The sequence below is a fragment of the Zalophus californianus genome, chromosome 7 (genome assembly GCF_009762305.2).
Source record: "Zalophus californianus isolate mZalCal1 chromosome 7, mZalCal1.pri.v2, whole genome shotgun sequence".
Classification (NCBI taxonomy): Eukaryota; Metazoa; Chordata; class Mammalia; order Carnivora; family Otariidae; genus Zalophus; species Zalophus californianus.
This window is the reverse complement of record NC_045601.1, coordinates 46,704,983-46,777,071: the sequence shown is the minus strand read 5'-3', so window position 1 is coordinate 46,777,071 and position 72,089 is coordinate 46,704,983. Positions and strand designations below refer to the sequence as shown.

At 34.7% G+C, this 72,089-nt stretch overlaps 1 long non-coding RNA gene across 1 annotated transcript; it reads right to left on the bottom strand.

Annotated features, from left to right (window-relative positions):
- Positions 1–31,038: 31,038 nt before the first annotated feature.
- On the bottom strand, positions 31,039–36,220 carry LOC113927355. The gene is made up of 3 exons (XR_003521597.1): positions 36,121–36,220; positions 32,241–32,360; positions 31,039–31,127 (listed from the first exon to the last, which is right to left on the bottom strand). It is a non-coding gene; the product is annotated as an uncharacterized LOC113927355 (long non-coding RNA).
- Between the last annotated feature and the right edge of the window lie 35,869 nt (positions 36,221–72,089).

Here is a 72,089-nt window from a genome sequence, read left to right as displayed (position 1 = left end):
TAGAAATGCCACCGATTTCTGTGCATTAATTTTATATCCTGCCACTTTACTGAATTCCTATTGAGTTCTAGCAGTTTGGGGGTGGAGCCTTTTGGGTTTTCCACATAAAGTATCATATCATCTGCAAACAGTGAGAATCTGACATCTTCGTCTTTTCAGATGCCTTTTATTTCTTTTTGTTGTCTGATTGCTGTGGCTAGGACTTCTAATACTATGTTGAATAGCAGTGGTGATAGTGGACATCCTGCCGCGTTCCTCACCTTAGGGGAAAAGCTTTCAGCTTTTCCCAATTGAGAATGATATTCGCTGTGGGTTTTTCATAGATAGCTTTTATGCTATTGAAGTATGTACCCTCTATCCCTACACTCTGAAGAGTTTTAATCAAGAAAGGATGCTGTACTTTGTCAAATGCTTTTTCTGCAACTATTGAGAGGATCATATGGTTCTTGTTTTTTCTTTTATTTATGTATTGTATCACACTGATTGATTTGCAGGTGTTGAACCAACCTTCAGCCCAGGAATAAATCCCACTTGGTCGTGGTGATTAATCCTTTAATGTACTGTTGGATCCTATTGGCTAGTATTTTGGTGAGAATTTTTGCATCCATGTTCATCAGGAATATTGGTCTGTAATTCTCCTTTTTGATGGGGTCTTTGTCTGATTTTGGGATCAAGGTAATACCGCCCTCATAAAATGAGTTTGGAAGTTTTCTTTCCATTTTTATTTTTTGGAACAGTTTCAGAAGAATAGGTATTAATACTTCTTTAAATGTTTGGTAGAATTCCCCTGGGAAGCCATCTGGCCCTGGGCTCTTTGTTGGGAGTTTTGATGACTGCTTCAATTTACTTAGTGGTTATAGGTTTGTTCAGGTTTTCTTTTTTTTTTTAAGATTTTTTTTATTTTATTTATTTTTTATTGTTATGTTAATCACCATACATTACATCATTAGTTCTTGATGTAGTGTTCCATGATTCATTGTTTGTGCATAACACCCAGTGCTCCATGCAGAATGTGCCCTCTTTAATACTCACCACCAGACTAACCCATCCCCCACCCTCCTCCCCTCTAGGACCCTTAGTTTGTTCTTCAGGGTCCATCGTCTCTCATGGTTCGTCTCCCCCTCCGACTTACTCCCCTTCATTCTTCCCCTCCTGCTATTTTCTTCTTTTCCTTTTTTCTTAACATATGTTGCATTATTTGTTTCAGAAGTACAGACCTGTGATTCAACAGTCTTGCACAATTCACAGCGCTCACCATAGCACATACCCTACCCAATGTCTATCACCCAGCTACCCCATCCCTCCCACCCCCCACCACTCCAGCAATACTGTTTGTTTCCTGAGATTAAGAATTCCTCATATCAGTGAGGTCATATGATACATGTCTTTCTCTGATTGACTTATTTCATTCAGCATAACACCCTCCAGTTCCATCCACGTCATTGCAAATGGCAAGATCTCATTCCTTTTGATGGCTTATAATATTCCATTGTGTGTGTATATATATATATATATATATATATATATATATATATACACCACATTTCTTTATGCATTCATCTGTCGATGGACATCTTGGCTTTTTCCACAGTTTGGCTATTGTGGACATTGCTGCTATAAACATTGGAGTGCACGTACCCCTTCGGATACCTACATTTGTATCTTTGGGGTAAATACCCAGTAGTGCAATTGCTGGATCATATGGTACCTCTATTTTCAACTTTTTGAGGAACCTCCATACTGTTTTCCAGAGTGGTTGCTCCAGCTTGCATTCCCACCAACAGTGTAGGAAGGTTCCCCTTTCTACGTGCCCGCCAACATCAGTCGTTTCCTGACTTGTTAATTTTAGCCATTCTGACGGGTGTGAGGTGGTATCTCATTGAGGTTTTGATTTGGATTTCCCTGATCCCGAGGGATGTTGAGAACTTTTTCATGTATCTGTTGGCCATTTGGATGTCTTCTTTTGAAAAATGTCTGTTCATGTCTTCTGCCCATTTCTTGATTGGATTGTTTGTTGTTTGCGTGTTGAGTTTGATAAGTTTTTTATAGATTTTGGATACTAGCCCTTTATCTGAAATGTCATTTGCAAATATTTTCTCCCATTCTGTCGGTTGTCTTTTGGTTTTGTGGACTGTTTCTTTTGCTGTGCAAAAGCTTTTTATCTTGATGAAATCCCAATACTTCATTTTTGCCCTTGCTTCCCTTGCCTTTGGCGGTGTTTCTACAAAGAAGTTGCTGCGGCTGAGGTCGAGGAGGTTGCTATCTGTGTTCTCCTTTAGGATTTTGATGGACTCCTGTCTCACGTTTAGGTCTTTCGACCATTTGGAGTCTATTTTTTGTGTGTGGTGTAAGGAAATGGTCCAGTTTCATTCTTCTGCATGTGGCTGTCCAATTTTCCCAACACCATTTGTTAAAGAGACAGTCTTTTTTCCATTGGACATTCTTTCCTGCTTCGTCGAAGATTAGTTGACCATAGAGTTGAGGATCCATTTCTGGGCTTTTGATTCTGTCCCATTGATCTATGTGTCTGTTTTTGTGCCAGTACCATACTGTCTTGATAATGACAGCTTTGTAATAGAGCTGGAAGTCCGGAATTGTGATGCTGCTAGCTTTGCTTTTCTTTTTCAATATTCCTCTGGCTATTCGGGGTCTCTTCTGGTTCCATACAAATCTTAGGATTATTTGTTCCATTTCTTTGAAAAAAGTGGATGGTATTTTGATGGGGATTGCATTGAATGTGTAGATTGCTCTAGGTAGCATTGACATCTTCACAATGTTTGTTCTTCCAATCCATGAGCATGGAACGTTTTTTCATTTCTTTGTGCCTTCTTCAATTTCTTTCATGAGTATTTTATAGTTTTCTGAGTACAGATCCTTTGCCTCTTTGGTTAAATTTATTCCTAGGTATCTTATGGTTTTGGGTGCAATTGTAAATGGGATCGACTCCTTGATTTGTCTCTCTTCTCTCTTTTGATGGTGTATAGGAATGCCACTGATTTCTGTGCTTTGATTTTATATCCTGCTACTTTACTGAATTCCTGTATGAGTTCTAGCAGCTTTGCGGTGGAGTCTTTGTGTTTTCCACATACAGTATCATATCATCTGCAAAGAGTGCAAGTTTGACTTCCTCCTTGCCAATTTGGATGCCTTTGATTTCTTTTTGTTGTCTGATTGCTGTGGCTAGGACTTCTAATACTATGTTGAATAGCAGTGGTGATAGTGGACATACCTGCCGCGTTCCTGACCTTAGGGGAAAAGCTCTCAGCTTTTCCCATTGAGAATGATATTCGCTGTAGGTTTTTCATAGATGGCTTTTATGATATTGAGGTAGGTACCCTCTATCCCTTTACTCTGAAGAGTATTGATCAAGAAAGGATGCTGTACTTTGTCAGATGCTTTTTCTGCATCTATTGAGAGGATCATATGATTCTTGTTCTTTCTTTTGTTAATGTATTGTATCACGTTGATTGATTTCCGGATGTTGAACCAACCTTGCAGCCCAGGGATAAATCCCACTTGGTCATGGTGGATAATCCTTTTAATGTACTGTTAGATCCTATTGCCTAGTATTTTGGTGAGAATTTTTGCATCCATGTTCATCAAGGATATTGGTCTGTAATTCTCCTTTTTGATGGGGTCTTTGTCGGGTTTGGGGATCAAGGTAATGGTGGCCTCATTAAATGAGTTTGGAAGTTTTCCTTCCATTTCTATTTTTTGGAACAGTTTCAGGAGAATAGGTATTAATTCTTCTTTAAATGTCTGATAGAATTCCCCTGGGAAGCCATCTGGCCCTGGGCTTTTGTTTGTTGGGAGACTTTTGATGACTGCTTCAATTTCCCTAGTGGTTATAGGTCTGTTCAGGTTTTCTATTTCTTCCTGGTTCAATTTTGGTAGCTGATAAATCCCTAGGAATGCACCCATTTCTTCCAGGTTATCTAATTTGCTGGCATAGAGTTGCTCATAATATGTTCTTATAATTGTTTGTATGTCTTTGGTGTTGGTTGTGATCTCTCCTCTTTCATTCATGATTTTGTTGATTTGGGTCCTTTCTCTTTTCTTTTTGATCAGTCTGGCCAGGGGTTTATCAATCTTGTTAATTCTTTCAAAGAACCAGCTCCTAGTTTCGTTGATCTGTTCTACTGTTCTTGTGGTTTCTATTTCATTGATTTCTGCTCTGATCTTTATTATTTCTCTTCTCCTACTGGGTTTAGGCTTTATTTGCTGTTCTTTCTCCAGCTCCTTTAGGTGTAGGGTTAGGTTGTGTATTTGAGACCTTTCTTGTTTCTTGAGAAAGTCTTGTATTGCTAAATACTTTCCTCTCAGGACTGCCTTTGTTGTGTCCCAAAGATTTTGAACAGTTGTGTTTTCATTTTCATTGGTTTCCATGAATTTTTTTTAATTCTTCTTTAATTTCCTGGTTGACCCATTCATTCTTTAGTAAGATGCTCTTTAGCCTCCATGTATTTGAGTTCTTTCCCACTTTCCTCTTGTGATTGAGTTCTAGTTTCAAAGCATTGTGGTCCGAAAATATGCAGGGAATAAACCTAATCTTTTGGTAGTGGTTGAGACCTGATTTGTGACCTAGGATGTGATCAATTCTGGAGAGTGTTCCATGGGCACTAGAGAAGAATGTGTATTCCGTTGCTTTGGGATGGAATGTTCTGAATATGTCTGTGAAGTCCATTTGGTCCAGTGTGTCATTTAAAGTCTTTATTTCCTTGTTGATCTTTTGCTTAGATGATCTGTCCATTTCAGTCAGGGGGGTGTTAAAGTCCCCCACTATTATTGTATTGTTGTCAATGTGTTTCTTTGCTTTTGTTATTAATTGGCTTATATAATTGGCTGCTCCCATGTTAGGGGCATAGATATTTACAGTTGTTAGATCTTCTTGGTGGATAGACCCTTTAAGTAGGATATAGTGTCCTTCCTCATCTCTTATTACAGTCTTTGGTTTAAAATCTAATTTGTCAGATAGAAGGATTGCCACCCCAGCTTCTTTTGGTGTCCATTAGCATGGTAAATTTTTTCCACCCCCTCACTTTCAATGTGGGGGTGTCTTTGCGTCTAAAATGAGTCTCTTGCAGATAGCATATTGATGGGTTTTGTTTTTTAATCCAATCTGATAGCCTGTGTCTTTTGATTGGGGCATTTGGCCCATTTACATTCAGGGTAACTATTGAAAGATATGAATTTAGTGCCATTGTATTGCCTGTAAGGTGACTTTTACTGTATATTGTCTCTGTTACTTTCTGATCTATGCTGCTTTTAGGCTCTCTCTTTGCTTAGAGGTCCCCTTTCAATATTTCTTGGAGGGCTGGTTTTGTGTTGGCAAATTCCTTTAGTTTTTGTTTGTCCTGGAAGCTTTTTATCTCTCCTTCAATTTTCAATGACAGCCTAGCTAGATATAGTATTCTTGGCTGCATATTTTTTTCGTTTAGTGCTCTGAAGATATCATGCCAGTCCTTTCTGGCCTGCCAGGTCTCTGTGGATAGGTCTGTTGCCAATCTAATATTTCTACCATTGTAGGTTACATATCTCTTCTCCCAAGCTGCTTTCAGGATTTTCTCTTTGTCTCTGAGATTCGTAAGTTTTACTATTAGATGTCGGGGTGTTGACTTATTTTTATTGATTCTGAGAGAGGTTCTCTGTGCCTCCTGGATTTTGATGCCTGTGTCCTACCTCACATTAGGGAAGTTCTCTGCTATTATTTGCTCCAATATACCTTCTGCCCCTCTCTCTCTTTCTTCCTCTTCTGGGATCCCAACTATTCTAATGTTGTTTTATCTTATCGTATCGCTTATCTCTCGAATTCTGCCCTCGTGATCCTGTAGTTGTTTCTCTCTCTTTTTCTCAGCCTCTTTGTTTTCCATCATTTGGTCTTCTATATCGCTGATTCTCTCTTCTGCCTCATTTATCCTAGCAGTTAGTTCCCCCATTTTTGATTGCACCTCATTAATAGCCTTTTTGATTCGACTTGGTTAGATTTTAGTTCTTTTATTTCTCCAGAAAGCGTTTCTCTAATAACTTCCACCCTTTTTTCAAGCCCAGCTAGTATCTTTAAAGTCATGATTCTGAACTCTAGGTCCGACATCATACTAATGTCCGTATTGAGTAGGTCCCTGGCTGACAGTACCATCTCTTGTTCTTTTTGCTGAGGTGATTTTTTCGTCTTGTCATTTTGTCCAGAGGAGAATTGATGAATGAGAGAACAAAATGCTAACAGGTTAACAACGTCCCCAGCAAATATACTCTATACAAATCAGAAAAGACCTTCCAGTAAGTGGTCGCTTCTATGTTTAGAGATTTGTTGCTACTCTCTTCTTCAGTCTCCTGTTGAGTTTGTCGGTGTTCAGAATGGTTTGATCCCTATTTAGCTGAATTCCTGAGACCAGACAAAATCCAGGTCTCCTACTCCTCCGCCATCTTGCTCTGCCCCCCCGTTCAGGTTTTCTTTTTCTTCCTGGTTCAATTTTGGTAGTTGATACATCTCTAGGAAGGCATCCATTTCTTCCAGATTATCGAATTTGCTGGCATAGAGTTGCTCATAATATGTTCTTATAATTGTTTGTGTTTCTTTGGTGTGGGTTGTGGTCTCTCCTCTTTCATGCATGATTTTATTTTTGGGGGTCATTTCCCTTTTCTTTTTGATAAGTCTGGGCAGGGGTTTATTAGTCTTATGAATTCTTTCAAAGAACCAGCTCCTAGTTTTGCTGATCTTTTCTACTGTTCTTCTGGTTTCTATTTCATTGATTTCTGCTCTGATCTTCATTTCTCTTCTCCTGCTGGGTTCAGGCTTTATTTGCTGTTTTTTCTCTTGCTCCTTTAGGTGTAGGGTTAGGTTGTGTATTTGAGACCTTTCTTGTTTCTTGAGAAAGGCTTGTATTGCTATATACTTTCCTCTTAGGACTGCCTGTGTTATATCCCAAAGATTTTGAACACTTGGGTTTTCATTTTCATTGGTTTCCATGAATTTTTTTAATTCTTCTTTAATTTCCTGGCTGACCCACTCATTCTTTAGTAGGATGCTCTTTAACCTCCATGATTTGAGTTCTTTCCGACTTTCCTCTTGTGATTGAGTTCTAGTTTCAAAGCATTGTGGTCCAAAAATATGCAGGGAATGATCTCAATCTTTTGGTACTGGTTGAGTCCTGATTTGTGACCTAGGATGTCATCTATTCTGGAGAATGTTTCATGGGCACTAGAGAAGAATGTGTATTCTGTTGCTTTGGGATGGAATGTTCTGAATATGTCTGTGAAGTCCCTCTGGTCCAGTGTGTCATTTAAAGTCTTTATTTCCTTGTTGATCTTTTGTTTAGATGATCTGTCCATTTCAGTGAAGGGGATGTTAAAGTTCCCTACTATTATTGTATTTTGTTCATGTGTTTCTTTGCTTTTGTTATTAATTGGCTTATATAATTGGCTGCTCCCATGTTAGGGGCATAGATATTTACAATTGTTAGATCTTTTTGTTGGATAGACCCTTTAAGTAGGATATAGTGTCCTTCCTCACCTCTTATTATAGTCTTTGGTTTAAAATATAATTTGTCTAACTATTGCCACCCCAGCTTTCCCTTGATGACCATTAGCATAGTAAATTGTTTTTCACCCCCTCACTATCAATCTGGAGGTGTCTTTGGGTCTAAAATGTGTCTCTTGCAGACAGCATATCGATGGGTGGTATGTCCATTCTTCATACAACCACAGCATCTACTAGGGCCTTTATCACAGTATTATAATATTATCTGTTTGTTCATATTTATTTGTATGTCTTCCCTAATATTCTATAGTCCCTTAAGAGTAGTAGTACTAGTTCATTTGTTGTTATTCTATCTCCGTACCAACTCTAATGCCCAGCAATCCTGGAGAAATCCATGGTTAACGAATGAATGAAAGCAATGCATTTATTAAAGTTTATATAGCTAAATTCAAGTTCTCTCCCATTCCTACATCTTCATAATTATTTTCTGAGAAGGAAAGTACCAAATTAGGATGTTATTTGGAAATAACTACCCCTTATCACACACAAAAAAATACATTTAATAGAACTTTTGTCCTGAAAATGAAAAGTTTTCTACATTTCTCTTGTCTCAACAAAGATTCAATATGTTTTCTTCTAGCCACCAATTTTCTTTTTCCTCAGGGGAAAATCCTGCCATGTCTTCCACATATACCACCACTTCAGGATTTCAATGGCCTAGAAGATTTGTAAGTAGAGGTTATAGTTTGTTGTGTTTCTGTCTATTTTGCAGTAAACTCATGAGTGACACAGGATGGATTTTGTTCAGGCCTGGGGAATGTGACCATCTTCATCAGAACTTTCAAAGGAAACGATAAGTAAGGGTGATTAATAAAAGCACCTTTACATGGATGCCTAAAGAACTGATTACATAGATTCCTAAAGGTGGAAGAAACTAAGAGAACAAATATTTGTACTGTTGATGACCCGTGTCCTAGGTACTCTGTTAGACATTTTATAAATTGTAATGGTTAAGAATATAGATTCTGGATGGTCTCAGACTGCCGAAGTTCAAATTTATCTTTGACACTTAGTAGATGTGTGACTTTGGAAAAGCTTCTGAATCATCATTGTGGTTACATATCTGAGCCTCAGTGTTCTCATCTGTAAAGTGGAGAGAGAGATAGCTCATACTTGATAGGATTTGTGGGAGTATTAATAATATATGTAGGTAGAATCTGGCATATAGAAAGTGCTCATATGTCTGTTTGCTTCTGTTATTGTCATCAATATTTAAATTCAGATCAGTTTTTTTTTTTCCTTAAAATTTCTACAATAGGAAGTTTGGGTTTCCTGTCCAAGAGTGTAAGTAAAATAGGAAACAGATATTTTCCTTTTAAGAAGTCAGGAAAATCCTAATGTCTTGTGACTGATTCAAAGAAAGAAACCAAAGGTTTTATCACTATTTCTAAAACCAGGCTATTTGTGTGAGCACTCATTACTGATGAAAAGCTTATGGGGATTTTCTGTCTCTCAGGTGATAGTCATGTATATATACCGAATAGCATCAACAATTTTTTGAGGGATGTTTCTTATCCAAATTGAGTTTTGAAAAATATTTGGTAGAAAATTAAGGTGAGGACAGTTGAGGAGTTGGAATATAATCAATCAGTAGTCACATAGGAGGCTACACAACCAGAGATGCCTTTTGTAAAAAGTGTATCAATGAAACATTCTCTGTCATCTCAAATGAACCATCCAAGTGTGGTGTACATTTGACAGTGATGAAAATAAGGATTGCTATCTTGACTAAATCTATTTAACAGTTACAAAGACTATCAAGAAAAGGAAGGCAGTTTCTGAAGCAGTCAAAACAAAGTCACTATTGGTGGTTGGTAAGAGTAATTGCTGATTTCCTGATATTTTGAGCTAACTAAGTTTTATATCTCTACATTCTGATCCTCTTTTTACTGGTGTTATATCAGAACAGTCCACTATCTGTGCACAATTTTTTAAAACATGCTGTAAAGTGAAGGAGAATGCTCAAACACTTACACTGTTGTTTCTTAGTCCAATGCCACAATTTTTAAGACTAGATCAATAATTTCTTATTCTAGTAGTTTTAATAACCTACCAGCCACTAAGATTAAAGTCTATGATACCAAATAAGAAAACAAACAAAATCTTTATAGACTTTATGTTATGTTAGGTAGATTACAATAGAAGGGTTTTAAAGGAAGATCTTTAATGATGTGAATGATCAGATTCTAGCCAAGTGTCACAAAATCTTCTGGTTGGCCAATAGGTGTTAACCTTTGCAATCTTTTGAAAATTCAGTTTTTTAAACTGGTGTTATTCAGAATAGTTCTCTTAAATAAATGGTATTGGGAAAACTGGACAGCCACATGCAAAGGAGTGAAACTGGACTTTATCTGATACCAAATACAAAAATTAACTCAAAATGGACAAAAGACTTGAACAGAAAACCTGAAACCATAAAACATTTAGAAGAAAACATAGGGTAATCTCCTTGACATTGGTCTTAACAATAGTTTTTTGGACTTGACAACAAAAGCAAAGGCAAAAACAAAAAAAATCAACAAGTGGGACTACATCAAACTAAAAAGCTCTGCATAGCAAAGAAAACAATCAACAGTATTAAAAGACAACTTACTGAATGAGAGAGAATATTTGCAAGTCATCTCTCTGATAAAGGGTTACTATCCAAAGTATATGAAGAATTCATACAACTCAATAGTAAAAACAAATAAACAAAAAATCAATCCAATTAAAAAATAAGCAGAGGATCTCAATAGAAATTTTTCCAAAGAGGACTAAAAATGGCCAACAGGCACATGAAAATGTGCTCAACATTACTCATCACCAGGAAAATGTAAATCAAAGTCACAATAAGATATCACATACCACCTCTTAGAGTGACTGTTTCTAAAAAGATAAGAGATCGTAAAGAAAACCCTTTGGGCGCTGTTGGTGTGAATGTAAATTGGTATAATCACTATGGAAAACAGTTTCTCAGGAAATTTAAAAAAGGAACTGCTATATGATCCAGCAATTCCACTTGTGTTTATATATCCAAAGGAAACAACATCGCTATCTCAAAAAAATATTATTTAGAATAGCCAAGACATGAAAAAACCTATGTTTTCATCTATGGAAGAATAAATAAAGAAAATATGGTATGTACATACTATGGAATATTATTCAGCCATAGAAAGAAGGAAATCTTGCCATTTGGGACAACATAGAGGACCTTGAGGACATTATGGTGAATAAAATAAGTCAGACAGAAAGACAAATAGCGTATAATCTCACTTATATATAAAATCTAAAAAAACTGAACTCAGAGAACAGAAAACAGATTGGTGGTTGCCAGTGGTGGGAGGTACAGAGTTGGGGAAATGGATGAAGGTGGTCAAAAGGTACAACCTTCCAGTAATAAGAGGAATAAGTTCTGAGGATGAAATGTACAGCATAGTAACTATGGTTCATGAAGTAGTATATATTCGAAAGTTGCTAAGAGAGTAGACCTTAAAAGTTTTCATCAGAAGAAAAAAATATAAACAAATAATATGAAGGATGCACTCTGGCATGTACTGATGAATGTTATTTTAGTGTTTTTAAAATAAAATAAAGCAAGTAATTCCCTTGATATGTGTTATTATAATCACAGTTGCTGAACCCTGAGATTTAATTCAAATGACACTTCAGATTCTCAAATCTGTGTGGATTATCTGGAGCAAGGCTTGCGAAGAACTAAGATGAAGGAACATCTCATTTTATCACTAAATGGTATTTTCAAGATTGATCATATACAGAGATTATGAGAATTCTTAAAGCATCAAAAATGTGTCTCCTACAAAAATCATATACTTCATTCCAATTCAGCAATAACTCAACATTTTCTTGGAAATAACTATAATTCACTACAAAGCCTGAGTTAATTATTTACTTATTTGTACTGATCTTTAATTTTATTTAATTTTAGTCCCATCTGTTTCTTATTTCTCTGTTCTTCTTTTCTTTCTTTCCTTTTGGCTAATAAGATAAAATCAGTATTCATTTTATTTATTTATACATTTCTTGGAACGTTTTCTATAATTCTTTGTAATTTTGTTTATATAATTCTTTGTATATTTATATAGTGGTTACCATGGGGATTACTGTACATGTTTAGAACTTGTTCCACTTTATAAAACATATAAAATGTATAAACATATTCGTTTCATTTAATGTTCCATTTTCATGTCATTATTTTCATTATTTATTACTTACACATATATCTTAAATCTCACATGTTATTTTTGCTTTATTTAAAAAAAATTTTGTTATTTTTGCTTTAAATGAACATATTTTAAAATATTTAAATATATTAAAGGAAATAACAAGATAATCTTTTTCCTTTTAACTTCATGTGTAACATTTTTAACACACATAATTTTTCCAAATCTAATGTTAATGTAATTTCTTTTCTACTTGAAGAACTTTTTTCACATTTCTTATAATGTAGGTCTGCTCATGATCAATTAATTCTTTCACCCTTTTTCATCTCTTATTTTTATCCAAAAGTGTTTGTCACTTTCACCTTTAAAAGATATTTTGAATCCTGTGTCTCTCCATCACCCCTGCCACTGTCTCTGGATGGCCCTCTCCTTATGTTTCTTTGTGCTTTTCCATCTTCTAAAGTCATCACCCAAAAGATTTAATGCCCACCCCAATCCAGTATGACCTCATTTTAACTTAATTACATGTAAAAAATCTTATTTCCACATAAGCTCACATTCTGAGAGGTAGCTGGATAGCCCAGTGAGTTCAGCGTCCAACTCTTGGTTTCAGCTCAGGTCGTGATCTCAGGATCATGAGATCGAGCCCCATGTTGGGTTCTGTGGTCTGTGCAGACTCTGCTTCAGATTCTCTCTCCGTCTCACTCTCTCTCAAGTAAATAAATAAAATCTTAAAAAAAAAAAGCACATTCTGAAGTTCCAAATGGTCATGAATTTGGGGAACACACTACAAAACCCACTGCACATATGTTTTACACTTCTGGAATCCAATAATTACTACAGTAGCACCCCTTTATCTATGGGGGATATATTCCAACACCCCCAGTGGTGCCTGAAATCACAAATAGTACTAAACCTTATACATATGTATGTTTTTTCCTATACATACATACCTATGATAAAGTTTAATTTATAAATTAGGCACAGTAAGAGATCAACAGTAATAATAAAACAGAAAAACTGTAACAACATACTACAATAAAAGTTATGTGAATGTGGTCTCTCTTTTAAAATGTCTTATTGTACTGCACTCCCCTTTTTCCTGTGATGATGTAAGATGGGAAAAAGCCCATGTGATGAGATGAGGTGAGGTAACTGAGTAGAAATTGTGACATAGGGGCTCCTGGGTGGCTCAGTCAGTTAAGCAGCTGCCTTCGGCTCAGGTCATGATCCCAGCATCCTGGGATCAAGCCCCACATCGGGCTCCGTGCTCAGCAGGGAGCCTGCTTCTCCCTCTCCCTCTGCCTGCCTGTCTGCCTACTTGTGATCTCTCTCTCTCTTTCTCTCTGTCAAATAAATAAAATTTAAAAAAAAAAAAGAAAGAAATTGTGACATAGCCTTATGACACTGTGGACATTCTGAATACATGTCAGAAAAGAATCATCTGTTTCCGGAATGCAGTTAAAATGAATAACTGAAATGGCAGAAAATACAGATAATGAAGACTACTGTATTTTCACAGAAACCCCCACTCTACTGTAATGACCGATATATATGATTAGATTTTTTCACAAATTGTGCAAGATCAGTTAACAGGATGCAATTTGCCCACCCAGCAATTTCATATCACTTATGTGTTATTTATTGTTGTTGGTAGTGTTTCTATTGTACTGTTTTACATCCAAATTTCACCAAATGACTCAAAGGCCTTAAAGTTATTTCAGTGAAGTAATGTACATGTTTAAACTCAGAGTAATGTTATAGACATAAATAGTCAAAAAGACTCCAGACTTATTACACAATATGATTCAACTGATGTTAGGTCAAATAAATCTGAAAAGGTGATTATTTTTCAACAGTCAAAAACAAAATTGCAAATTGGAAATGAGAAGATTAATTTCTGAAAACTGGATTGCATTTTCCTAGTAATACATTCCCCTAGTCCTTCATCAGTAAAGATAGAATTTTAAAAGTTTCACTTTCTGTAGCAAATATATAAGATGTTCATAAAACTAGATATAATGCTAATGACATATATTCAAAAAATGGAAAAAGCTCTTGGCAAAAGTCTTCTGTGAAATAGCACAACAGAATCCACATCATACAATGGGAAAAATAATCACCATTCTTCCATGTATAAGCTAGAACGTTGTTTGCTTCTCAGGATTGCTAACAGACAGAATCATTTCTTGGAATTGATTCAGTATACATATATATACATATATACACACATACATATATATATGACAACATTGTTTCTGTTTATTACTGAAAAGCTATTCTACAGGAGAAAAAGTATTTTCAATAATTTTTTCCACCTATAATGTAAACTGAAAAAAGAATGTTGAGATTAACATAGTTGAGTGCAGTAAGGAATGGAACTCATAAGTGTATTTAAAAAATTGCAATCCTAACATGGAATATTCACACAAAATAATAACAGGTCAATAATATAACTTCTGATTTTTCTGATTAAGTGTGGAATAAAGCAGTGAAAATTAGGAATATAATGAAATTGTGGTCACCAAGAATACATCATCGCCATGTGTTATGTAAAGAAATAGTAGAAAATACTGGTTTTACTTCCTCTGAGTGTGGAACACAAGCCATCAAGGGAAAGATATTTTCATGAATTTTCAAAATAAGGGACAGATTTTAAAACATTGACTTATGATCTCAATAATGTCAAGAAAGATAATTTATAAAATTTCAAGTTAGTTTTCTAAGTGATTGTCTTTATCTCAAATAGTATGAAAGAAAATTGTGATTTTTTAAAATTGAGATTAAGAGAACAGTACAGCGCAAATTGCTGAGATACTGATTTTTCTCTCTTAACCTTGATGAAATTTTCAACCATCAGAGAACTTAATTAATGAATATTCTTGAGAATATTCAATGCCACATAAAAGTGATAGACTAGAACAATAAAAACTTTCCACAGTGGAGTGGATCAAGGTCTCACTTCTCTCACCTAAGGCAAACATGAAAACTTGCACTTGTTTGTCCATGATATTCTTATCCATTTAGCTTCCAGTGGTTTTCAGTGTGAAATCTCTTCTTGGTTTCTCAGTTCACAGACAATCTGAATATTTAGAAGTATCTGTCAGATGTATGAAACACTTGTTGTCATTCCCATCAACCAGTAATTAATTGCATGCTATCTGTTTCAATTTGTATAATGAACAGTAAAAATAAGCATGATCTGATAGGATATCTGAGCTATAGCTCAAGCTAGATGCCATTAAACTTAGCATAGATAACTTCAGTACAAGGTTCTAAACGGTATCTCAACCCTCTGCTTCATATTGAATAATCATTAATTGTTCTTAATATCATTTAAATTTAAATATATATTTATATTATTTAAATTTATGAGAATTTTATTTACAAAAAGTTTGAAAATTTTAATTTAAAGGGAAAATATATGCAGAAAATAATAAAATGTATGAAAATGTGTAAAAATGTTGTTTTAAGCTAGAATGTGCAAAAAGTTGTGCGTTCAGTTGTCAGGGTCCTTGCAAGCTAATGAGATAATCTGGACTACAAAAAAAAACAATAAACATTTTAATTATAAAACACCTTGTATTGGGGCACCCTGGGTGGCTCAGTCGATTAAGCCTCTGACTCTTCATCTCAGCTCAGGTCTTGATCTCAGGATCATGAGTTCAAGCCCCATGTTGGGCTCTACGCTCAGCATGGTGCCTACTTAAAAAAAAATGTTTGTATCAATTATTAAGTGAATAGATAAATTAGAAGCTTCAGGGATTCATCAGCTGGAAAATTCATTTTGTTTCATTAAAACCTATGTTTCCAGAGTTTTCATGAGAAATTTTCAGATTTTCTTTCTTCTATACTCAGCTTATTCTTCCATGTAAAGTCTGTTGCAAATGGCAAGATCTCATTCTATTTTATATGAACAAACCAACAGGAAAAGAGAAACAAACTCATAAATACAGAAAACTGGTGGTTGCCAGAGGGGAGGGGGGTGAGGAGATGGGTGAAACAGGTGAAGGGGATTAAGAGGTACAGACTTCCAGTTATAAAATAAATAAGTCACAAAGATGAAAAGTACAGCATAGGGGGAATAGAGTCAATGCTATTGTAATGACATGTGGTGACTACCTGTGTATTGTGGTGAGCATTAAGTAATGCATAGAATTGTTGAATTGCTATGTTGTATGCCAGAAACTAAAATAACATTGTATGTCAACTATAATCCAATAATAATTTTTAAAAGTCTGTACGGAGTGTGATGTCTTGCAAACAGTTAAAATAATTATCAATTCTGTTTCAATCAAGCTGTATTTGTTCCTCCTCTATAGTATTGGTTTTGTTCCTCAGATTTCTTGTAGTCAAGTAATTGCTGTTCTAGCTGAAACCCCTTTGAAGTTTCAACTCTATCCTCAATCATCAAAGGGAAGAGACTTCAATTTAGACACTAATGTCACATCTTGTTCTTTTTCATTTTTCTTTCATTTTATGTATGTTTCAGAGACATATTTTCTGTTTCCATTTTATTTTCCATTAACTTTGCTTCTATATATGGAAATCTGATTTTTCCCTTTAACCATTAGGAGAATACTATAGTTTTCACAAAATCATGTTGAACATAAATGAGACTTTCATTGATTACATTCTGGTGTCTTAGCACATGGATTCAGAACACAAGTTCTCAAATCTGTTTTAGGGGTCTTTAGTTCCCTTATTTTCTTGATCTATTTTATCAACTTAAGGTGAAGAGAAAGAAGACAAAATTCTCATTATTATAGATTATGATAAATTAGGAAGTCTGTTAAGAAGGTCTTGGAGGGATATAAATTCAAAGAAACAGAGTGAAAGGGTGCAAGAATTAAATATTCCAGATTGGTGAAGAAGCATGAAGAGATTACTGAAAAATATGGAAAGACAATAATGCATGTATGGGGATTGGTTAGTTGTGCTAGGGGATAAATATGCTATTCAACTGCAAAAGAGATATCACATATACCTATGCCTTTGATTTGCTCTCAACAGGCTGATTTCTCTAATCAAAGTTTATCTTGATATTTCAAATTGAATTAGATACTTGGAAACTGCATGTTATGGCTCTAGGATAGGAAATTAAATTATCCAAATTATCTATCAGAGAAATGATCTAAAATAAGTGCTATCACAATCCCAAAGATTTCTCATTTTTGTTTATATTCATGAGAGATATTGGTCTGTAGTTATCTTTTCTTGTGATGTCTTTATTTCCGTTTGGTATTAAGATATGCTGGCCTCTTGGAATGGTTTAGGAAGTGTTCCCTCTGTTATTTTCTGGAAAAGTTTTTGTGGAATTAGTATCATTTCTTCCTTAAAAAGTTGAGAGAATACACCAGTTAAACCATCTGGTCCTGATGCTTTCTTTTTGGAAGGGCATTAATTATTAATGAAATTGCTTCAATAAACATAGGCCTATTCAGATTATCTATTTTTCCCTGAATGACTTTTGATACATTGTGTCTTTTAAGAAATCAGTCCATTTTATCTATTAGTTTTATTACAATATATCTTGTTATTTATATGTATGTGTATTTAAGTTTTTGTTTTGCTCAGTATTACAGTCCCAGTATCTAATACTATATCTGGAATTTATTTATTTATTTATTATTTATCTGTATACTTATTTAGCTTACTCAATTAATTCACATAGAGGTGTAAAAAAACCATGTAACTCAAATGGGACTATCATGTAGTGATTTCCATTGTTTTATTGTGTTTTTTACCTTTTTCTTTTAACCTATTAGAGAAAGGTCTGTGACTGGCCACTAAGTCATTAAATGATAAAGTTCTGTCATCAACTTAAAAGATTTGCATTTTCACAATCCAAACATTATTATTTAAACAGACAATGATCACTGACCTTACCTTTCAAATCAGTTAGAAGATATATCCATGAATATTTGCAAAGTGATATTTACTTTGTTCAGTTTGGTGTTGGTGATGTAGAACAATGAAGGAAAGAGCATTATTATAAGTGCTTCGTGTACATAAGTTCTTTCAGAAAAGCATATTTCTCTGTACTTGCTGATATGATTATCTCATATGCTGCAAATAAATTTCATATTTATAAAGTCTAACATTTGACCAAAGGATGTTTTCTTTTTTTGCAGATCAGTGTGAACTAACTCTTTTTTTTTTTTTTTTTTTTTTTTTATTTAGTGTGAACTAACTCTTAAAGAAGAATGAAATGTAACCGAATGACAGTGTGGAAAACACATGGGAGTGACCACGTATTACAACATAGTCATGGAGTCTCGGCTTATTTACCACCACTATTCTGTTTTTATAGTGCCATATGTACAGATCATTTTCTCCTTAATGTCATCAGACACAAAGCTGTGTATCCATTTGTCTCATCAAGTTTTTAAAATTGTGCTTATGTACTCATTAGTCTGAAACAACAGAGGTATCACCATTCCCAGTTATCTGAGACATACTCAGTTGACTAATGAGTATCATCACTTACTAACCAGAAATTTTAAATTGCTATGTTCCTAAAATTTTTTTTAAGTTTACTTTCTTCTTATTCAAAGTTTGAAATGATACAAACTTTCTGGCTTCATATTTTTTTGTTGCTTATATCACCATACCCTGTGTTAACCTGCATTTACTATCTGAAGTCAGAATTGAACTTTTTTTTATCTTGAGTGCTCTTGTCTATTTTAAAACCAAATTCTTGAGGCACCTGGGTGGTTCAGTTGGTTAAGTGGCCAACTCTTGGCTAGAGTTCAGGTCATGAACTCAGGGTCGTGGGATCGTGCCCCACGTCAGTCTCCCTTAGTAGGGAATCTGCTTGAGATTCTCCCTCTCCCTCTGCTCCTCTCTGCTCATCTCTTTCCCTCTCTCTCTCGACAATAAATAATAAATAAATATTTTTTTAAATAAGAAATAAAACCAAATTCTTTTCTGCTTTACAGTATTGGTGTAGTTTTTGTTTTTTATTTTTGAATTTCTTTTTTCTTTTTTTTTTTTGCATTCCATGTCCACTGTGCCTCTATCCTCACAAAGGTCCTTATTTACTTTGCTCATCCTATAACTGCTGCTGCAAACTGGTCTTGTAACCTCTAATTGTTCCCAAATTCAAATAATCATTCACACTATATCCACTCAGTCTCCTTGAAACAGCTTTTTGTGTCATTTCACTACTTTGAGTAACAGTGAGTCCAGCAATGGTAGTTGTCATAGTTTGGATGCAACCTAACTTTTTTTAGTTCATTTTCAAGTAGACTGTTTCAAACCCCCTTTCCATCAATCCCTGTCAACCTTACTCTGTTTTCTGAATTATGGAGTCAGAGATGTTGAATGACTAAATGTAGTAAGTGTTTGGTTGTTGATCATCTTAAAGTTGCCAAAGATCTTTTCCTGGACAGCTTTTTATTTGAAATAAGGGTGGGTTTTCTGTTTTTTTTTTTGGAAAATTTTGTATTAGTTGAATTTTGAGACTTTTTTTTGCATATAATAGTAAATAGATACATTTTAATATATATGAAAGAAAGAAAGAAGAGCAATAAAATTTCACATGTACCCACCATCAGGCATCAAGATGGAATATTATCAGGGTTATTCGTGAACTCCCTCCTCAATCTAATTCCTTAATCTGCTACCCTTGAAGGTAACTGATAATATTGTATTAATTATGTTTTCCTTCTCATTACTGGTCCAATACTCGAACCCTTAGGTTTACTGTTTTAAAAGTAGTTTCTGGAACTTATAAAAATGAAATTGTACTCTATGTGCTTTCCTTTCATTTGCTTTTTTGTTCAATACTATATTTCTTCACATTCATCCTAAATGATGTCCATACTTTCATAGTTTGTTGGTTTTTACTGCTATGTAGTATTGCATTGTTTGAATGTACCACAATCCTTATATATTCTGTTGTTTTTAGTTTTTCACTGGTCTGAACATTCACAAATATTCGCAGAAGTGTACTGTTAGGTTTCACATTATATACATTTTCCTCTTTATCAGACAATACAAAATAGTTTTCTATACACTGGCTCACAAATGTATCTGCTGCTATCAGGGGTGTATTCTGTATTAGGAGAAGAGCGAATAAAAATACTCTGGTTTTTCTATATTACCCATATCTTATTTTGCGGGATGTAAAAAATTTCGTCAGGTTGGCACATTTAAACTGATGTTTCATTGTAGTTTTAATTATGTTTTCCTATAAATTGAATTTTTGTGAATTCAGTTACATTTTAAATATATTTTCCGTGAGGATGGTGGAAAGGACAAAATCCTCTGACAGATGTTAGAATAATTGGATGCTATTTTAAGCCTGTAATTGTATCTTAGGAGACTTCCCTATCCTAAAGAGCCTCTGAGTCTTCATCTATACAATGAGAAGAGAGCATTAGACCTCTCTCAGCAAAAACATTTTTGCAAATTTACAAAGATTTTGCTGGAATGAACAAGACTACCACAATGTATCTATCTCCTAAGTTCAAGCAATCATACAAATGAAGTGTCAAAAGAATAATTTTTAAAGGAAAGATGAATTTGTAAACTAGCAGTATTTTCTATTATCATTCAAGGAATATATATTTACCCATATTTTCTTTTTAGTGGTTCAAGTAAACAAACCATAATAAAGAAATAAATAAGATTGTCCTCCTCCTATGTGATGTAGAGGGAATATTTATTGTTTTATTCTAAACAATGCAGAACATGTTTTTCAAAAAGTGTAACATAACTTTGGTCCTCACACCAAAACTTTTCTGTTAGTAGCACAGAAAATAATGGGATAGGGTTGTTTATGAATTACCAACCTGGAAAAATATATAAAAGACGGGCTAAATGGGGGGTCCACTGTATAGATTGAATAATTACCATCCTTTCTTCATATTTTTAAATCAATGACCATGCCAAATATACTACTTAATTAAACTACGTTTTAATTATATGAATTTCAAGCATCATATATTATCTTATAGTTACATGGACTCTGGATCTAAAACAAGCAAAAAAAAAGTGTGTGTGTGTGTGTGTGTGTGTGTGTGTGTGTGTGTGTGTGTTAAATCTTATAGAAATGTAAAGTCAACTTTAATGCGGTATTCCACCATTGGTTCCACCAACGGGCAGGTTCAGTTGATTTGTTTAAACACAGCATAACTGGCATCTCAATATTTATTTAGATAAGACAGCCTTTTCAAAGCATGCTTAATGATTCTGGAATTTCAAAGCCTTTTTCAATAGATTCAAATCTAATCTAAGTAGTATTCGTTTTCATTTTAATCTAATGATGGTGCTTATTGAAATAACTACTTTTATCCAGAAGTCTGTCACCACCTTTCTTCCAAATTCTTCCCCAAATCAGACTTATTTCATCAATTCTTTCAAACTTCATGAAGTCTTTCACCAGAGGATATGAAGAATGCACAAGCTGATTAAATGGAAAGAGATTTCAAAGAAGTCTTGACCTTGACATTTAAAACACGAGCTGAAATTCCTAAAATGTGCTATGAGTCTTAAGTAGTAACAAATGGCAATATTTGGATAAGAAGGGAGATATCTAAAGATATTTCCAAGTTAGTACCTCTAACAGGTTACTGAGCATCATTTTAAAATTTATTTTAAATGAAGTATATTTTGGTTTCTTTTCAACTGAATTTCTGAATACTGAAAATTAAGTTCTTACAATTTTGTAATTTTCTATTTTCAGTTTGTGTCCTTACATGTGTTTCTTTTAAAAATTGCCATGTTTATACTGTGAGGATTGATTCCATATAAGCTTTACTCTTTATAAAAGTTTGTGTTCTTTAATATGAACTTGAAGAAATAACTTAACCTCATTTATTGCAAACTTCTAACATGGTAACCATAATTCCCATTCTCTATATTCCATGGGATTCATTTTGCACATCATACCAGATAAAATATAAGAAAGCCCTTTATAAAATATATAAGATGCTATAAAAAATAAAAGCAGTATTGATTTATTTCTAAATTTAATCCACTGCATCACAAATTTAAGAAGGGGATCAAATAAGATAATATTTAAAATTATATTACAATGAACTAGTGATGTAATATCAGTGCCCAAACAACAGAACATATCTGGGAATCCATATAAATGAAATATGCTTCCTTTTTATAAAGTGTTCAACTAATTTCATCTCAAACTGGCTTCAACAGTTTTGCAAAAATTATGAATAGTACCACTCAATAAAAACAGAATTTTCTAATTTAAAGGGCCCTCAGAGGTCACCTAATCTAGCTCCTTCATTTATAGATGGGCTTCCGGAGGTCTAGAAACATGAACTGACTAGCCCCACATCCAGTGTCATTGCTAGAACCCACTTGTCCTAGCTTTCATATTAGTGGTCTTTTCACTCTATCAACTGGTCATTTGATTGAAAGCCTGAGAAATCTGCTTTGAAAATCAGACGGCAATAAATCTAGCTCATCTATACATTAGAAAGTCAACTTTTAATTTATTGTCTAATGCATAAGTAAAAACTTTCTCAGTGTAGTGTTTAGATTAGTATGGATCTGCTATCCTAGGATGCATGAACAATTACATTGGATTAATTGAGCAAGTGTGAAGTTATGTTAAAAAAAATAGCATTAGCTTCATATATCTTCATGTTAAATGCTTCCCGTCATGTAATGCATTTCATGCTAGCACCAGTTAATGTAGAAAGAGATACTCAAAAATTGTGGGCTAGTAAAGGTTTTATGGATAATAGAATTTTAAAAAATTTATCCATAACATTGACCTGAAGCTATAGAGCTCTTCCAAGAAGTTATATGTGGCATTTTTAAAATCTTCTTGATTACATTTAAATTTTTAGCACAGAAGATTGTGCTATTCTCCCCTGCTTCAGGAAACCTCCACCCTCCAAGAACACTCCTGGAGATTTATTAATCTGATGCCTCGTTTTCAGATATAATGAAAATAAGGAAACCTCTGCAAAGCTCATGGTACCATTATTGATCTTAAGCTTTGGGGGATAACAACCAAAGCTCAGAGGTAGATAATATTGCAGACAGTTCTCCCCATGACAGCAAACCAAGATCCAGACCAGAATTTTCATCAGTAAAGAATGCTGACCTGGGAAGTATATGGAGGGGGACATGGAACATTTAAAATATCAAGGGCCCACTTACCCTTTATTCTGGCAGTGGCTGAACTAATAAAAGTCAGGGGTTATTGAAAATATATCTTTCCATCACTAGTATTTTTCTGTAGCAGTTATCACCCCAGGGCCTAAGAGCTTTGACAAAGCTTTTTAACAAGAAAACAGCAAGAAGCAAGCCCCAGAGCTGAGCTGGTTGGAGGCCCAAATGCTGCTTTTTAAAAATAAGCTTGGAGAGCATTAAGCATCTCTGAGCAGGCACTTCCTTTCCCTCAAGATCATAGATGCTGCTTTTAGACTTTTTCCTCTTTCTTAGGAAATGGGGCCAAGCGAGATAGCTCTGCAAACAGCCATTCTTTACCCCTCAAGATTCCTACTTCTTAGCCCTAGTGAGCATGACTCTCAGAGGAAATTGAAGGGAAGAAGTAAATAGACTCAGAAGAGGAAATGAAAAGTGTAATAATCAATAGAGTACCCTTGGGGTAGTAATGACAAATGAGGATTAAATTTCCCATTTAAAACCTTGTAATTTTCAATGGATTGCCCATTCTATCAGCAAATATGAAAAATATGAAATAAGAGCAATCAAGTTATCAATATTTCCATTTGGTTTCACATTTCATCATGACTTTTTAAAGTGGTAGGCTGGCAGTGATGGATGATCGGACTCAGCAAATCAGTGGGGTCAGGGTTAATACAAAGAACAGTGGGACTGGCCAATAATAAGCAAAGTCAAGAAAGTATATATTCTGCATGAGGTGGTGGCATCCTCATACAGCAATGGCCCTTGCTTTTTTATTTTTAATTAATAGATCAGGGTTTCTTGGGAAAAAATGTGCATGCTTTGCATTTATCTTGTGAACAGAAGACTGATTCATGGACCACATCAGCAAGCTCACAGAATGATGAAAACCACAATCATTTCTCTTCTTACTATTTTTACCATGTTTATCTATTCATGTCTTTTTGAAAGACATTTATTAAATACCTATCATGTACCATGTCTGTGTTCACATGCCTAGAAATCTGGGACTTATAGAGAAGGGACAATGGTTGTATGCAACATTTAAGAGGTTCGGTTTATTTATCACATAAACCTTTGGCTCTAAATAGAATCAAAGATTTTTTTTTGCAATTATCTTTTCTAAAAGCAAATAATGTTTATTCCATAATCTATGCAAACACCTCCCCCCCCCCACACACACACATTAATTAGTACAGGCAGTCTACAGTGTTGAATGAAAGCATCTCAACAGGAGGGACATCTGGAATTCCCTTTCTGAGAGAACCTGTTAGTTGCTAGACAGTAATTGCTGTCATTGTCTCCCTATGTATTGTAACCGTTCTGTACACCGCTGATAATTAATGCAGTGCTTAGAATTAGGGATAAAGACGTTCCTAATTTCAGAGACAAATCTTTCATTGTTTAAATAACACCACAGGCTGCAGTTAAGCATTTTAACAAAACAGAATAACCACATAAAATCAAAGAGTAAAAGACCTCAACCTAGAGAACAATTTCCCCCACATATTTCTGTGGAAGAGCAGCATATGGGTAAGACTTGAGCTTTCATTTCCATGTATTATGGATCATATATATTTATATGAAGGCAGATTAATATATACTGACCATATATTATTTGCTAGGCCCTGTGATAAATACATATATTATCTCACTTAATCGCTACAATTACCAAATGACGCTGATATCATCTTTATGGGTGCATGAAGATAATGAGATCTAGAAAATGTGTGTAACTTGTGCAAGGTCACACAGATAGTACAGCCTAAAGCAACCGTCTGAGAAAAAAGCTTCATGATTTTCTTCTCCAAGTCACACTGACTATGGTATTTCTTTTTTTTCTTTTTAAAGATTTTATTGATTTATTTGAGAAAGAGAGAATGAGAGACAGAGAGCACGAGAGGGAAGAGGGTCAGAGGGAGAAGCAGACTCCCCGCTGAGCAGGGAGCCCGATATAGGACTCGATCCTGGGACTCCAGGATCATGACCTGAGCCGAAGGCAGTCGCCTAACCAACTGAGCCACTCAGATGCCCAGACTACGGTATTTCTTAATCTCAGATTAACATATGTGATACAATGGTTACATCTACTTATTTCCTGTGTTTATAAATATAAACTATTGTGTTTGTATAAATTAAATAAATCACATATTTTATATGCAAGAAATATTGAGTTTACCTCTGAATATTTTCCGTCACTTCTGCTCTTATAAATATTTTCTTCAGGCAGTTATTGGGTTTTAAATGACATATTTATCTTATTACAATGATTATATCTTTAGGTGTTAATTATTTGCTATAGTAATTTCCACAGGAAATTTAGAATATGTGAGAAACACAAATTGTAACATAGGACTATTTATTAACATATGAGTAGTATTTAGTGAATATTTTTCATATGGTAATGCCTTTCTCTTACACCCAGGAATTACTTATTAGCTACACCTTCATTTGTGCAAGCGAGGAGGTAAAAATTCGTATGTGAACAGTGGATGAATTACAAAATGATTAACTTTATAAATGATTATTAGTTTAATGTATCAAATATTTATTTAAAATTTATGATTCAAATATTTTCCTGGATTTCCTTTGCTAACAATCTTAACTACTATACTTAAATATCACTTTATTTTAAAAATTTGTTTCCAAAATTTCCCCCTACACACACATTGTAATTTACCCTCCAAAAATGTGAAGTCATTAAAAAGCTATTTTAGTATGGGAAAGGATGAAAAAGAAAAATAATGTGATTGGGCGCCTGGGTGGCTCAGTTGGTTGAGCGACTGCCTTTGGCTCAGGTCACGATCCTGGAGTCCCGGGATCGAGTCCCAGGTCAGGCTCCCTGCTCAGCGGGGAGTCTGCTTCTCCCTCTGACCCTCTTCCCTCTTGTGCTATCTCTCATTCTCTCTCTCTCAAATAAATAAATAAAATCTTTAAAAAAAAAGAAAAATAATGTGACAATGTGGGAAAAGTTAAGTATTTCTATATGGTACTGGTGAACAACTTGAAAAAAGGTAATGGGTTAATATTTATCAAAAGTTTTAAAAGTGTGTAGGCCTTATCCATCAATTTTACTTCTGTAAGGTATAATTCAGAAAAGCATGCTTAGATGCAAGGACATGAATGCTTATTGAAAGATTGTTAATAATACCAAAAAAAATGGACACTGTCTAAACATCTTCAGTAGGCAGTAGGAAAAAAATTGTGCATCAAAGGACACTGAAGAGAGTGAAAATGCATTCCACAGATGGGGAGAAAATATTTGTAAATCACATATGTGATAAAGGTTTAATATCTGGAATAGGAGCTCTTAGAAGGAGCTTAGAAGCGGCTCTTAGAACTGAACAACAAAAGGACAAGAACCCAATTCGAAAATGAGCAAAGAACTTGAATAAACATTTCTCCAAAGAAATACAAATGGCCAACAAGTACATGAAAAGATGCTCAACATCTTTAATCATTAGGGAAATGCAAATCAAAACCATAACAAAATACTATTTCACACCCACTCAGAAAGCTATAATTAAAAAAAAAAAAAAGGAAAATAAGTGTTGAAGAGGATGTGGAGAAACTGGAACCCTTGGGCATTGCTGGTGGGAGCGTAAAACAGTGCAGTATCATGAAAACAGTTTATTTATCTAGAAGTTAAACATAGAATTAGCATGTGATCCAACAATGCCATTCCTAGTTATATACCCAAAAGAATTGAAAACAAGGACTCAAACAGATACTTGCATGTCGATGTTCATAGCAACATTATCCACAGTAGCTGAAAGGTGGAAGCATCCCCAAGGACCATCAACAGATGACTGGATAAACAAAACATGGTGTGTGTGTATATATATATATATATATATATATATACACACACACATACACAATTGAGTGTTTATATATATATATATTAATTGTGTATATATATATATATATGTACACAATTGAATGCTATTCAGCCATAAAAAGAAATGGAGCTTTGATACATGCTACAACATGGATGAACCTTGAAAATGTTATGCTAAATGAAATAAGACAGACACAAAAGAACAAATATTGTATGATTCCACTTAGATGCATTATCTAGAATTCATAGCATCTGAAAGATTAGAGATTACCAGAGGCCGGGGTAGGGAAGAATGAGGTTATTGTATAAGGGGTACAGGGTTTCTGTTTGCAGTGATGAAGAAGTTCTAGAAATAGTGGTGATGGTTGCACAACATTGTGACTATAATTAATGCCACTGAAGAGTATATTTCAAAAGAGTTAGAGGTTCCTCGGTGGCATCCGTGTTCAGCTGGGAACCTGCTTCTCCCTCTCACCCTCCCCCTGCCTGTGCACATGTTCACTCGCGTTCTCTCTCTCTCTCTGTCAAATAAATAAATAAAATCCTTAAGAGAGTTAGAATGGCAACTTTCATTATATACATTATACTACAATAAAAAAAGACTGTGGATTGAATATGAATTCATTCAGATTATCATAATGCAAACATTAAAATGTTTATGTAGATCTAAATTTATTGGTAAAGATGTCCACCATGCATTTGTAGGAGAAGAAATCCAAAAAAATCAAGTTATATAGTGTGGTGACATCTGAATAAATAAATGTGTATGGTATGTTTCCATGTATGTGGATAAATGTGTGTGTGTCTGCTGCTGTGTGTGTGGCAGAGAAAGACAGAGAGAAATGATAAACCTACATACATAATGGTTAAAACTAAGCTGAGGTTTCAGGTAATTGTTTGTTTGTTTTTTTTTCTTTTCTGAACTCTGATGTTGTTCTCTTAACTTCTGTTTTTTTTATTTACAGAATATTTTAAAAATTAAGCTTCTCTCATCTTCAACAGAAGAGAAAAAATGAAGACTAACATATGAAAAAGTGGAAGAAGTTAAAAAAAAAGGGAAGAGAAGCAGGAGATATAGAGGGAAAAGAAGGAGGGAAAAAACATTGAGGCCAGGTTATTGCTACTGATTTACCTTAGAGATCAGCTCTTTATAGAAGAAAAAAGTCTTAGCACTCCAAGACACGGAGAAGGAACCAGGCAAGACCAACTCCTGGAGTTGCATGTCTCCCTTTTATTGAGTGCTTTCCATCTGATCTTGGCCCAGAACACTTGCAGTAAGGATTTCTGTCCAATGAGGTTGCAGAGTTATGCCTGTCATACATAAAATTGTGAAATTTTCATGAAGATAATTCAATTGTAGCCGGACTATACTTATATTCTTCCACTTCGTTTTCCAGTTTTCAATCTGGGCACATGGGAGGTTGGGACTTCCTTGGCTATGTGAAGTTAGTGTGATCATGCAATTTGCCTTGGCCAATGACATATGAATAAAAAAGCCAGATGTCAGTTCCAACTGTTAGAGTTAGCACGTCATTTTTCATGTTTGCTTTTCATGCCTTGACAACAATGGAAGCACTGAGATGGAGTCTCCCTCAGCCTGGGTACCTGATGATGAAAACATAAATCAAAGCCCCCTTGATCCATGACTGACAGGTAGCATGAGTGAAAAATAGATCTTTGCTGTTTTACTTACCAAGATGTGGGAGTTGCTCATTACAACACCAAAGCTTCACTTATCCAGATAGTTTGGCAAAAAGCATTTCTGAGATCTTGTATTCAGAGGTACAAGAAGAAATTCATTCATCAAATATTTCTTGAGCATGTGCTTTGTGCCAGACGTGGTCCCACTAGATAATAAACCCAAGGAACAAAACCGGCCTTGTGGAGTTTTCATTTTAATGTGGGAAACAGACACAAACAGTAAACATAATGCATACAAATCATACGCTATTCTTTTTTTTTTAAGATTTTGTATATTTATTTGAAAGAGAGAGAGCACGAGCGGAGGGAAGGACAGAGGGAGATGAAAAAGGAGAAGCAGACTCCCCGCTTAGTGTGGAACCGGACACAAGGCTCCATCCCAGGACCCCAAAATCATGACCTGAGCTGAAGTCGGATGCTTAACTGACTGAGCCACCCAGGCGCCCCAAATGTAGGCTATTCTAAAAGATGATAGTATTATAGAAAAAGTATTGGAGCAAGATAAGAGGGATCAAAAATGGTAAGTCAGCTGGGTTAAAATTTTAGATAGGGTGTTGGGAGTAGACCTCACTGAGAAATTACCTTTGTTCAGCGACTTGGAAACAAACACACTAACTTCAAGTGACTCAAGATGAGCTGAAGAAAAGGGGGCCAGAGGCAATGAATTGGTTTTGAGAAAAGTTATGGAGGATATCACTGGGAAATAATCTCAGTAGGGATTGGGTTACTATGTGAATTCATTGCACATGCACAGTCACATTTTCTTTCATAAGATAAAGGGGTTAATTCTAAATTCTTAACTGAACTAAAAATAAAACCCACATGCTTATGTGTAGAAACTATGATCTAATACATTTCCATTTCATTTATCATTGCTTTCCCTGGATCACGAATTGGATAGGGTTATAGAAATCATAGAGGGTTCAAAGGCCTTACTTTAAAGATTTGAAAACAGCATTCACAGTGAAATGTTGAGGGGATCAAAGTTCATTTGTAACACTATAAGTGTGCGCATTTGCATATGATGCATATGTATAGACCATTCACATATAGACACACTTATCCATGCATATAGATATATATCCTCAGAGTATTTTAATGCCATTTGTCATACAGTTTCTTGCCATGCACAAGCTGAGGGTCAAGCTGCAGTTGGTATGTCCATAGTTAAATAAAGTTTCCACCCACTAAGTCTAGACTCATATTACAACATGGTCAATAATGTGATGAGAAATTAAATTGCTTTAGCCTGGCTCACCGGATATTCTAGAGGAATGGCCTAAGAGATATATGAACAATTTGTTCCTCCAGATTCATTAACTCGGTATCAAGATAAAACCGTGCATTGATCTATGAAAACTTTGAAGAAATACCTTTGTAGAAATATGACCTAAGAATCTACCTGGCGTAAGTAGTTCTGTGTACTGAGAGAATAAAGAAATAATTATGCAATTTAGCACTCAGACATTTCTAACTCTTCAGTAAAGCAAATCCTAGCTCATGAATTTGAGTTTCTAAACATCTTCATTCATCATTGAGGGATCAAAAAATGTGAAATGAAAGGGTAAAAATGGGAGGACAACACTTGAACAGACTATCCTTTCCTTGTTTGTATAAACTCAGATAGTTGCTATTTAATGCAGGGCCAACGCCTGCTCCAAATTAGATTATATCCATCGAAAGCGGGTAGGAGATCAGCTAGGGGTATGCAGTAAAATTCTGTTTACTTTGTATTACACTCTGCTAATGAATGTTTTCTCTCAGGGACTAAACAGTAGGAGTCACAATACCTAATACTTGGGTTAATAGTAACACCGTATGGGAATTCAAGCAAAGGAATATTTTGACTGTAAACTGTGGACACCATTATACCATTTTGAGTAACTTGGTTAAACATTTTTCCTTTCAAATGTTATTCCTGTGGATAAATTAGAAAGGATGGTTTGAAGGGGAAAAGAACCACCGAGCTGAAGCTTTGTCCTTGGCTTTTCATTGCTCAACTGGGAGGAAACAACTACCAGAGAGGTCTGCAACCTTACTCTGCCATATCGTTCAGAATGTCAGCCATAGATCACCTGTGACAAGTATTTAATTCTTTGTCTCACCAGGGACAATGTGCAACCTTCTCCTGGAAGTGAGGTGTTTCATTTCATTTTAAAGCTGCCAAAAATAGTTGTCTTTTTGGCCTTGCAGTAAGCTCTTTTTCGATTTAGTATTCCCAACTTCTTCCTCTAAAAGCTGTGAAAATCATTCCCTTTCTACTGAGCTCCATGCTAAATCCTTTCAAAAGTCTATGACATACACGATTCTCCCCTTCATAACAGTGCCTGTTCTTGTTTTCCCACAGAAGGCCACATAGAGCATTTTTTACTTTGTTTTTTCCCGGCTGAATAGAATAAAATATTAGGATGCAATGATTAAAGAGGCAGACCAAATGTGCTTTAGTTATTGGACTTCTGCTGAGGAGGAAATAAAGATTTGAGCAAAGGTAGGTAAGCAGTTTTTATAGGTGATGTGGTGAAAAGTACACATGATATCATAATTAGAGCTGATATACACAGTCATTGGAAGACTCATTCTACCACTAAGAAGAGAATATCTGCAGAGTCAAATACTGACTCATGCCATTCTTCAGATCATTGACAACTCAGTATGCCCCTGGACCTGGACCATAATGTAGTCATCTAGCAGTTTGGATCAAGCCTTCCATTCCTCCAGCTGTGTCCATCTTGACTGAATTTAAATCACCACCATAATGCTGTTAAAAAATCAGAAATATCTAAAGTATTCTCAGCTTTATTTCAGTTTCTAAAAAATTAACAAATAAAAGTGAAGTGTGGGCTATGTGCTCTACTCAAAATGTATTCAAAGTATTAGTTTCTAAATGTGTGAACATATCGTGATTATCTATATATTTCATCATGATATGAAATTGGCCCATTGAAACTTAGAAGGAGAAACCAGTACTCTGTTTCTCCCCCAAATGGGTTCTCACTGTTGCAGATACAGTGAACAATGAAAAACCTAAAAATTGTTATATTTAAATAGAAAAGAAGGTATGCATGTAGGAATTAAATAAATTTAAAAATAGTTTGGCCTTAAAAGTTGTAAAATCTGTGTGGACAATTAAAAAAATAGACTAGAAAACTATTTGTTTTTATGCTAGAGATATAAATCATCTAAATGAGGGTAAAATAACAATGCATATAAAATAATAAATAGATTTCAGGCCATTTATAGTCACTCACCTGGAGTAGGTCAAATTCATTTAAATTGTTTAAACATTCTAAGTTACTGCTATTGGTTTACTAAAATGCTTTTCCTCAGACATAAACTCTCATTTGTATTTGAATGCATGGATGTGTAGATAATCTATTTCGGTTTCCTTTTACATAATATTTTTCAAAGGTAAGATGGACTTTAGAAAATAAATGTAGAAAATAAATATGGGAAAGTGTAGTGTTTTTAACTTTCATTTTTGTATTTAGAGGTTTAGAAACCTTTTTTCTTTAATTTCATGTATGTTTTACTCTTCCATGTATTATGTTTATTCATTACATACAAAATTGCTTGTGGGCATATGGAATGCTTAGGTAAACTGCATATAAGCTACTTGAAAATTTGCCATAATTCCAGTGACAGTCATTTCCAAATTTGCTTTCTCTGTTAAAAATTTTGCAAGAAGGGTGGAGACATTATTTTCTGTTAGGCTCTGACTGCATTCCTGACCCGGCCATGCCAGCAAGATATATGTTAGAAAATATTATGGCATTTGTAATAATGCTTTTGAGTGGAACATATCCCTGTGGGACATATTTTATGTGTGCTGTAGATATTGGGAAGAAAAGCATTCAGGGGGCATGTTACTCACAGTGAAGCTGTCGCCAGGTAATAGAGTAGTACAGTACTTGGGTGAAATGATACAGAGAGACTTATTTCATTTTCCAGTGAAACATTTTAACTGGCTTCCTCTTAAGAGTCTGCAACTTGTCTAAGCAGGGGGAAAAAAAGCAGCAAGGCTGATAAAATCATAAATAGCTTTTCCATCATTGCTGAAACTCTAATTTTCTTGCTTATTGCTTGAGTTGATAAAACAAATAAAAGAAGGAATCTGAGAGAGAGATTTCTTTAATATGCAAAATGAATTTCAATGTACTCTCCTGCTGGTATTTTTATGGAAAACCTGACTACATGGTACACATGGAATGTAGAAATCTGCATTTAGATAGAAATATTATAAAATGCATGGTAGGGTACAAAGTCAGTCTTTTAATGGAGATGGTAAAGTGCTGCATTATACGGTTGAGTGGAAAGACAGCATGCATATAGGTTTTCCCTTCTTGGGTAACCAAGTCCCTGGTTTGCCCAAGAGGGTATTACATTATTTTGAATCTTTGACAAATATTGATGACGAAAAAATATACCAGATGGGTAGGTTCTTTCCAAGGGAAATTTTTCTGCTATCCAAAAGATATGCTTGTAATGTACGGATTTTCCTAATTTTCCTCAAATCCTTCTGGGAAATAGTGGAGATTGATTGTGTTGGAAGGTATTTCATTGTACTGAGACGAATTTCACTGTAAAGAACTGAGTGATATCTCACGATTTTATTAAAACAAGAGAGGACAGAAATACTTGAATCTTAAATAAATGATTTTGGGGGTGGCCTCGGGAATTTCACAGTCCGGGCAGTAGCTCCCTTGTTCTGCTAGCAAATGGAGAGAGAAGGTTGCCTCTCACCAACCACTCCACAGGGCTAGAGGAAGGACATTTTTGTCGACATTTGGAAACATCAAATGAGCACTTCTTTATGCTGCGAGTGGAATTGTTACTATCAGGCACGTCTACAAATAGCTATTACATAAATGAGAAAGAACTGAAGTAGTGGTAATAAAAATACATACGTTGTTGAAATAAAGATCATTGATTAAAAGTGATTACAGGCAGAAGTGATCAGAAGGATTTGAGCTGCTTTATAGAAAACTATCTTTTGTAATACTTTTGTAATATTACTACATTTGAATTAAGCCTACCCAATGAGTTCATAACAGACAGAAACAAATCAGCGATACAAACGTGGCAGGAGGAAAATTTTTGTCCCTGTGCACTCTTCCAAACCGCCCCCTCCCCCCCCAGAAAGAACAGGATAAAAGGCCATGGAATTCCACAAGAACAAAGAGAACAGAATAAGAGCAGACAATGACAAACTTGGGGCAGCAGGAAAGCACATGTACACGGGACGCCTGATTAAGCAGGACTTAAGAAACTGGTAACATAGGTCTGAAGGGGTGAAGTCAAGGAGGTAAGCGGACTGCCGCCAGAAAACCCCAGACAGGCCGAGGTGTTACACCGCTGAAAGGAGTTCGGGTGGGTCTAGGAATAGGACTGGCTGCAAGTCTGTGCACTCAGCTGCTCAGACCCCTTCCCCAGCATGACAGAGCTGTGGCGGGTCACTACTGTAGACGGAGAACCTGAGAAACTGAAACCCAAATCTGCTGACGGTGGGGGTTTCACTGAAACCTCAAGTAAACCAGAGTCTACAAGGGGCAAATCGTCATAGAACTACCTTTTTCCTAGTAAAAATCCAATAACTCTGAAATTGAAAAATTAAGAAACTTATTATGAGCTTGTTACTTAGAAATATGGAGACAACTACCAGAGAAAAAGAATTAAAAACCAAAATAGCTAAAAGAAGTGAGAGTTTATGGTGTATGAGAACTGCAGGGAGGGAGGACTTGCTCTAATTCTCCTGAGCTAGTAGAATTATTTGACTTTTGGGACGCCTGGTGGCTCAGTCGGTTAAGTGTCTGCTTTTGGCTCAGGTCATGATCCCAGAGTCATGGGATCGAGTCCGCCATCAGGCTTCTTGTTCTGCGGGGAGTCTGCTTCTCCCTCTTCCTGCCACTCCCCCGGCTTGTGCTCTCTCTCTCTCTGACAAATAAATAAAATCTTAAAAATTAAAAAAAAAGAATTATTTGACTTTTAAACTATCTGCATGCATAAACTTAAAAAAATAAAAATTAAATTAAAATGCAGAACTGAGGACACTGTAAAAAGAATAGTACACACACTCTACCAAGTATGGAGAATAGCACATTGATATATTCAGCAATGAGCATTGTTTATTCAAACACATACTCGAAATGATCTGGCAAAATATTTTAGCAATCAAAGTGTAAATGAATCTCTTCATAGTTAGGAAGAGTATTTTTCTTGCTAACCATTCTTTTCTCCCACTTTTCTCTTGAGGGTCCATTCACTCGTTTTTTAAATTCCTCTTTCTGATCCATTTTCATAATGGGACGTGTGCTGAGTGATTCGACTTAACACTGAGTTTACCATTTTACTCAGCACCAAAACAATGAAAAGAAATCATGAAAAGAAAAGCAATTTTATGGCAAGTACAACGCATGGTTAGGTTCACATTCCACATGTGAATAAAAATTATTGCTTTAACGACACAGCACGCTGAGGTTAAACACTAAAAGGAAAGGTAACTGATGACTTATATAATTAAATTTAAGGGTTAGAGTTTGATTACACTGATTTTTCAATGAAGTTTAAATAAATAGGTTAAAGTAATAAGGCACCTTAAAGACAACACCTTTCTTCCAAATCTCAGTCTCTTTGGGAATACAGTGTGGTCTTGCATTAATTCTTTTGACCAAAAAGGGAAGTGTTAGAGAATTATGGCAGAGTTTTTAGTGACCAAATAACATAGGAATGTTTTTCATTCCTATAAAAAAACTGCAGCTAAATGAAGTTTCTATCATCTCTTTTTCTATATAATCTAATTCATGTTTAATTAACTCTTAATCTTAAGAGTCTCTGAATATTCAAAATGTCTTTCTGCAAAAATCACCGAAAGTACTTCAGGACATATTTATATTCACTGTGTTCCAGTGTCTGACCGCTGAAAGTAATAGAGACCTTGTGTGAGGCACGTCTCGGGCTTGCCATGGAGCCCTGATTCTCCTGAGGTTAATGGATGACTATACTTTAGTTGAATTATCAAATATAATATTCTACTGTACGTGCTATTGACTGGGAAGGCACAACTAGGCACTAGAAGCTAATGGCCATTACTTTACTCTGCTTTCAACTTTAAACATTGCTCCCAAGCATTACTTGCTTTACTGATGTTGACTGTTATTGACTTGAAGAGCAGCATTTTTTTCCTGCTGCTTTTCCTTCTCTAATCAGGAAAACCAAATGGGGTCTCCTTTTCTTTTATCAAAATGCTATCATTTTGAAAACAACAGCAATGAAATTGTGTATGTTTGAAGCATTCAGATTTTGTAAAAGGAAATTTAAAAGAATGACCAGTACTAAAGACAGGTAACATAAAAAAAAAAAAAATGCACTACAAAGATTTCATAGTTATTTAAGCCACAAATAAGATAAAAATTGTTAAAGATTTATGAAACATATTATACAATTAAATGATGAGGCATCACGAATCTTCTACTCTGCCCGTATTCCACAGGCGTGTTTCAAGGAGTAAAGCACAGCATCATCCCTCTATCTGCCCAGAGAAGAGGAAAGGAGAAACATGACAGATGGACCAGGTTTAATATTATAGACATTTGCAACTGAACAGTCTGGCTTCCTGTTTAAACTACTCAAGCTTCCCTCTCAGTGTTCATTATATCATCCTGACGCTTCAACTGAACTGCTGGTCGTGTTAAGGCCAAACACTATCTTACTCTATTATGAGAATTTTGTTGCCCTTAATTGTCATTGGGTCTTACGTGATTAAGGAAAGCAGAATGAGCATTCATTCCTCCATATCTAATCGTAGAAAACGGCTCTGGATCTTCTTACATTGCCTTAAATATGAATAAATATTAGAATAACAAGACTTCTGTTTTTAAGAAATGAGTAGATCTTAGAACGTTTAATTTCTTCTATGACATAACTTCATCCATAACCTGCCACAGGATTCCTTTGGAATGTCTAGGTTCATTAGTATCAAGATGGGTCTTTAGATATATAATCTAATAAGATGGTTTTTTAAACCAGAGCTCTTTAACTTATTTTATTAAATTTCCTTTCCTGTTAATGCAGAAGTTCAGTAATAATTAGGACTGTGATGGATTAATGATTGATAATTTTTCAAGTTAATATTGGCAAGCTGTAGTCAGAGACATGCATTATTGCTATTCATCCCTGCTCTCTGGCATATTGAACGTAAGCAAACTTGCTTTCCTTCCCTCTGTTTAATGGGCTGGAAGGTATTGACCTGGACCTGCAGTCTGCTCATTTCCGTGATTGATGTATTTCCACTTAAATAGTGTGGATTCTTTTTGCAGTTTGTGTTGCCATTGAGAATAGATTTAAAGGGGACCTGACCTATCATTAATCCTTCAGCTCATATTTTAGATTATGTGAACATAGCAAAAATCACTATAATGGAGAGAAATAATATTTGTTTATTCAGTACAACTTTGCCCTTAAGATGAATTCCAAGTAAGTTAGTATTTTTTAAAAAAAAGATGCCTATTATTTTATTCTAAAAATGAAAATCAGCTAACATATTTAGGCATCTATGAGTGGAAATAGGAATTTTAAACATAAATATTAAGCAGATTTTTTAAATCTCCATTTTGTCACCATTTAGATTTTGTCTTGTAAGCCACAGGGAATCATAAATATTTTGTTTGAAGCATGGCAGGTGAACTACTAAATCTATTTTTTAAATGATGATGCTATGCTGCTTGCTCTGTAGATGATGGACTGGAATATAAGAGACTCTGAAGGCAGAAAGAGCAGCAAGGATGCTATTATGGTGTTCCAGGTGAGAGGTGGAGGGTGCAGAGAAATGGTGAGGGGTGAAGCTACACTGGCAGCTGTGGCAAAGCAGAAAAGGAATTGGATACGAGGGAGTTTGGAATGATAGAAGAGGTACTTAGAAACCAAATGACGATTTGCCCCTGAGTTTATGTGGATGAATCGGGGCCAGGGGTTGACAGGAAAAGCTGGAGGAGGGAAAGGAAGGTGCTAAGGATGACCTTGCTCAGACTATTTGGGGCAGGTAAAGGAATACTGACACCCAGCAATGCTCACACCAAATGTTACCAATGTCTCTGTTCTTGTAAGGAAAGAGACATGTGTGGGGTTTTGTTTATTTTCTGCATGGAAACACAAGTGCATAAAATTAATCAACACTTATCATTTATGGAGTACAACTTTGTGCCAGGAAATGTGCAGAATTGAGAATATAAAGTTATTTACATCATGTTTTTTTCCCTAAGAGAGAACCAAACAAAAGAGATAGTGCAATCAAAGACATAGAGATCTTGAAAAGATCATCTCAAGATAACTAAGACCAAGTTTTTAGTTGCAAATAGAAGAAAGCCACTTAAATGTGTATTGGAAAAAATAGAGGTATAAAATAAAAGTGCCCCTTTCTTCTTTCTTTTTTTTTTTTTAAAGATTTATTTATTTATTTTTGAGAGAGTGAGAATGAGAGAGAGAGAACACATGAGAGGGGGGAGGGTTAGAGGGAGAAGCAGACTCCCCGCCAAGCAGGGAGCCCGATGCGGGACTCAATTCCGGGACTCCAGGATCATGACCTGAGCCGAAGGCAGTCGCTTAACCAACTGAGCCACCCAGGCTCCCTCTTCTTTCTTTTTTTTAAAACTCTCCACCTCCTCATGACTATCATTTACATTTGGCTTACACATTGCCAGAACTTCCCTGCGTGTAAGTTGATTCTTGGAAAGTACAGAGAAATTTTAAGGCTAAGCAGTAACCTGACACCCAGAAACTCCCCTATCTCAGTTAATCACAACTCCATCTAAACTTCAAAGTAGTCATTTTTTTTTTTGTTTAAGATTTGTTTGGGTAGGATGACGTTACTAACCTCTTCTAGTGAGTAGAAGCCTAACCTTTTTATTTCATAAAATTATTGAACAAGAATATTTTATACTCCTTAACCACGTCTTCAACATCAGCAGTATATTTGATTTTATTACTAGTACATTCTGCCCAACCAAAACCTAGTCATGAGTACCAAAGTCTCTAGGATATCTATTTGTGGACCTTCATCATTTAGGTTAATGCATCAGTGCATTATAATAGAAAGCAGTTCCAGATCCTCCACCTTGAGCAATATAAACTAAATGAATTTTTTGTATGCAGTTTAATCTTTATGAATGTTTACCCTCCCCATAAGCACTTTTCAGCAGAGAACACCACCTATTTATAGCTTAACACACTTCAATAATTTACAGTAACTGAAACAATACAAATGAGTCTTTTATAAAAAGGTTAACCCTTTTTAAATATGGAGAAAAGAGGATGCTTTGAATTCTAATATTCTATATATTTTACAGAGAACATTTTTTCTTATATAAGTGCAAACATCATCAAAAGTGATTCATAAAACAGATTCTAATTTTGTGCAAGCTTCTCAATATGTATACAGTTACTAAAAACATAAGGTTAACTTTTTAAAGAGTTGATCTCCAAACACTCCTAGGTATTTGCAATTTTCAATTGCAATCCTTAATTTCAAGAAATCTATGGGCTCTGTAACACAAATATCAAGTACATCGATCCACATTCTTTCCTTCCATATCACCAATGTCATCTCTTATTAACAATTTGGACAATAACTGTTTCCAACAAAGATTACAAAAGACAAGTAGAGTCTCCAAGTAAAGTTTATAAGAGACAAAACTCTTAAATAACCATGGGCAGAAATATTCTAAATTTTTGTAGCCCATTCAATGTCTCTCATACCAAAACATCAAAAATCTTCATATATAGCCCATTCTCTTCTGCTATACAAATGTTTTACCTTCATTAAAGTTTATTTCTTGATATCCTAAAAGTATTAAGGTATTGTGGAGAAAAAAAATTGTATCTTGCTAGAATGTTTAAATCTAAGCATACACCTGAGATAAATGCCATTGGAAGCTATGTGATTAATGACATAAATTCTCTAACTTTTAATCAGAAGGGACGTTAGACAGACTGCATATTACAGTATTAACAATACAACGTTCTGGTGTGTTTGGCTGTTCTATTACATTTTTTTAAATGTTTCATTTGTTAGGTTTGGCTTTTAAATAGTTTTACAACCCAGTAGAATTAGAGTATGGAAATTATATATTTTTTAAACTAAAGAGAAAGAAAAATAGATTACAGATATCTCTAATGTAATACCTTTTTAAAAAATTCATTCAATGCTTTCAACATTATCTCACGATTACAGCTCATTGTACTTTTCTCTTCTTCATTAAAAGTCTGCCACCTTAATAATGTGCTATTGATGTTTTTATTTTAAAAAATCACTGTTCTCTTGTTTCAAACACATTTCCTTTCACTTTGGTTTCAGATGTGTCTATGACTGTAATAACTTTTCTATCAGGAATATCCTGGTTCAATAACTTTATTAAATAAAAAGGATGAATTTTTACTCATGAGAAGAGGCTAATTAACCCAGGTCTATACAAGCAGGTATTAAAGAAAAAGACTACACTGAGAAAACTGTGTTATAAAAAAGCAGACATGGTTGTAAAATTTCAAATCTAAGCCAGAACCATGTTTTTCTCTAAGCCAAAATAGTCACTGTTCCATAGATGGCAAAGGGAAAAGAATGGCAGAGAAATGGGGAAATGCCATTTGTGTTTAGCAGCCCAGGAGAGACTGGCCATGTGTGTCCTAATGTGTCAAGCATCAAGGGACTTTTTTTTTTTGACTAGTCAAAAAACGTATCACTTATAGAGAATTTTTCAAAGGACATAATCTACATACAAAAATGCATATATATTTAACATCAGTTCCAAGAATTTTGAAAATTGCATGCAACCTACATTTCTATCAAGGTGGAGAACATCTCCATCATACCAGAAAGATCCCTCATAACAAGTTTAAATGACTTTAACTAATATTTTTTAATGTCAAATATAACTTGTAAACAAGACAATTGCATGCTACATGATCTAAAAGTACGAAATAAGCAAATTGGCAAATATACATCAGGTTAATAGAACAAAACAAAACAGGGTATCCAATTTAATTAGTATTAATCACACTCAAATATCCGGTACTAGCATTTAGTGGGTAGAGACGAGGAATGCTTCTAAACATTCTGTAATGCACAGGACAGTTACTACCTCCCCCAGTAAAGAACTATCTGGCTCAAAATGTCAATAGTACAAAAGTTGAGAGGACTTGATCTGTATCAAAGTTTATATCCCTATAACAGAAATAAATAAATAAATACTGTATCTTGAACATTTCTTAAGTATAATTGATATTTAGGGAATTATATATAAAAGTATAATTGACAGTATTATAATAAACAAAACAAATCTCAATATCATTCTAGCATTCTAAACTTTAGGATATATACCATATTCTCTGAGCAAAGTGCAATTTTAAACTCTCTAAAAATTTAATATCTCTCCTCTAAACAGCTCTTCTGCTAAAGAAAAAAAAAGATAGAAACTGCAAAACAATTAGAAAAAGTATTTTAAGGGAACACTATATACCAGCAGAAGAAACCAACACTTAAATGTTCAGATGATAAAGAATGCAGAAAAATTAATTAAATACCAAATAAAAAAACTTGAAAAGGAACAAAAAATTAATACACCTAAGACAGCCGGAAAAGTAGAATTCACAAAGATAAAAGTAGAAATTAGTGATTCAGAAAACTAAGAGAAAAACTTAAACTACAAATGAAAGAGCAGGCTCTCTGAAAAAGAAAACCTAATAAAATTTAAAACTGCTAGCTACTATAATTTTTTTTAAAGTAGGAAATGCAGAAACACACAAAATTAGAATGATGTGTTTGCAAATTGTCTTAGCTTGGGCTACCATAATAAAATACCCTAAACATGGTAGATTATAAGTAATAGAAATATATTTCTTACAGTTCTCCGGGCTGGAAGCAAAGTTGGATTCTGGAGAGAGCCTTCTTCCAGTGCAGACTGCAGACTGCTGACTTCTGGTTGTTTTCTCACCTGCCAGAGAGCAGAGACAAGAAGCAAGCTCTTTTGTGACTCCTAGAAGGGCACTAATCCCATTCATGAGGGCTCTACCCTCACGACCTCACCTAATCCTAATCACCTCCAAAGTCCCCACCTCCTAATACCAGTGCATTGAGAGATAAGATTTCAATATATGAATTAATTGAGAAGGGCGGGACACAAACATTCAGTGTGTAACGCAGATGATTACAGATTCCAAGAAAAGACGAGCAATACAAGAATCATTTCCTTCTCTGTGTTAAATAGATGTGAAAACCTATATGGAATGATTGATTTTCCATATATATATATAATTATTCAACATTTATTCTTAAAAATACATTAATAAGGGGCGCCCGGGTGGCTCAGTTGGTTAAGCATCTGCTTTTGGGTTGGGTCATGATCCCTGTGTCCTGGGATCGAGCCCCACATCAGGCTCCCTGCTGAGCAGGGAGCCTCCTTCTCCCTCTCCCACTCCCCCTGCTTGTGGTGCCTCTTTCGCTAACTCTCTCTCTCTCTGTCAAATATATAAATAAAATCTTAAAAAAAAATACCTTAATAAAACAGCATTACTATTAATAAAAAAAACAAATTGCATTTCCATTAAAATCAGGAAAAACACAAGGATGCTCAATATTACTTAAGATTGTCATGTAAATTCTGCAAAAATAGAAATTTCATGATTTGCCAAATTTCCAGGTATTTACAGGTACCTGGAAATTCTAAGAAACAACAAAAATGATATTAAAAATAATAAGATAATTCATTCAAACTCAACACCAAAAAAACAAATAATCCAGTCAAGAAATGAACAGAAGACATGAACAGACATTTCTCCAAAGAAGACATACAAATGGCCAACAGACACATGAAAAAATGTTCCACATCACTTGGCATCAGGGAAATACAAATCAAACCACAATGAGATACCACCTCACACCAGTCAGAATGGCTAAAATTAACAAGTCAGGAAACAACAAATATTGGCGAGGATGTGGAGAGAGGGAAACCCTTTTACACTGTTGGGAATGCAAGCTGGTATAGCCACTCTGGAAAACAGTATGGAGGTTCCTCAAAAAGTTGAAAATAGAGCTACCATACGATCCAGTGATTGCACTACTGGGTATTTACCCCAAAGATACAAATGTATCGATCCTTAGGAGCACCTGCACCCCAATGTTTATAGCAGCAATGTCCACAATAGCCAAACTGTGGAAAGTTACCAAGATGTCTATCAACAGATGAATAGATAAAGAAGATGTGGTGTATATATGCAATGAAATATTACTCAGCCATCAGAAATGGTGAATACTTACCATCTACATTGACGTGGATAGAACTGGAGGGTATTATGCTGAGCGAAATAAGTCACTCAGAGAAAGACAATTAACAAATAGTTTCACTCATATGTGGAATATAAGAAAGAGCATTGAGGATCATAAGGCAAAGGAGGGAAAACTGAATGGTAAGGAATCAGAGAGGGAGAAAAACCACAAGAGACTCTTAACTATAGGAAACAAACAGGGTTGCTGGAGGGGGGTGGGTGGAGGGATGGGGTAAATGGGTGATGGGCATTAAGGAGGGCACATGATGTGATGAGCCCTGGGTGTTATACACACTGATGAATTATTGAACTCTACATTTGAAACTAATGATGTACTATATGTTGGCTAATTGAATTTAAATAAAAATTAAAAAATAAAAATAATAAGATAATTCAGTAAGATGGCTGAGTGCAATAATAGAATATTAGCAACATTTCCATATTTCAATATAATTAATGAGAAAATACACTGAAAGAAACAATTTTTGAAAACAAACTTACTAAAAATGTAAGGAAATTTATCTGTACATTAAAAATTGTTCTGAGGTACACAGAAGAAATTAGTAAGTGAAAAGATAAATCACATTCTTAGGGTCAATATTGTGAAAATGTCATTTTCCCCCAAATTAATCTATAAATGTAACTTGCTCACAGTAAAAATAACAGTGACAACTTTATTTACAATATGAAAACCTGATTCAGATACATGTGGACTAATCAAAATGCAAAAATAGGCTGTAAAACTTTCAGAAAGAGAAATAATCTGAGTGTAATGACCTTGCAAATATTAAAACATACCAGAAGGCTAGAGTAATTAAAATAGTTTGGTAAAGATGAGAAAGACAAGTTAGTGAAATTGAATAAAGTCACAAGTGCCTTGGCATTTTGATAACTGATAAAGAGGGCATTTTATTTTATTTTTTAAAAGATTTTATTTATTTATTTATTTGAGAGAGAGAGAGAGGTTGAGGAGGCACAGAGGGAGAGGGAGAGAGTCCCAAGCAAACTCCCTACTGAGCGCAAAGCCCCACACGGGGCCCAGTCTCTCACCACCATGACCTGAGCCCAAACCAAGAGGCAGAAGCTCAACTGACTGAGCCACCCAGGTGCTCCAAGAAGGCATTTTTTTCTTTAAATTTTTTTATTGTTATGTTAATCACCATATATTACATCATTAGTTTTTGATGTAGTGTTCCATGATTCATTGTTTGTGCATAACACCCAGTGCTCCACGCAGAACACGCCCTCTTTAATACCCATCACCAGGCTAACCCATCCCCCAAACCCCCTCTCCTCTAGAACCCTCAGTTTGTTTTTCAGAGTCCATCGTCTCTCATGATTCGTCTCCCCCTCTGATTTACCCCTCTTCATTCTTCCCCTCCTGCTATCTTCTTTTCTTTTTTCTTAACATATATTGCAATATTTGTTTCAGAGGTACAGATCTGTGATTCAACAGTCTTGCATGATTCAACAGTCTTGCACAATTCACAGCACTCACCATAGCACATACCCTCCCCAATGTCTATCACCCAGCCACCCCATCCCTCCCACCCCCCCACCACTCCAGCAACCCTCACTTTGTTTCCTGAGATTAAGAATTCCTCATATCAATGAGGTCATATGATACATGGCTCTCTCTGATTGACTTATTTCACTCAGCAATAACACCCTCCGGTTCCATCCACGTCGTTGCAAATGGCAAGATCTTATTCCTTTTGATGGCTGCATAATATTCCATTGTGTTTATATACCACATCTTCTTTATCCATTCAGCTGTCGATGGACATCTTGGCTCTTTCCATAGTTTGGCTATTGTGGACATTGCTGCTATAAACATTGGGATGCACGTACCCCTTCGGATCCCTACATTTGTATCTTTGGGGTAAATACCCAGTAGTGCAATTGCTGGATCGTATGGTAGCTCTATTTTCAACTTTTTGAGGAACCTCCATACTGTTTTCCAGAGTGGTTGCACCAGCTTGCATTCCCACCAACAGTGCAGGAGGGTTCCCCTTTCTCCACATCCCCGCCAACATCTGTCGTTTCCTGACTTGTTAATTTTAGCCATTCTGACTGGTGTGAGGTGGTATCTCATTGAGGTTTTGATTTGGATTTCCCTGATGCTGAGCGATGTTGAGCACTTTTTCATGTGTCTGTTGGCCATTTGGATGTCTTCTTTGGAAAAATGTCTGTTCATGTCTTCTGCCCATTTCTAGATTGGATTATTTGTTCTTTGGGTGTTGAGTTTGATAAGTCCAAGAAGACATTTTAAACAGAGTGGAAATGAGGAATTATTTGATAAATGATGTTGGGATAATGCAGTAGCCAATTATAAGTAAAAAAAAGAATAAAATTCAAATTTTACACCACATTTTACATTTTTTAATTATTTTTTTAATTATTCAAAGTTTATTCATGTTATTGTTTTTAGTCTCTCTCTTACATATAGCTTTACTTTTGTATGTTAAATGCACTACGGGGATTCAATACTTATCTAATTGTTTTAAAACATAAGATATTAATTCCTACAACTCTGAAATACAGGATTTTTAATTCCTAAATGGACAAATATTTAAATACCTAAAACAGATGGTTAATGTGTGTAAGGTATAATATCCAGAACCCATAAAGGAAATATTTTAAAATATTTGTATAGGGAAAAAAAATCATCTAGATCCAAAGGATAAAGCCAAATACTAAAATTTTTAAGACAAAAGACCAATTTCCTAATACACAAAGAACAACCAGTAAATAATACACAAATTCAAAAGTGAATGGCAAATCTATGAAAACATTTTGTGGAGGAGAAATAGAAACGACAACATAAGAAAATAACTCATAAGTTTGAGTGAAAGATTAAAATTGTCCCCTGAACAAACCTACAACTGCCTGGGACGGTGACATCTGCCTTCACAAGTAACCCTATTTTTTAACTTTCTGAGTTAAGATGAATGGAGTATGTGAAGTACCACAAGTCAAATTTTATTAGGCAGCCCCTATTTGAATCATAGCTGAGAAAGCTACAATACATATGGAGGTCTTGGGCCTGTGTGATTATAACGTAAAAGCATGGGTAGAAACCAAGGTTACAGTTTCTCTAGGGCAAGGTGAACTACTTGATCTCACTCTCAGGAGATGAGTGTTTCATAGATGGATGAGACGTGGGAGTGGAGAGACAAAGAAGCTGCATGTAGGTTCTGTGTTATGGGGGCTTCACTATTGAGGCTGTGTATGGCAGCTGTGGTAAAATGAAGACAATGCATGTGCTGTATTTCCCATCCAGTTTCCATCTTTAAAAGCTAAACCAAGCATAGCATTAGATCAAAGTTATTGTGCTTTGTGAGTTTGTCCATTTGAATTTGTGGTCACTACTCATAGTGGGACATATGTACAAGAAACACTCTCAAATTAAAATGTAAATTAAAAGAATAACAGGAAATTATTTTTACCTATCAGATTTGCAAAGATTAGCAGTGATGGTGAAGATGTGAAGAAAAAAATATCCTTATATATATGTTTTAGAAGGATCCTTTGGTAATATCTCTAAAAAATCAGAAATGTACATACCATTTTCCTTAGATCTTTCACTTGTTGGAGTTAATTGACAAAATAACTATTATATGTTCACATGAAATACATGAACAGGCATGTCTCTTTTAGTATTGTTTGTAATAGAAAACTCTCCATCTAAAACATTTGGCGTTAACATTAATATTCATTGCTAGAGTACTCTTTTAAAAATTATGGCATATATATTTAACAAAGTATTAAACAAATATTTAAAAATAATGAAAAAAATCTTGGAATATATACATACAGAAAAAATAGAGATATTTTATGTGAAAAAGCAAAATATAAAATGGTGTATTTTTTTTTTCCATTAATTATAAAAAATGTACACATATGCCTATTTTGCCATGGAGAATTTATGATGAACATACCAAGACGATTGGCTATTTGGGGGTATAGCCAAGTTATTCAAATCCTAAATATATATGTATAAATATATATTTAAAAATCTTCTCGGAGTTGAGGTTACCCTCAGAATTGGGAAGAAAATATACATTAAAAAATAAAAGTTCATTGAAACTTAGTCTGTAATGTATCCACCAACCTCTCTTTATATATGTGATAAATTGATTACATTAATGACCTCTAGTGTATAAGACATAGATGCATCAGTGATTTTTTTCTCTCCTAACAGTTGCAATTTAAGAAAAGGATTCTTATGAGACAATTTGAATAAATATTTGAAGTGAAGTTTGCAGTAAATTTAAAAATAGTTGCTAGTATTAATAGCAACTAAAAATAGTTGCTACTATATTAACATTGGGTGCAGACATAACCATAAAAATTAAAAGGAAATAAGAAATCTCTGCCTGAGAAAAATTCAAATAGAATCATTAATTGTGTCCACAGTTGGTGCAAAAGGAACTTAGGTTTGCACGTTGATTTAAGATTTTGAGGGGCCAGTGAAGCACAACCAAGCACGGCAAGGCATCAATTTATCATTTTCTTTTCTACAAAAAAGAAATACAACGCGTCATCACAATTTCCCAGCAAGATCACCAGAACAGTTCTCATTCCAACTCCTAGCAAAATAAGCAGAATAACCGCACCTTCCACAAACTCATCCTGCCCTTGGCAATAGCAAACAGCATGCTTCTAAAGGACTGATGGAATGGCTGTGACATTTCTGAATTACTTTTCTTTTGAAGATAGTTCACAATAAGGTGACATTCTAATTTTACAAATATCTTCTCATAAATTAACTAAGAACCGATATTAATCCTACTCCCATTAATATAACAAGAAACAAAATATAAAATCCAAACCAGCAACTTCTAGTAGAGCTTTTGCATTTAGTGTCTATAACATATGTCATATATAATATGTATTTGTCTATTGGACACATTTTATTTATTTATTTAATTTAATTTATTAAACTAAAAAAGAAAATTACAAAAAACAAAAACCCTTCACCCATTTCTCCCATCTTCTACCCCTCACCTCTGGCAACCACCAACCTGTTCTCTCTATCTATGAAGTTTTTTTTTTAAATTAACTAATTATTATTGTTATTATTATTAGATTTTACATGTAAGAGAGGTCATACAGTACTTGTCTTTCTGTGTTTGACTCATTTCAATTAACATAATGCCCTTGAGGTCCATCCATGTTGTAGCAAACGGCAAGATTTTATTCTTTTCTATGCCTGAATAAGATTCCATTTGTGTGTGTGTGTGTGTCACAATTTCTTTATCCATTCATTCCTCAATGGTACTTAGTTTGTTTCCATACCTTGGCTATTATAAATTATGCTGGAATCAACATAGATGTACAGAAATATCAAACATTATTTACAGTCTGTTATACCACAAGGGAAAAAGCTTTGGGTCTGTAACAAAGATGCTAAGTCTATACGATGAGTCATATTGGTTGAGAATATTCTTTAAAGGAAGAAAGAAATCCCTGTGGTTTGGGACTTTATTTTGTTGTGTTTTTCTGCTCCAGGGGCCAATATTACGTCTAGCTTATAGAAGACGCTCAATTCATTCTAGCATAAGTCAATGGTATTTGCCTAATTAGGGAATTTGAAAAGGTCCCTTTTTTCTTATTATGTTATTACAAAATGGACACATCCAATGGGGAACATTTTCTGAGATGAGATGCCAGTAGCTATATTGATAATAAGTCCCTTAGAGATACAAGGAAAGGGATTGATAAGAATCTTTAGTTAGCATAAACCTAACTTATCATCTCAACTCTCTAATTCTTTTTGTTACTCTTTCTGTCCATGCACTACACTATTTTAATTTCATTAGAGTTTTTGTAATGGTTTTCACACATATAAAAGCAAAGGCCTTTTTTAAGTCACAATGTGGGAGTCCAACAGTAGAACTGGCCAGGAGGACAGATCTGAGGGCAGAGTGGATGGTTAACAGGGGCGTGTTTTTAATTCTGACAGCCACCAAGATAGAATCCTTAGTGACTAAGAGGTAAGGAAGACCTTCAAGGATTTAAGAGAAGGTATTGAATGGTATAATTTCAGTGTATACTTGCAAATCACTAATAAATAGATTAAAAGTTTCACAATACTCCACATACAAGATGAACGTGCAACTCTTTAACTGTCTAGCCAGCAAGTCTCACTACACATACACTTTGTCTTAACAATGAAAAGATATGGGGTGCCTGGGTGGCTCAGTTGTTAAGCGTCTGCCTTCAGCTCAGGTCATGATCTCAGGGTCCTGGGATCGAGCCCCACATCCGGCTCCCTGCTCCCTGCTCGGCAGGAAGTCTGCTTCTCCCTCTCCCACTCTCCCTGCTTGTGTTCCTGCTCTCACTATCTCTCTCAAATAAATAAATAAAATCTTAAAAAAATGAAAAGATATTATATCACAGTATTTACATTTCAGTTAACCAAGAATAAATTAGATCATTATTCAACGACTAAGCCATACTATTTCAACAATTACCAAAAAAGTTCCTAAAATGTCAATAGATTATAGAAGAAAGTGTCTTCCAAAGTTAAAGATGAATTTAAAGAAACTTAAATTTAGTAAGTCTTATTTTTTAGTCCATTATTACTTTTGAAAACATGTCAAGTAGTTTTTCTGAAGAAAAAAGTAATTTTTTATTCTCCTCATATGTAAAAATAACTGAAACCAATATACAAAGATAGAAAAACAAAAAATAGCAAAAATATGGCCTCCAAATTTCTTGGAAGCTAGTTAGCGCTAAGAAATAAGGTGTTTTGAACTACTGAGAAAGCATAAGATTCCAAGAGAATGGCTCTATTCTACAAATGGAACCACTTATGTGTAACTCTTATACTATGCTTTTAAGTAGGCATTATAAATATCAGGCCTTTAGCATGGAGCGCTTGCTATCCAGAAATAATGAAATCCTCTAGAGAATAGAAAGTTAAAGTGTTTTGTGGAAAAGCCAAAAGTTATTATTTTTCACTTTTTTTTTTACGCCTATCAATTCTTTAATTCTATTCATATTGTGAGATATGAATCTTAATGACTAGTGGTGGCAATTTCATCACCTTGGTCATTTTTAAGCCACTTTTAATCCATCTCAAACCCTAAATTAATTCTCTTTTCTGATTTTTAAAATTTACTTAGGATATTGTTTCATTGTTTCCTTCTAGTAAAAGCATGTTCAACAGAATTTTATATAACCTTAATATTAAGAAAAAAGATTAATTGATAATAAAGCACATATTTCAAACAACACTTTGAAATATATATTTCAAATTAACATAATAGTAAAGACTTTGAGATTTTTCAATAATGATATTTTTTACATTTGAAAGCTCCTTTCTTCTTTTTCATGGGTGTTATAAAGAATTTTACTACTTAATACCATAGAATTCTAGCTTTATATTATTACTAACCTCTCCTCAGTAAAATCTGCTGAGAATGGACTATTTTTTATCAGTGATTTAAGAGAAGAAAAATTCAGTACTTTCTTTGGAACACTAACAGTCAGCTAAATTACAGTGGGAGCTTCTTTTTTCACAACAAATTTCAATTTGGTGGTGTTGTTGAATCTAATTTGCCTTTATTATACGGCAGTTAGGTTTTCAGGAGCACATCATTCTTGTAAGGAAACAATTTCAGGACTGTTGTGGAATTATTAGTCCACCAGAGGCTGTGCAGGTCTGACAATAGCCCTATTGACTATCTCTTACCATGACATCTGGCCGTGTGGTATCTAGCAGTGATGTTTTTCTTAAACATGATTACTGATCCGGGGGAGGGGAAAAACAATGCGGATAAAAATTTGGAAAATAGGGCTTTTCCCATTTTTTAATCTCCAAATCATCTAAGTCAAGATCATTTTAATATATTCAATATTTTCAATAGAGGAAATGCTCTTTAGCCTGTGATGAGTGGATATTTGAATATTTATGTTGTTAACAAGAGTCACCTCTGGGTTCCAACCTTGAACTGCTATGATTATTGCCAATAATAGTAAATGAGTTGTGCCACAGTTAGCACCCAATTGTTTATTGTTCAGGTCATCATTACAAGTTATTTTATTAATTGATGATCAACCAGTCCTTAGGACAACTTAGCATGGACGGGAACTAATTGAAAGAAGTATTTTAATATTATTTATACATCTGGGTCTTTTTACATTGTATTAAGTCCTACATGTTATCTCATAAATCCAGTCACCAACCAGGTTTTGCTAACTCTTTCTAAAATGTAATTCAAGGGAGCCTGGGTGGCTCAGTTGGTTAAGCAACTGCCTTCGGCTCAGGTCATGATCCTGGAGTCCTGGGATCGAGTCCCGCATCGGGCTCCCTGCTCAGCAGGGAGTCTGCTCCTCCCTCTGACTCCCCCCTCTTGTGCTCTCTCTATCTATCTCATTCTCTCTCTCAAAATAAATAAATAAAATCTTTAAAAATAAATAAATAAAATAAAATGTAATTCAAATTTGTATGTTTTTCTCCAATGATACTATCACAATCCTAAAACAGATTTTCATGAGCAACTAATAGTAATTCCCTATTGAGTGTCTCCTGTCTTGATTTTTCCCATTATTCATATAATTTTCAGAAATATGTGAAGGCAAATTTTGTTATAATAGCACATACTTAGAAGGTTTTGAGGATGTTAGATAAGATTATCTATAAAAAGCACTTAGCAGACTGACCAGGAAATACCGAACACTCCACGAATATTATCCATCATCACCAATCATCCTCATTACCATTGCTGTATTACACATGGGAAAACTAAGCTTTCATAATTTCTGTGAAAATCAATTACATGCATTTCAAAATTCTTATGACTGTTATTGTTTATGCCACATAATTTAGCATTATAACACATATATCCTAGTTTCTAATCATTTTTATACATTTATATATTTTATATCACAAAATTTAAATCTGTATTAAATTTAGATAAATATATATGTTTATATATTTCAATTTATATTATAGCCCATCTTCAGAGTTCTAAGAAAACAACATATATAATACAATTAAGTATATTTTCTCAACAATTTAATGATTGTTTTCTGATAGAATGTAAAGTCCATTGATATTATTATGTATAAGGGAACACAAAGAATAACAGCAGATGTACCTACAATAAAGGTATAGTGACTGGAAATAAAATTATTCTGGATGCTTACATATCCAATATGTTGCTCAGATAAAATGGTAAATGTAAAAGATATTCACACTCATTTTTTTAACTTGTTATAGTTTTAGCTTATAATAGTTATTGAGATGATTCTCAATTAGATGTCAATCATTGAGTTCAACACTACAGATATGACTACAGCCCGGCTTCGGATTCAAGCTTATCTGGGGATACAAACAAATAAAATCATAATTGCAATTCAGTGTGATCAAGATATAAATAGTACATGGGACAGTATGTAAATAGTTGTGACTGACTCTGTCTCAGGGATTCAAGAAGGCTCCCTAGTGGAGGAACATATAACCAGAGTTCCTAAAGAAAGAGATCTGGGGTAGGTATATATCAGAGTCCTACCAAATAAAAATAAATAATTATAGAGGGGCACCTGGGTGGCTCAGTCAGTTAAGCATCTGCCTTCCACTCAGGTCATGATCCCAGGGTCCTAGGATCAAGCCCAGCATTGGGCTCCCTGCTCAGCAGGGAGCCTGCTTCTCCCTGCCTGCCACTCCCCACGCTTGTGCTCTCTCTCTCCCCCTCTCTCTCTGTGTCAAATAAATAAATAAAATCTTTAAAAAAATTATAGAAAATTTGTAGATTCTTCAATAGTTCAATATGATATACACACAGAATGAGTGAGGATGGGAGGAAAATAGAAAAGATGAAATGAGAAGAAATAATAGCAGTTCTTATTGGATTCAACAGTAGAAGATAAGCACATTTAGTATAATTTGATAAATATCTTATCTTGACAATTATCTGAAGACAAGCCTAATTAACCATTTGATCAACTCTAGACCATGCCCAAGAGATGAATGTATTTGTATGCTGCATGTTAACAAAGCCAGATTAGCTTTTATACTTGAAATTTTGTCTATGTGGTGTTTCTCAAATTTAAAAGTGATTCTGAATATTATATTAAAAAATTACTGGACATATATATATATATAACACTAATATACCACATTAATGTGTATATAAATATATAATTTTGGATATAATATACAAATATATATTTAAAAGTAACATGATTGATAGTGTCTACTCTCAGCTCACTAGGCTATATTAATAGAATATGTGTGTGTATGCATTTACCTTAGTGTCATTTTTCTTTAGTATATTGATTTTCTTGAGAATAGTATGCTGTGGTAGTTTTTTTTAAATATTTACTTCATAGCTCTTATTCCCCTGCTTAGTGCATTCCAAAGACTTAATCAATGCTGAAAGCAGATATAATACACTTGCAATGTATTCAAATCAACACTTCCTTCCCTCTTTGAGTTTTGGGCTAATTTCATCAGTCATCCTTCTCTCTATGTACACCCTGGATGCAATAGTTCTGGTTGAGTAGGTTTATTTTCCTTTTCTCTTTTCAATTTTCTGTATAACTTTCCTTTTTTCCATTCTTATTTCTGACTTTTTTTTAAAACATGGCTATAAGGTACTCATATCACCTCACTTTTAATACACTTAACATTTAATGAGGGTACGATATAGGAAACTTAAAAATCATAGTTTTAATAAAATGTAAATGTACCTCTATGTCAGTCCTATAGAAACTGACTCATTTTCATCAAGTGCAGAGCTAGATTCATTGGCACTATTATTTTTAATTAAATGTTGTTTGTTTTCAATTAGCCTCTTAATCTAATAACAACAAATACAGAATGATATGGAAACTAAAAAACAAATAGAACAGATTGATGAAACCAGGATCTGGTTCTTTGAAAAAATTGATAAAATTGATAAAACTCTAGCCAGATTTAAAAAAAAAAAAAGAAAAGAGAAAGGACCCAAATAAATAAAATCACAAATGAGAGAGGAGAAATAACAACCAACACCACAGATATACAAACAATTATAAGAGAATATTATGAAAAATTATATGCCAACACATTGGACAACCTGGAAGAAATGGATAAATTCCTAGAAATATAAACTACCAAAACTGAAACAGGAAGAAACAGAAAACTTGAAGAGACCAATAACCAGCAAAAAACTTGAATCAATAATCAAAAAACTCTCAACAAACAAGTCTAGGGCCAGATGGCTTCACAAGCGAATTCTACCACACATTTAAAGAAGAGTTAATACCTATTCTTCCCAAACTGTTCCAAAAAGAAAAAAGAAAGTAAAACTTCCAAATTCATTCTATGAGGTCAGCATTACCCTGATACCAAAACCAGATAAAGACTCCACTAAAAAAGAGAACTACAGGCCAATATCCCTGATGAACACAGATGCAAAAATCCTCAACAAAATACTAGCAAACCAAATCTAAAAATACATTAAAAAAAAAAAATCATTCACCATAATCAACTCGGATTTATTCTTGGGTTGCAAGGATGGTTCAATATTTGCAAATCAATGTGATACACCACATTAGTAAAAGAAAAGAGAAGAACATATGACCATTTCAATAGATTCAGAAAAAGCATTTGACAAAGTACAACATCCAGTCATTTAAAAACCCTCAACAAAGTAGGGTTAGAGGGGGGCCTACCTCAACATAATAAAGGCCATATAGGAAAAACCCACAGCTAATATTATCTTCAATGGGGGACTGAGAGCTTTTCCTCTACAGTCAGGAACAAGACAGGGATGCCCACTCTCACCACTGATATTTAACACATTTCTAGAAGTCTTAGCTATAACAATCAGACAATAAAAAGAAATAAAAAGCATCCAAATCAGTCAAGAAGAAGTCAAACTTTTCACTCTTCACAGATGACCTAATACTCTATATAGAAAATCCAAAAAACTCCACCAAGAAACTGCTAGAACTGATTAACAAATTCAGCAAAGAAACAGGATACAAAATCAAGGTGCAGAAATATGTTGCATTTCTATACACCAATAATGAAGCAGCAGAAAGAAAAATTAAGAATTAATTCCATTTATAATTGCACAGAAAACAGATACCTAGGAATAAACCTAACCAAATAGGTGAAAGAGCTATTACTCTGAAAGCTATAAAACTCTGATGAAAGTAATTGGAGACAACACAAAGAAATGGAAAGACATTCCATGCTCATGGATTAAAAGAATAAATATTGTTAAAATATCTATAGTACCCAAAGCAATCTACATATTTAATGCAATATCTATCAAAATACCAACAGCAGGAGCACCTGGGTGGTTCAGTCAGTTAAGCATCCAACACTTGGCTTTGGCTCACGTCATGATCTCAGGGTTGTGATATTGAGCCTGGTGTCAGGCTCCACAATCAGCATGGAGCCTGCTTGAAATTCTCTCCCCTTCCCTCTTCCCCTCTGCCCCTCTTCCTGCTCATGTGTGCTCTCTAAAATAATTAAAATGTAATAAATAAATAAAAATACCAACAGCATTTTTTGCAGAGCTAGAATAAACAATCCTAAAACTTGTATGGAACCACAAAAGATCCCAAATAGCCAAAGCAACATTGAAAAAGAAAAGCAAAGCTGGAAGCATCACAATTTTGGACTTCAAGTTATATTACAAAGCTGTAGTAATCAAAACAATGTGGGACTGGCTCAAAAATAGACACACAGATCAATAAAACAATAGAAAACACAAAAATGAACCCACAAGTATATGGTCAATTATCTTTGACAAAACAGGAAAGAATGTCCAATGGGAAAAAGTCTCTTCATAAAATGGTATTGGGAAAACTGGACAGCAACATGCAAATGAATGAAACTGGACCATCTTCTTACACCAAAACACAAAAATAGATTCAAAATGGAATAAAGGCCTAAATGTGAGACCTGAAACCATAAAAATCCTAGAGGAGAACACAGGTAGTGACCTCTTTGATATTTGCCATAGCATCTTCTTTCTAGATATTATCTTCTGAGGCAAGAGAAACAAAAGCAAAAATAAACTATTGGGACTTCATAAAAATAAAAAGCTTCTGCACAACAAAAGAAACAGTCAACAAAACTGAAAGGCAACCTACAGGTTGAGAGAAGATATTTGCAAATGACATATCTGATAAAGGGTTGGTATCCAAAATATGTAAAGAACTGATACAACTCAACACCCCAAAAATGAATAATCCAATTTAAAATAGGCAGAAGACATGAATAAACATTTTCCAAAAAAGACATACAGATGGCCAACAGACACATGAAAAGATGCTCAACATTACTCATCATTAGGGAAATACAAATCAAAATTACAATGAGATATCACCTCACACCTCTCAGAATGGCTAAATTCAATAACACAAGGAACAACAGATATTGGTGAGGATATGGAGAAAGGGAAACCCTCTTGCACTGTTGGTGGGAATGCAAACTGGTGGAGCCACTCTGGAAAACAGTTTGGAAGGTCCTAAAAAAATTAAAAATAGAACCACCCTACGATCCTGCAATTTCACTACTAGTTATTTACCCAAAGCATACAAAAATATTGATTCAAAGGGGCACATGCACTCCAATGTTTATAGCAACATTATCAACAATAATCAAATTATGGAAATAGCCCAAATGTCCATCAACTCATGAATCATAAAGAGGTGGTGTACACACACACACACACACACACACACACACACACACACACACACAGGAATATTACTCAGCCATAAAAAAGAATGAAATCTTGCCATTTGCAATAATGTGGATGGATGTAGAGAGTATTATGCTAAGTGAAATAAGTCAATCAAAGAAAGACAAATACCATTTGATTTCACTCAGATGTGGAATTTAAGAAATGAAAGAAATGAGCAAAGGGAAAAAAAGAGAGAAGGAGACAAACCATGAAACAGACCCTTAACTATAGAGAATAAACTAATGGTTACCAGAGGGGAGGTGAGTGGGGAGATGGGAGAAATAGGTGATGAGATTAAAGACTGCACTTGTGATGAACACAGGGTGTCCTATGAAAGTGATGAATCACTATATTGTACACCTGAAACTAATATTATACTGTAAGTTAACTAGAATTTAAATAAAAACTTAAAGAATACACTCTCTATAGTTAAATTAAATATGTATAATATATAATATATTATTGTGTAATTATAATAATCATTTTACTTTGCCAGAAACTTATGACAAGTATTAGACATTCATTTCTGAGGAAGAATCTAAGTCAAAGAGAATACCTAGCACCTAAGCTCCTTTTAAAGAGAAATGAAGAGTAACCCTTGAATGTGCATCCTATTGTGAACCTGATTCTGAAGGATTGGCTTAATTTTAAGACAAACAAGCATCAAATGATACTATACTATATTTAAACTAAAACTAATCATTTTCTCCTCTACTATAATTCATCTTTCTTCTCTTCTCAATGTCTCTTTTTAAAATGCTCAAATAAATTTCTTAATTTTTTTGCATAGACATGAGGATATTAACAATAATTTTTATAATCCAATTCTTCTCTAAGTGCATTAAAGTTTAATGTAGTTTAGCAATGGCAATTTTAGCAAAAACATAATCTGCATAAAACATGAGGCAGCATAAAGCAGTTATTCCGAAGGGATTCAGGCTTCTGGTGTTAACCCTCAAAATTTAATTCTATGCCATGAAAACACACAAGTTTACTATTCAGAATTAATGGAAGTTTCATTGTTTCAATGGTGTATCAGTCTTTCTATTATCTAGATACTTCCAACTATTCAGATCTCAAATATGTAAGCGCTTATCACTATAGAATTTGCCAAATCTGACACCAATTAGGCTTGTGCAGGCCAGCATCTTCATGAATCTCAAAATATAATATATTTTTATCTATTTTATATTAAAGGTACACTAATATTAAAATAACTCATATTATCAAAAGGAGCTCTAATGAATTTAGCCTTTTCACATTTATAAAGGGAATTTGCAATGTGCTATATTAATATTATTATGTCAACCACCATCTGCTTCCTTACCCACATCCAGATACCTATAACACAAGAACAGCTAGGGATGAGCTGCTTCCACCCCACAGATCAAGAATAACAAACAAAAGCTCAAACTTTTACTAAGCTAGCTCAGCTATGATTTTATTTTCTTGTTATTGTTAGTTGGAAAAGTTATTAGGTTGGTGTTTATTAGTTAGATTTTAAGTAAAACTCTTAATCACATGGGAAATCAGTCACTTTCATGAATATAATTTTGCTTTCTTCCCATACAAGTCACTTATGTCTATCATAAGCCCAATTCTGAGCTAATATGGAATGGAATGAGTCAGTAGCAAAGGTTTGCTTACATCTCTGATTTTACTCTCAAGGGTTAATTTCCCAAATTCAGAAATATGAAAGGGAGGAAAAGAAATGCAATGCTGTATAATCTGTTTGGTTCTCCCAAATCACTAGGCTACCCTACACTAGAACCGAGGCCTGCTACGTTCAGGAGTTAACAGCTACACGAATCAGACAGTGGTCATATTATGCACCAAAAAATTCAGTGGAACTCCTTACAGAGTTTGGAGCCATTTTTAAGTTGAGAGGGTGACTAATTCAACCCCCCCCCCTTTTTTTCAGATTGAAATGCATGTTATTTGTCTCCTCCTGCTTCATCTTGGGCATCCTTGGCCAGACTAGAAGGAGAGATTTATACTTGTCCAAATAGAAAGGGCGCTCTGAGGAAGTTTCACCCAAGCCTGTATTTCTATAAAATTTACTGCCATTATCTGTAGAGGAATAGATCAGCACAATACAAAGCCAAGAGTTACAATTTGCATAAGAAAACATTGTAATGTCAAAGTAGAGCTTCAGCAAGGAATGAAAAAAGACACCATTGGGGCTTGACAGAAATGATCATTTATTTTACAAGTCTCAAGAGGACCTCCCTGGTGAGAACCCATGCTGATATCCTGTATCAGCTCACCTTGTACAAGTGGATGTAAACTGCACACAAAGCAGAAGCCAATTTTATTGTAAATTTTTTCATTGCTGAGATTGACTCACAAGAGGCTCATTTTCTTGTGGGTCCCAAAGGATGGCAATCATGCAGCGTTGTTTAAGCAAACTCATTACTGTGCAAGCAATGCCACGTAAACCTTCCATCTGAGACAATAGATTCCATAGTATAAACATGCTTCTTCAAACAAGCACTTTAAACCAAAGAGAAGCTGTAGTTACAACAAGAATCAAGACATGTCTTACACAGGCTATTAAAGAGGCACCAAGGCAGATTTCTTTTTAGCTACATATTTTTGAGCGCTTACTATGTGCTAAGTAATTTATATTAATAATTGGCACCAGAACAGAATTTATATTAATAATTGGTACCAGAACAGAATCAATGCACAAACCAAGTATCCATCTCTAAATACGAGGCTTTTGATCAAAAGTACTACAATCTCTTTAGCTCTGAGAGTTTTCAGCCCTATATCAAGACTTGGACTCCTATTTTCATATTATCTGGAAGTTAAGCCCCATTCCAAACTCTAGAGTTCTTCTTGCTTCTAGTTACTGGAAATTCAGGAAGTTTAGTAACAATTAATGTTGTCAGTTTTAGAGAGATATTAAGCCCTGATGGGCATCACAGTGTGAGCATTGATAATACCTGGTGCCTGGACATATTTATCTGGGAACAATCAAAAGACCAAAAGCTGTCACCTTCACCAAGCAGGCATATGCTCTGGCTCTCCTAAAATGTGAATCTGTACCAAATGCTATGAACTCAGGCTCAGGACTCAACACCTGGCAAGAATCTTGCCTTCATCATTTACCAGCTATGGGAGTTCCAGTAAACTTTTTAATCATCCTAAACTTCAGCTCCACATCCATGAAATGAAGAGTGTGAAAGAAAAATTACATCAATGGGTTTAAGTAGATGAAGACTTTATTCAAGACTGTTTCAATAGGGGTCAAAGATATTGCAATAGGAGAGATCATACATAACTCCTCTGGAACAAAAGGCAGGAGGGTTGTTAAGTTCTGGAGTGAACAGGGAGAAAAGTATTGGAGGACACTGGGAGAGATTGGTTAATATGATCAGGCCATCTGTATTTTTGTCATTGTTGCTTTTTCTAGCTTTATTGAGATACAACTGTCCTATAACATTGTATAAGTTGAAGGTGAGCGATGTGATGAATTGATACACGTACATATTGCAAAATGATTACCACCCTAGTGTTAGTAAACTTCTCCACCACCTCATATAATTATCATTTCTTTCTTTGTTATAAAATCACTTAAGTTCTATCTCTTAGAAACTTTCAAATATATAATATAGTATTATTAACTGTACTCACCATGCATACATCTCCAGAACTCATTCATCTTATAACTTGAAATTTGTATCCTTTGACTGACATTTCTCAATTTTCCCTACCCCCATTTCCTGTCAATTACCATTCTACTCTCTGTTTCTATGAGTTTATCTTTTTTAAAATTCTATACATAAGTGAGATCATGCACTTATCTTTGTTGGTCTGACTTATTTCACCCTCAAGTTTCATCTATGCCCTCAAGTTTCTTTTTTTTCTTTAAATTTTTTGTTGTTATGTTAATCACCATACATTACATCATTAGTTTTTGATGTAGTGTTCCATGATTCATTGTTTGTGCATAACACCCAGCGCTCCACGCAGAACGTGCCCTCTTTAATACCCATCACCAGGCTAACCCATCCCCCCACCACCCTCCCCTCTAGAACCCTCAGTTTCTTTTTCAGAGTCCATCGTCTCTCATGGTTCGTCTCACGCTCCGATTTACCCCCCTTCATTCTTCCCCTCCTGCTATCTTCTTCTTTTAATTTTTTCTTAACATATATTGCATTATTTGTTTCAGAGGTACAGATCTGTGATTCAACAGTCTTGCACAATTCACAGTGCTCACCATAACACATACCTTCCCCAACGTCTATCACCCAGCCACCCCATCCTTCCCACCCCACCCCCACTCCGGCAACCCTCAGTTTGTTTCCTGAGATTAAGAATTCCTCATATCAGTGAGGTCATATGATACATGTCTCTCTCTGATTGACTTATTTCACTCAGCATAACACCCTACAGTTCCATCCCCGTCGTTGCAAATGGCAAGATCTCATTCCTTTTGATGGCTGCATAATATTCCATTGTATATATATACCACTTCTTTATCCATTCATCTGTCGATGGATATCTTGGCTCTTTCCACAGTTTGGCTATTGTGGACATTGCTGCTATAAACATCGGGGTGCATGTACCCCTTCGGATCCCTACATTTGTATCTTTGGGGTAAATACCCAGTAGTGCAATCACTGGATCATATGGTAGCTCTATTTTCAACTTTTTGAGGAACCTCCATACTGTTTTCCAGAGTGGTTGCACCAGTTTGCATTCCCACCAACAGTGTAGGAGGGTTCCCCTTTCTCTGCAACCCTGCCAACATCTGTCATTTCCTGACTTGTTAATTTTAGCCATTCTGACTGGTGTGAGGTGGTATCTCATTGAGGTTTTGAATTGGATTTCCCTGATGTCAAGTGATGTTGAGCACTTTTTCATGTGTCTGTTGGCCATTTGGATGTCTTCTTTGGAAAAATGTCTCTTCATATCTTCTGCCCATTTCTTGATTGGATCATTTGTTCTTTGGGTGTTGAGTTTGATAAGTTCTTTATAGATTTTGGATACTAGCCCTTTATCTGATATGTCATTTGCAAATATCTTCTCCCATTCTGTTGGTTGTCTTTTGGTTTTGTGGACTGTTTCTTTTGCTGTGCAAAAGCTTCTTATCTTGTTGAAATCCCAACAGTTCATTTTTGCCCTTGCTTCCCTTGCCTTTGGCAATGTTTCTAGGAAGAAGGTACTGCTGCTGAGGTCGAAGAGGTTGCTGCCTGTGTTCTCCTTTAGAATTTTGATGGACTCCTGTCTCACATTGAGGCCTTCCACCATTTTGAGTCTATTTTTTGTGGGTGGTGTAAGGAAATGGTCCAGTTTCATTCTTCTGCATGTGGCTGTCCAATTTTCCCAACACCATTTGCTGAAGAGAATGTCTTCTTTTCATTGGACATTCTTTCCTGCTTTGTCAAAGATGAGTTGACCACAGAGTTGAGGGTCCATTTCTGGGCTCTCGATTCTGTTCCATTGATCTATGTGTCTGTTTTTGTGCCAGTACCATACTGTCTTGATGATGACAGCTTTGTAATAGAGCTGGAAGTCCGGAATTGTGATGCCACCAGCTTTGCTTTTCTTTTTCAACATTCCTGTGGCTATCCGGGGCCTTTTCTGGTTCCATACAAATTTTAGGATTATTTGTTCCATTTCTTTGAAAAAAGTGGATGGTGTTTTGATGGGGATTGCATTGAATGTGGAGATTGCTCTAGGTAGCATTGACATCTTCACAATATTTGTTCTTCCAATCCATAAGCATGAAACGTTTTTCCATTTCTTTGTGTCTTCCTCAATTTCTTTCATGAGTATTTTATAGATGCAGAAAAAGCATTTGACAAAGTACAGCATCCTTTTTTGATCAAAACTCTTCAGAGTGTAAGGATAGAGGGTACATACCTCAATATCATAAAAGCCATCTATGAAAAACCCACAGCAAATACCATTCTCAATGGCGAAAGACTGAGAGCCTTCCCCCTAAGGTCAGGAACATGGCAAGGATGTCCACTATCACCACTGCTATTCAACATAGTATTAGAAGTCCTAGCCACAGCAATCAGACAACAGAAAGAAATCAAAAGCACCCAAATTGGCAAAGAAGAAGTCAAACTCTCACTGTTTGCAGATGATATGATACTTTATGTGGAAAACCCAAAAGACTCCACCCCAAAACTGCTAGAACTCATACAGGAATTCAGGAAAGTGGCAGGATATAAAATCAATGCACAAAAATCAGTGGCATTCCTTTACACCAACAACAAGACAGAAAAAGAGAGAAATTAAGGAGTTGATCCCATTTACAATTGCACCCAAAACCGTAAGATACCTAGGAATAAATCTAACCAAAGAGGCAAAGGATCTGTACTCAGAAAACTATGCCCTCAAGTTTCATCTATGTTGTCATAAATGGCAGGATAAGTTCCTGAATAATATTTCATAATATAATAATATATAACACATAATGATATATATATATCACATTTTTTAGCCATTCATACATAGACAACACTTAGGTTTTTTCCATATCTTGGCTACCATGAATAATGGTACAGTGAACAAGGGAGTGCTGATACCTTTTCAAGATCCTATTTCCATTTCTTTTGGATGTATATACTCAGGAGTGGAATTGCTGGATCATATGGTAGTTTTATTTTAAATAAAATTGAGGGACCCAGATACTGTTTTCCATAATGGTTATGCCAGTTTGCATTTCCACCAACATTGTTCAAGCGTTCCCTCTTTTCTACATCCTTACCAACATTTATTAGCCCTTGTCTTTTGGATGACAGTCATTCTAACAGATATGACATGATATCTCATTGGTTTTGATTTGTATTTCCCTGATGATTTAGCAATATTGGGCATCTTTTCATATACCTATTGACCATCTTGGTCAAGAGATAATAATAGTAGCTTCCACAGCAGCTGTGAGGATTGAGACTGATAATGCTTATTAACCTATTATTGTGACTGACATAGAGTAAGCATTTGAAATAACATAGTGGTTGTTTGTCATTAATTATCCTATTAATCTGTTTTCTCTCCCTCACTACCATTACTACTCCCCCTTGTTAGCCATCGCAGATTTTGGAACCATCCTATATCCTATCCTCAGTGTCTGCACAGGTAATTTTTCCTCTTTCCTCTCTGATTCTCTGCTGAGATCATCTAAGCCAGAGATTTCCAAAGTATACATATAGTAAGCACAAAAACAATTAATGCATTAAAAGACACTGCTTTTTGCTCTCAGCTTCTGATTTCGGCATTGACTCAGAGCAACCTATTACTCTGAACACCATTCAGGCTCCAGAGAAATACTTCACATCTTATACTTCATCTTCAATACCAAAGTCCACATGTCTAAATGCTGTGAAGGAAGGCTCGCTTCTCATGCTACTGGCGGTGTTAGAGGAAATAGACATTGCTTTGGAGTGTGGGGGCCATTTGAAAAGCAATGAGCTTAGGTAGGAGAAAAACAGACCAAATTGAATTGTAAAATCTTTCCTTCCAGATAGCATGATGTAAGATCATCTTTTACATAACAACAAATCATTTCCAGAAGTGCTGAGCATTCACTTCCTTGCTGAAGACCTGCTTCAATTCATTTCCAAAGATACTCAGAATTAGTATTGTATTCACAAGAGTTTCCCATAGCAGCTGAGGAATATTTAGCCATATTAAACAAGTCATATTACTCTTAATCTTGTGTCTATACAGGCCTAGATGTAACATACTTGGACTGTGATATAGATTCTTTACATTACAAGTAGATTGATATTGAACATGTGAATTTCTAATAGTTTCTTCTTATAAAAATATTTAATAAGATTTCACAATTTAAAAATACTAACTAAAAAATTTAGCTACATTTAAATGATTTGGATCTTAACTTTTATTTAGTAATTTCAATTGGACTTTGTTTTCATTAAACAATTTTAGATGATTTAGAAGAAAATTAAAATTTGAATATATATTAAGATAACTTTAAATTTTCCTTACTTTCATTTTAATAAAAACATATTTAAAGCTTGTTCACTTTGAGCATAATCACTTTTTAATCTTTTAGGTCATAACCACCAATTAAACACAAATTATTTGAAATCTTTATTTTAAAAACACAACTAATGAGTTTGCTGAAACAAAAATACTTTATAAGTAATAAAATACTTTATGCATTATTTGTTTCTATTTAAATATGTCAGCCAAAATTTTCTTACTCATCAATAGAAAAATAAGACATACATAAGAAATTTACTGGGGTGCTTGGGTGGCTCAGTTGGTTAAGTGTATGACTCTTGTCTCAGCTCAGGTCTTGATCTCAGAGTTGTGAGTTCAAACCCCATGTTGGGCTCCACACTGGGCATGGAGGCTACTTAAAAAAAAAAAAAAGTACAATAAAAATTAAATTCAAGGTTTTGAATTAAATTTTTGTTTTCCCAAGTTTATTTATTTATTTAGTTTTATTTATATTAATAGCATAGTGTGTCCATCTTTTTGTTAGTTTCATTATTATGAAGGCATATTTACCAGAGGAAGTGCAACATTTTGTTTGACATATTGTTATTTCCTTTTTAGCTTTTAAATATTTGACATGTACCATGTAGGTTTTCATGTGTACTCTTATCGTGGGCCTCACAATAGTTAGGGACAGGCCTGAAAGGACTAAACTACAAAAGAAACCACTTTTAAATGAAGGTATAATTTCAGGGAAAAATTAATGGTATGAAGAAAACTGAAGTCAGTCATGTGAAATGACGTGAAAATAAGTGATGTGAAGTGAAGTGATGTGATGTGATATTATATGATGCAGTGTGATAAAGAATGACTGGGGAAAGGCCACATTTTTTTTTAAGATTTTATTTATTTATTTGAGAGAGAGAGAATGAGAGATAGCACGAGAGGGAAGAGGGCCAGAGGGAGAAGCAGACTCCGCACTGAGCAGGGAGCCTGATGTGGGACTCGATCCTGGGACTCCAGGATCATGACCTGAGCTGAAGGCAGTCGCTTAACCAACTGAGCCACCCAGGAGCCTAAGGCCACATTTTAGATAGACAACTAGCTCCTGAAGAAAAATAACGTTTGGGCAAAATTGAATGACAAAAAGGAACCACTGGAAAGAAGTTTCAGTCAATGCCAGCCATGCAGCCATGATAATTGGTCTTCATTGGATTTCTATGTTTAGGACTTTTTTTTTTTTTGGAAAAAAATAAATAGCACCAGATTTCAAATCCTGTGACACAGTGAGAGGTTTTCCTTTATTCTATCTGTTTCTAAGTTTATGCCATCTCACATGTTATAAAACAACATGAAAGTATATTATTTGTGCCTGATATGTCAGTGGAGGTGAAGAGGATAAACTGTAAGGGCACTAATTCATCTCATCACAAATTAAAGCATAAAGAGTGGTTTAAAATATTGGGAAAATCTGGAAATACCCAAAGTTTGGGCCCATTTATAATGTTTTTTGCTAATCAAATATATGATGTAGGTGAGAATTTGTACACTGCATAAAAACTTTGTCTAAAATTTATCTAAGTAACTGACTTAGAGAAAATAAAAAGGGGCCATCATTTTATAAAGAATTGGGCAGAAATTATCTATAGATAGTACAGCCTTCATATTGGAAAGTCTGTAGTGGTTACAGTATACACTCTGGAATCATACAGACATGGATTCAATCCTGGCTGGACAAATACATATGACATTCCCTTAATCCATAACCTCTCTGCACTCTCTCTTCTCACCATCTGTAAAACAGGGCTAATAGACCCACCTCCAAGTTTGGTCTAAAAAAGATAGTGTTCAGAAAAATACGTGGCATTTAGCAGGAATAGTAAGAAATAAGTGGTAATTTTTATATATTATTTAACCTCTAGAAAGAAATTTAGATAAATAAAAATCAATTTTGATAAGACTGAGTCAGATTTTCTATTCTAAAAAAGAGTTAAATCATGTTTCCTAAAAAGCCTTAGTCATTACTGTTTTAATTTCTGGTCTTTATTAAAAAGCTTGACAGTAGTGGCTATTAAGTCAATTTTGTTAAATTAATTAAACTAAAAACCATAACACAAATATGTACCTTAAAACACACAAGAAAATTTCCAATTTCTTGTTTATCAGTTAAAAAAAATGTCTTTTCCTTGTTCGTTTTAGTAAACTAAACAGAATAGTTCTCTCTCAGTGAATTAATTATATTTTGTTCATTAATCCATGCTTCAATATGATTAACAACCCATTTAATTAACAGATTCATTATTTTATCTTTTATAAACTTTATGCTTGAAGATCCCTTTGAAATAACCATGTCCCCAAAGAGAAGCTAGCACAGCCTGGATGTCACTAAAACTAAGGTTGCAGGTATATTTTGAAGTGAGGGTTTTTTTTGAGTCAGTATCGTCCTCAAGGCTTTTGCCTGAATCTTCAGGTAACATGTTTCTGATTTCATTCTTCACTTTATCTTTAAAAATGAGTTTAGTACCTTTTAGGACTACATTCTGGATATTCTTGTAGTGAGATAAAACTAAAGAGTCTATACACAAATGACATATATAAACTATCCATCTGCTTGGAACAATTTTTGTGTATTTTAGAGAAATTTAAAAAATTTCTCTAGGTGCATATTCAAAAATGGTTTTGCTTATTCAAAGGTTGTGGTGGATTTCTATTCTTCATTATTGTCCAAATGTTTGGAACACTTAATACACATTTCAATATTCATCCAAATTGTGAACGCTGACTCTAACATGGAATAAGGAAAAAAATTCCCAGCTTCCCTTTCTGATAGGCTGCTTTTTCAGGAATTAGATTCCACCCATTAGACGCTGCCTGGCATCCAGAAGACAGCTATTTAAGAAAATATGACAAGGACAGGGCATGCACTTTACTCTCAAGGAGCCAGTGGTAAAAGTAGTGTGTTCCTGGGGCCAATGGGGTCCAAGGCAGAATCCCAATCTAGCAAGAATATTGCATCATGGCATAATCCAGTTGTAATAGTGGCTCCTTATTAGGCCAATTCTGCAGTGTTGTTTTGGGCATTGTCCCGGTAACAGCAGCTAGAGTTTATCTCTTCAGCCCTTCCAACATTTCTGTAAGTGTTCCTTAATAGATTTACTTCATATTTAAACATGGCAGGACTTGTGTTCAGAAAAACAAATTGGCATACAAATGCTGTGAGCATTTTCAATTTTACTAGATTTCCAGCTAATTGCTCACCAAAGTTGGAACACATCAGCATTTTATGAGACTAACCTTTCCCAGAGCACCTGGGTGGATCATTTGGTTAAGCGTCTGCCTTCTGCTCAAGTCACGATCCCAGGATCCTGGGATGAAACCCCACATTGGACTCCCTGCTCAGTGGAGAGCCTGCTTCTCCCTCTCACTCCACTGCTCCCTCTGCTTGTGCTCCCTCTCTCTGTCAAATAAATAAAATCTTTAAAGAAAAAGAGAGAGAATAATTTTTCCATGACTGTTTTAACATTGTAGATATTTATAATTTATAATTATAACTTTTTCAAAACTGATAAATATCTTATTTTTATTTCTATTTTAATATTTCTGACTATCAGTGAGGTTGAATATAGTTTCATATGTTTACTGATCATTCCTATTTTCTTTTCTGTAAAGTGATTGTACACTCTACCACTTTTTCTATTGAGTTGTATAAATATATAAAATCTATTATAGCTATATAAATTTATTAATGATATTTATTATATATTTTGGATTAATACATATATATTATATATATTCTCTCTCTCTGTTGTTTGCATGCTAATTTTGTTATTGTTACCTTTGGCAAAACAAGATTTGTTGTTGTTTAATAAATGCATGTTGTCAAATTTTTTAAGTCTGCACCCACACAATAGATTGTATGACAAGAAAGAAATCTTATCCATGACTATGGAATAGCTCTCCATTTATTTAGTTCTTTTATTCAGTTCTTGTTTGATTTCATCAGAGTTTTGTAGTTTTCCTCACATAGATTTTGTACGTATTTAGTTAGATTTTTACCTAGGTTTTTTTTTTTTTTGATGCTAATATAAATGATACTGTTTTTAATTTCAAGTTCCTCTTGTTCATTGTTGGTATGTAGGAAAAAGATGGACTCTTTTATATTATTCTTATATCCTGCAACCTTGCTATAATTATCTATTAGTTCCAGGAGGGTTTTTTTTTGGTCAATTCTTTGATTTTCTACATAGCTGATCACGTCATCTGCAAACAGAGACAGTGTTATGCCTTCCTTCCTAATCTGTACATCTTTTATTTCCTTTTCTTACCTTATTGCATTAGCAAGGACTTCAGGTATGATGTTGACAAGGAGTTATGGGAGGAGACATCCTTGCCTTATACCTAATCTTAGAGGGAAATCTTCAAGTTTTTCACCATTATGATACCAGCTGTAGATTTTCTGTAGGTAGTCCTTATCAAGTTGAGAAAGTTTCCTTCTATTCTTAGTTTTACTTGGAGTTTTTATCATGAATAAGTTGTTTGATTTTGTCAGATGCTTTTTCTGCATCTATTGATATAATCATGTACTTTTTCTTTTTTAATCTGTTGATATAATGGGTAATCCTAATTGATTTTTTAATGTTAAACTTTTTTTTTTCAAAGAAAGTCTGAAGGTGGTAAACTTTTTGAGTCTTAGTTGGTTACATAATGTGTTTTTAAACTCTCAAAAAAATGAGTTTTTCTGGATAAAGAATTCTAGAAGTAAAGATTTTCCTTTAGTACTTGAAAAATATTATTCCATCATGGTCTTGCATCCAGTGTCGCTGAAGAGAATTCTAAAGACTAACTTGTTTGTATTTCCTTAAGTCTAGTACATGGCTATAATGTGAATGGCACTGCCTTAAATGTGTTGATCCTTTTCAGTTCACCACCTAAAAGGCTATAAGCAAAACTGTAATATATAAGCAAAAATCAACATGACCACCAATGGTTCATAAAAAGGGAGTAGACTCAGATGAAAGGAGCTTTTATGTTCCTCACACTTCCTCATTTTTCCTAACTGGAACATTTCTACAAGATAAGGAAAGAACATCTGTGGGTGACAGAGAGGAAACAAACAGGATCTGGGACTTTGTGTTACTGCTGGATGAGTGCAGGACTGTCTAATTTTTCCAGGTTACTGTCTTTCATTTATTTACATGCAACCAAATTCAATTTTTAGCCCTGTCTGCTGTAATCCCAGCTGCTCCAAGCCCCCAGTTGTGCACTGCACTTCAGTATTCTGGATGGGGCAAGAAAGAAGTAAGTTTCTTTGGCAACATCCTGCACTGCTGGGAAAGTTGGGCACTCATGAGCTCTCACTCCAGGGAGAATTACTGGCCAAGGTGTCTGTTGGCACTGAGCAGTGCCACCTAAAGGAAAAAGTGATACAGATAAAGTAAAACTGTTCCTCCTACCCTCTCCAGTGCCTCTAATCTCATATGTTTTTGCTCCAAGGGAATTCTACTGGAATTCCTCTGTTGGACTCCTGGACTTTAAGAAAGGGTCTCTCATCAATGGATGGTTGTCTAAACTGGTGCTCTATGGCAGAAATACGGTGAAAAACTCTTATTCTGCCATGTTGATGACATCATTCCTGGTAATTCCAATTTTTTCAAATAGTGCTTCAATACCATTCTTCCTATTTTCTCTTCTGGAGCTTTTAATAAACATATTTATGTACCTCTTGATCATTTTTTCCTTCCTTTTCATTTTGTATATACTTTCACTTTATCCCTTTGTCCCATATTTTAGGTTGATTTGGCAGACAAATCTTCAAGATACTGATTGATCCTTTTGCTCCCTCTGTTCTGCTATTTAGACTCTATATTAAATTTTATATCAATTGAAACATATTTCCCAAATCTCTACAAGTTGTTTCTACAATAAAATAATTTATTTCTCTGAAGATATAAAATTTAAATTTAAAGACCTTTTCTCATTTTTGGATAAATTTATTTCCTCAAGTTTAAGTTCTTTAGTTTGTTATCTCTCATGATGTTAGCATTACACAGATTTCTAGCAATTTCAATTTCTGATTTCATCTGCTCAATAGATCACTGACTATGCTGGAAGTACCCTCTATTGGCATAGTCTGCTTATTTTATGAGAGAAATTACCTGCTGATATTTGTTCTATAGTTACAGTGACCAATGTGTATCTAGTACCCTGGCAGCTGATCTTCTAGGCTTATATACTGCCCACTTTTCCACTCAACAGCAAGCCATCTGAAGCCCACCCCTCTGCCTTTTTATTTCAATAGCACCTACTACTTAAGCTAGAACAATCCTTTCAATAATTTCCACCCAAAGGAATTGGGAGGATATATAGAAAATTGATCTCCCTGGTTGATACTGCTTAATTGCCTCAGTCAATTTCATTCTTGCTAGATGCTTCTATCACATGGAACTTCCTCAATATTGCTTCTGTGAAAAATAAATTAAAAGATAGTTTTCTCTTTAAGCAACCTCATGTATCTCAGGATACTATTTCTCCCTTCAATCTGATCTTGACCACTTTCATGAGGTATTTTCCACAGTTTCTGATCTTTTAGACTCTCTTGTTACTTTTAGAGCTGAAAAAGAATGCAGAATTTGTCTAATCTTCATTTTTGAAACTATATTGGACAATCATAGTATTCAATGTCCCAGTTTTCTCTTCTTTAAAATGAGAGTAATATCAGTACTTAGTACTTACATTATAAAGGAGTTTTAAAACTTAAATAAGTAAATACCTGTAAAAGTTGTAACATACCTTGATACATACTAAATATTTGTAGTATGATGGTGATGATCTTTTAGTAAACAAGGAATTGTGAGTGTGAAATTACAAAATAAGATATTTGTTTCCCAACTTCTAGGTGAAAAGTTTGATTTTGGCAGTACTTCGATTTGTTTGCATCTTTCAAATTTTATGCAATGTACAAGAATTGTTTTTATAATTAGGGAAAAGTAAAAAAAAACTATAAAAATGTATTTAATTAAGTTATATTTGTTTGAATTCAAAGGACTTTTACATTCCATTTGCTATGTCAGTTTGCTCTACAGACTTTATTAGCAAGAAAATTTGTGATTTTCCTCCTTATAATGTGCTATGTTTTGCACACAATTTCATAAGTGTAATTTTTTAAATAAAGAAATTTGCATGAATACCATAGCCATGATAAAATTACAACTCATAGTCTTTAAATCATAACCATGCTTTTTATATATTCCTCAAAACTCAGCTTAGCCATGACTACTCTAGATCTTCTGCACAGCCCCTGGATCCTTTCTAACATTTTATTTAACTGATTATGACTTAAACATTTATTCCTGTGACTTTCACCTCCATAAGACCCTGAGTTACAAGAAGACAGGAACCATCTTATCCACACTGACACCCCCATTTCTTGTACAAGTTTACCAAAACTATGCTCAAAAACAAAGAAAAATATGTGCTACAATGAATTGAACTTCACAAGGTAAAAAAGGCCCATTAAATTTGAATAAAAAATGTACGATGTTTAACATATGTAGTTTACCTTCACTTTGGTCTAAAAACTGATCACTCTGCGTAATAATTGGAAGACATTCTCTCATGATAAAATAACCTCCCACACCTCTCCCTCCACTATTGTACAATTTGTAGTCATTGTATGTGTTGACCATTATGAATATATGGTATAGAATTTGTTCTCATGTTTATCTTTGCCAGAAGATTGCTTGAAAAGGAAAAAAGGAAAAAAATTGAAATAAAAACAATGTGAA